The sequence below is a fragment of the Tachyglossus aculeatus genome, chromosome 26 (genome assembly GCF_015852505.1).
Source record: "Tachyglossus aculeatus isolate mTacAcu1 chromosome 26, mTacAcu1.pri, whole genome shotgun sequence".
Lineage (NCBI taxonomy): Eukaryota > Metazoa > Chordata > Mammalia > Monotremata > Tachyglossidae > Tachyglossus > Tachyglossus aculeatus.
Genome location: NC_052091.1, coordinates 19,713,287 through 19,785,375, shown reverse-complemented (window position 1 = coordinate 19,785,375; position 72,089 = coordinate 19,713,287). Strand labels below are relative to the sequence as shown.

Here is a 72,089-nt window from a genome sequence, read left to right as displayed (position 1 = left end):
CACAGCAGATGAGTGGTGGAGCTGCAGTTAGAACCCAGGTCCTTCTGACTCCCATGCCCATGTTCTAGCCATTAAGCCATGCTAAATTAAAAGGTCACCTTTGCTCTCCTCAGTCTTGGGGTGTGGCAGAGAGGTAAGCCCTGAGATGGTTTTTCACAACCCCTGCCCTTCTGACTCCCAGGCCTGTGCATATTTGACTCGAAAAGACCAACGCCGGGCCCACCGTTTCAGCCACAGGCAGCCCTTAGAATGGCCACCAGCACCGTGTGTTTTTATGCTTTACCCTTGCCTCCTTTTCCCCCTGATTTTAATGTACAAAGAGCTGCTCCTCTTTGGATTACTCTTCTCTCCTTTTTTCCCAAAATGTATACAATTTTTGCTCAGAAAGCACTGCTCCTCTTGGGATTCCAATCAATCCAATGTGCCATACTAGTCCACCAGTCGGTCAATCATATTTATTGAGTGCTTATATGTACAGAGTACTGAACTAAGCGCTTGGGAGAGGAGAATACAATAATAAAACAGACACATTCCCTGCCCACAAAGAGCTTACAGTCTAGAGGGGGAGACAGATATTAATATAAATAAATAAATTACAGATATGGACATAGTGCTGTGGGGCTGGGGGAGGGGTGAATACAGGGAGAAAATCAGGGTAACACAGAAGGGAGCAGGAGAAGGGAAAAGGAGGGCTTGGTCAGGGAAGGCATCTTGGAGGAGGTGTGACTTCAATACGGTCCTTCTACAACAAGCGAGTCCCAGTTTTCAGCTGAAATACAACCCCCGGGAATGGGTCAGAGAAGCTTATTTACTGAAAAGATCAGTCTGGTTATCTCGGTTTGAACGGGGATGAAAACATGCAGATCACATTAGCTCAGCTGCTGTTTTCCATATACTCTATTAGAGCTACCATCTGCTTGACCTTTAAAGTTTTATATCCATTTACTTCTGTCCTTGAATGCATATTTCCTTGAGCTATATTTCTAGAAGATAGATGTTTATCTTGTAGGATATTATGTGATGCGACTTTGGTTTTCTAATTAAGCCTGAGAAGCAGCATGGCTTAGTGGAAAGAGCACAGGTCTCGGAGTCAGAGGACTTGGGTTCTAATCCCTGTTCTGCCAGTTTCTTACTGTGTGAGTCATGGGCATTTCACTTCTCCATGCCTCAGTTTCCTCGCCTGTAAAATGGGGATTCAATACCTGTTCTCCCTCCTGCTTAGACTGTGAGCCCCATGAGTTACAGGGACTGTGTCTAACCTAACTGACCTACCTACGTACCCAAGTACATAGATCAGTGTTTGATACGCAGTAGGTGTTTAACAAATACCATTAAAAAAGCCTGCTTTCTATAACTGGAATACTGCGTAATCACAAAGAATATCTTCACAAGCTTTGGGAAGTGGTGGAATTTGATTTAGTATTTCAAAATATGAGGTTTTTTGTTACCTTCCAGCCTGTTTATGGAGCAGGTTGATGGTTTCAAATTTGATAACAAGCACTGAGTTTAGTTTATGGGGTGATTCCAGCATTATTCCCAAACAGTCCAAAGAGGAGCTTGATTTCCTGCTAATTCATTGGAAGTGGAGAGGAGTTGTTGACCCTGGTAGTGCTGAAAGGGAAGCAGGTGGTACTAGTCCCGGCTTGGTCGCTTGCTGTGTGTCCTTGGGCAAGTCACTTCACTTCTCTGGGCCTCAGTTACCTCATCTGTAAAGTGAGGATTAAGACTGTGAGCCCTACGTGGGACAGGGACTGTGTCCATCCTGATCAGTTTGTATCTACTCCTGTGCTTAGTATGGTGCCTGATCCATAGTAGGCGGTTAAAAAATACTATAAAAAAATGGCCAGTCAGTGCTGGCCGACACATGAGAAAAATGGGGGGATGAGATTGGGAGATGAGGGGGATGGGAAGGTGGACACCCAGAAACCTGGTAAATAAAGGATGAGGAGGTGATCAGGATATTGCACGTATCACGGGGGCATGCACTGTAATGGGATGACACCCCACATCCTGCTTTGTGGAAGAGTGATGAGTTGGGGTGATCCGAAGGCATTTTCCTTTCATGATTCTGGTTCCACCCCACCCCACTTACTTCAGTGTCTCTGATTTCCCTTTCCAGATCTGAGCCAACTCGGCCACACTGTCTGAAAAAAGAGAAAAATAAAAAACCAAAAACAAGTGATACTATGGTGTTTCCCCTAGTGGTGGGTGATAATAACAATAATAATAGTAATGATGATAATAATAATGATAATTGTGGTATTTGATAAGGGCTTATTTATATGCCAGGCACTGTTCTAAGTCCTGGGGTAGATTCAAGCTAATCAGGTTGGACACAGTCCTTGTCCCACGTTGGGCTCACAGTCGTAATCCCCATCTTACAGATAAGGGAACAGAGCCCCAGAGAAGTGAAGTGACTCACCCAAGATCACACAGAAGCAGACAAATGGGATTAGAACCCTAATCCTTCTGAGTCCCACGCCTATGCTCTACCATTAGGACACGCTGCCTCTGTAGGTGAAATCCAACTCCCTGCTATTTTGAACATGAAAGGGATTGGGTCCAACCTGATTTTCTAGTGTCCACCTCGGCCCCTGACACGGAGTAAGCTCTGGAACTCAAGAGTCATGGTAGGGAGAGGGTTGGCCCTGAAAATTAAAATACTGGACATAAAAGGTTGGGGGAGGAATCCCTATTCCATTAGGAACAGGTCACCTGAAAACTGGGCAGTTCATCATTCAACTGGATGAATGGCCCCCAGAGGCAAGGGAGAGGGTGGAGGAGAAGAACATATGTCCTGCTCTTTTGTGAGTAGTTGGGTCTTCTCTCACTATTCCTCACCAGGCTGAGAGAGTAAAGTGATAAGTAATAATAATTATGGTACTCATTAAGTGTTTACTATTAGCCAAGCATTGTTGTAAGCACTGGGGGAGATACAAGTTAATCAGATTGGACACAGTCCCTGCCCCATATGGGGCTCACAGTCTTCATCCTCATTTTACAGATGAGGGAACTGAGGCCCAGAGAAGTGAAGTGACTTGCCCAAAGTCACCCAGCAGACAGGTGGAGCCGGAATTAGAACCTAGGTCTTTCTGAGTCCCAGGACTGTATTATAGCCACTAGGCCATTAAGAGTGATTCCTTGTGTATTGCTGCATCTATTCCTCTTTTCATTCTCCATTTCCATTCTTGTTTCATGCCAGCTCTAGATATTCATTAATTCATTCACTCAGTCGTATTTACTGAGCGCTCACTGTATGCAAAGCACTTTTACTAAGAGCTTGGGAGAGTACAGTATAACAACAACCAGACACATTCCTGCCCACAATAAACTCATAGTCTAGAGGGAGAGAGTCATGAGAAGCAGCATGGCCTAGTGGTAGAGACAGGGCTGGGAGTCAGAAGGATATAGATTCTCATCCTGGCTTTGCCACCTGTCTACTGTGTGATCTTGGGCAAGTCACTTCACTTCTTTGTGCCTCAGTTAACTCATCCGTAAAATAGGGATTAAGACTGTGAGCCTCATTCCCCCTTCTAGACTGTGAGCCCGCTGTTGGGTAGGGACCGTCTCTATATGTTGCCAACTTGTACTTCCCAAGCGCTTAGTACAGTGCTCTGCACACAGTAAGCGCTCAATAAATACAATTGAATGAATGAATGAATGAATGTGGGACAGGGACTGTGTCCGTGACAAACTTGTATCTTCTCCAGTGCTTGAAACAGGCCCTGGCACATAGTAAGCACTAAACAAATACCACAGTTACCATTATGATTATAAATCTTATTTGTCAGGCTCTGTTACTCTGCAGGAGAGAAAATATACTTAAACTGCAAAACACATAAGCGGAAGACTCAAAGGAACCTTTCAGTCGTAGATGGTTTTCTGACTTCTCTAAAGATGCCTAGCCAAGAGCAAGAGAGAACTGTCATGAAGAGTTCACCTCTGTCCCACTTTCAGTCACCAGTCAGTCAATTGTATTTATTGAGTGCTTACTGTTTGCAGAGTACTGTACTAAACACTTAGGAGAGTACAATAGAACAACAGAACAGACAATTCCCTGCCCACAGTGAGCTTACCAACTAGAGGGGGAGACAGGCAATATAAATGAAGATATGACAGATATGGACATAAGTGCTGTGGGGCTGGGAGGGGGGATGAAGAAAGGAAGCAAGTCAGAGTGACACAGAAGGGAATTGAAGGAAAGGAAAGGAGGGTTTCATCAGGGAAGGCCTCTTGGAGGAGATGCACCTTCAATAAGAGTTTGAAGAGGGGGAGAGTGATTGTCAGACTGAAGAAGGAGGGTGCCTTGCCATTCTGTTTTGCACATTCAAGGAGAAAACCATTTGCAAAATCACCTACAGGGAAAAAGGAAGTTGATCGAGAATGAAGTATCTTGGCCAATTCTCTGTCCATTTTGTTTTCTTAATGGTATTTGTTAAGCACTCACCATGCATCAAACACTGTTCCAAGTGCCGGAGTAGATACAAGCAAAATAGATTGGACACAATCTCTGTCCCCCAAGTGGCTCATGGTCTAAGCAGAAGGGCAAACAGGGGAGCTGAGGCATGGAGGAGAGAACTGACTTCTCCCCAGCTCCTTCCTCTCCCCCTCCCCATCTCCCCCACCCGCTGCGTTACCTCCTTCCCCTCCCCACAGCACCTGTATATATGTATATATGTTTGTATACTCTATTTATTTATTTTATTTGTACATATTTATTCTATTTATTTTATTTTGTTAATGTGTTTTGTTTTGTTGTCTGTCTCCCCCTTCTAGACTGTGAGCCCGCTGTTGGGTAGGGACCGTTTCTATATGTTGCCAACTTGTACTTCCCAAGCGCTTAGTACAGTGCTCTGCACACAGTAAGCGCTCAATAAATATGATTGATGGATTGATTGATTAAGTGACTTACCCAAAGTCACACAGCTGACAAGTGGCAGAGCTGGGATTAGAGCACAGGTCCTCTGACTCCCAGGCTTCTGTTGTTTCCACTAGGCCACGCTGCTTCATTTCTTCAAGAACAGGAGGAAATGGAGCAAAGATTCTTCTCTGAGGTCTCAGCAGAATGTCTCAGCTGGGCATTTGGCATCTCTCCTCAAGCCCCAAGGGGAGTCACGCCACACAATGGGAGAGAATATGGGTAACACCATGCCCAAGACCCTTCCCGGCCAAGGACAGAACTCTTGCGAGAGGCAGAGAAAGAGGAGGAAGAAGGGAAAATTTCAGGGTTATTGAGAAGCAGCATGGCTTAGTGAACAGAGCATAGGCCTGGGAGTTCGAAGGGCATGGGTTTTCATTCATTCATTCATTCATTCAATCGTATTTATTGAGCGCTTACTGTGTGCAGAACACTGTACTAAACACTTGGTAAGTACAAGTTGGCAACATATAGAGATGGTCCCTACCCAACAACGGGCTCACGGTGTAGAATGGGGAGACAGACAACAAAACAAAACATGTGGACAGGTGTCAAGTCATCAGAATAAATAGAAGTAAAGCTAGATGCACATCATTAACAAAATAAATAGAATAGGCAATATGTACAAGTAAAATAAATACAGTAATAAATATGTACAAACATATATACAGGTGCTGTGGGGAGGGGAAGAAGGTAGGGCTGGGGGGATGGGGAGGGGGAGAGGAAGGAGGGGGCTCAGTCTGGGAAGGCCTCCTGGAGGAGGTGAGCTCTCTGTAGGGCTTTGAAGGGAGGAAGAGAGCTAGCTTGGTGGATGTGAGGAGGGAGGGCATTCCAGGCCAGGGGGAGGATGTGGGCCGGGGGTCGATGGCAGAACAGGCGAGAACGAGGCACGGTGAGGAGGTTAGCGACACAGGGTGCGGAGGGTGTGGGCTGGGCTGTAGAAGGAAAGAAGGGAGGTGAGGTAGGAGGGGGCGAGGGGATGGAGAGCCTTGAAGCCGAGAGTGAGGAGTTTTTGCCTGATGCGAAGGTTAACTGGTAGCCACTGGAGATTTTTGAGGAGGGGACTAACATGCCCAGAGCGTTTCTGCACAAAGATGATCCGGGCAGCAGAGTGAAGTATAGACTGAAGTGGAGAGAGACAGAAGGATGGGGTTCTAAACCCGGCTCTGCCATTAGTCAGCTGTGTGACTTTGGGCACGCCACTTCACTTCTCTGGACCTAAGTTTACTCATCTGGAAAATGGGGATTAAGACTGAGCCCAGTGTGGGTCAGAGATCATATCCAACCTTATTAACTTGTATCTATCCCAGCGCTTAGAACAGTGCCTGGCACGTAGTAAGCACATATCAAATACCACAATTATTATTATTCCTGCAGGAACACACAGGGCTGGTATTGAAGCCTGAAGACATTCATTGTAAGGGAAAATTTCTTCCCCCTTGAATGTTACCGGGATGGGATCTTTGAAATCTTCCGAAGTCACCAACTGGCTTACCAAAGTTAACTTTCTCGCCAGCTATGGGCAGGGAATGTGTCTATTTACTGTTATTTTGTAGTCTCCCAAGTACTTAGTACAGTGCTTTGCATACTCCAAGTGCTCAATAAATATGACTGAATGAATGAATGAACAAATAGTTCATTACAGCATGGCACAGTAGATAGAGCATGGACCTGGGAGTCAGGAGGTTGTGGGTTCTGATCCTGGCTCCGCCACTTGTCTGCTGCATGACCATGGGAAAGTCATTTCTCCTCTCTGGGCTTCAGTTTCCTCATCTGTAAAATGGGATTGAGACTATGAGCCCCATGTGGGACAGGGACTGTGTCCAACCCAATTTGCTTGTCTACCCCAGCACTTAAGGTACAGTGCTTGGTACACGGTAAAGGCTTAACAAATATCAGAATTATTATCCTGATCTTGGTCCAATTTGCCTGTTCTCCTTTTTTCAAAGCAATCCACACAATTTTATTTCCCCTTTGTTTGCACTGAACCTTTATTTGTCGAAGGAGGAGCTGTGAATCTAATGGTTAGATTCACATGGGCCTGAGAGTCAGAAGGACCTGGGTTCTAACTGTGACTCCGCCACTTTCCTGCTGTGTGATTTTGGGCAAATCACTTCACTTGTCCAGGCCTCAGTTACGTCATCTGAAACACGGAGATTAAGACTGTGAGCCCCACGTGGGACAGGGACTGTGTCCAACCTGATTTGCTTGTATGCGTGCCAGTGCTTAAAACAGTGCTTGGTTAACAAATACCATTTTTACTATTATTATTATGATTGATTTTGCTCCCTGATATCAACTGAACCATGATGACTGTACTGAATGGAAATGGCTAGAGAGGAGAAAAATGTTTTCCATTTCCCAGATTGATCTTGTCGGGATTTTTTTGTGTATCACAGTTCACAGTCACCTTGAAAATCCAAATCTCATCATTACTTAGAGGGATTCAAAGGGCAGAATTCCTGGGAATTGATGCCGTCTAACCCCCACCACCAGGGATTAGCATCAAACTAGATCTTATAATAAAAGTAAGAACTGTGACATTTGTTAAGCACTTACTACGTTCCAGGCATTGTACTAAACTCTGGGGTGGATGCAAGCAAACTGGGTTTAACACAGTCCCGTTCCGCATGAGGCTCACAGTCTTAATCCCAATTTTACAGATGAGGTGACTGAGGCACAGAGAAGCAGCATGGCCTAATGATTAGCATACAGGGCTTGGAAGTCACAAGGGTCTTGTTTCTAATCCTGGCTCTGCCCCTTGTCTGCTGTGTGACCTTGGGTAAGTCATTTTACTTCTCTGGGTCTTAGTTATCTCATCTGTAAAATGGAGATTAAGACTGCAAGCCCCATGTGGGATGGAGACTGTGGCCAACCTGACAACCTTTCATCTACCCCAGCACCTAGTATAGTGCTGGCACATAGTAAGCCCTTAACAAATACCATAAAAAAGGAAAGTGGCGGAGGCAGGATTCGAACCTCTTCTTAATCCCCAGCCTGTGCGCTTCCTATTAGGCCATGCAGCCTCCCAATGTCTATTTTTATGTCCCTTATTATGTCCCTTACTTATTCTCCCTGGGAGGCAGCATTTAGCATAGTCCTGTGGCCTGGTTATCGTTGTGGAAAACAACTCTTAACCAACCCTCCTCCATTTTGTTTTCAGACTCCATTTTGTATTTAATCGACCTTGTTTTCATTCATTCAATCATATTTATTGAGAGCTTACTGTGTGCAGAGCACTGTACTAAGCGCTTGGGAAGTACAAGTTTTCCTTAGTCATGCTTCTGCCACACCTCATCATCAGTTAGGAAAACGGCAGCCACACCTGATTGGACCCATTGGATCATCTGATCAAGAGCCCCAGCACTTGAATGGGTCTTGACCATGGTGCGAGGGAACACCACACCCACTATGGACTATACTAACTACCTCTCCCATTTTGGGGGGATGAGGTTAAGTCTGTATTTTTGTGAACCCGTCACTGTGGTTGTGTCCATCCTGATTAGCTTGTATCTAACCCAGTGTTTAGTTCAGTGCTCTGCACACATGAGCGCTCCATAAATATGATTGAATGAATGAATGAATGAACTTCACAGCTTTTGCCTCAGTTACCTCATCTGTAAAATGGGGATTAAGACTGTGAGCCTGGTGCGGGACAGAGACTACGTCCAACCTGATTTGTTCATATTCCCGCCCCCAGCGCTTAGTACAGTGCCTGGCACACAGTAAGCACTTAACAAATACCACGATTATTACAGTTCTCTGCACATAGTAAGCACGTAATAAATACAATTGATTGATTAATTGTAATTATTGAGAGCTGTGTGCAGAGCACTGTACCAAGCACTTAATAATAATGGTATTTGTTAGCGCTTACTATGTGCCAACCACTGTTCTAAACACTGAGGTAGGTACAAGGTAATCAGGTTGTCCCAAATGGGGCTCACAGTCTTAATCCCCGTTTTACAGATGAGGTAACTCAGGCACAGAGAAGTTAAGTGACTTGTCCAAAGTCACACAGCTGACAAGTGGCAGAGCTGGGATTTGAACCCAAGACCTCTGACTCCCAAGCCCGAGCTCTTTCCACTGAGCCACGTAATGCAGCAGAGCTGGTAGCCCTGTTCCCTGCCCACGACAAACTTACAAACCCAGAGGGGAAGAGATAATCAATTAATCTATGGTATCTACTGAGCACTTACTGTGTGCAGAGCACTGTGATGAGCACTTGGGAGAGTACAGCAAAACAGAGTTGAAAGACCAGTTCTCTGCCCACAGTGAGCTAACAGTCTAGAAGCTATAATGCTGAGAGTCCCTACATCCCGGAGGATTTATTCATTCAGTCATTCAATTCAATAATATTTATTGAGCGCTTACCATGTGCAGAACACTGTACTGAGCTCTCGGGAGAGTACAGTATAACAGTATACAGTATAACATTCCCTGCCCACAATGAGCTTACAGTCTAGAAATTAGAGTCTAGAGCTTAGAGTCTAGGATTCCACTAGAAGCGTAGATTCCTGTTCATTCATTCATTCATTCAATCATATTTATTGAGCGCTTACTGTATGCAGAGCACTGTACTAAGCGCTTGGGAAGTACAAGTTGGCAACATATAGAGACGGTCCCTACCCAACAGCGGGCTCAGTCTAGAAGGGGGAGACAGACAACAAGACAAAACATATTAACAAAATAAAATAAATAGAATGAATGTGTACAAGTAAAATAAATAAATAGAGTAATAAATATGTACAAACATATACACATACATACAGGTGCTGTGGGGAGGGGAAGGAGGTAAGGCGGGGGGATGGGGAGGAGGAGGAGGGGGAAAGGAAGGAGGGGCTCAGTCTGGGAAGGCCTCCTGGAGGAGGTGAGCTCTCAGTAGGGCTTTGAAGGGAGGAAGAGAGCTAGCTTGGCGGATGTGGGGAGGAAGGGCATTCCAGGCCAGGGGGAGGACTGGGCCGAGGGTCGAAAGCGGGACAGGTGAGAACGAGGCACAGTGAAGAGATTAGCAGCAGAGGAGCAGAGGGTGCGGGTTGGGCTGTAGAAGGAAAGAAGGGAGGTGAGTAGGAGGGGGCGAGGTGATGGACAGCCTTGAAGCCGAGAGTGAGGAGTTTTTGCCTGTTCAACCGTTCAGTTGCTGACCCAGATGCCACTGCACAGATTCCAATTGGATGTGCAGTCCGCCAAGAAGGCGAAGGTCAGGACTTTGTCACTGACAGATTTAATGAGATTCTAGGCTCAGACACCCAAACACTTTGGAAGTGGCTACGCTAAGCCTCACTGGCTGCTGTCATTACAATGGATAGCTCTGTTCGTTCACATTTGATTCTATTGATTTCCTCCAGTTCCCCCTCTTAAACTTATATTTTATCTCAGAAAATCCATGCTGTGGGATCAGTAACCTAAAGATAAACCCTTCTTTGCTATATTATGTTTTTCCCTGTTTGAAGTTCACCAGTCCGTAGTCATGGCTCAGTGGAAAGAGCACAGACTTTGGAGTCAGAGGTCATGGGTTCAAATCCCGGCTCCGCCAACTGTAAGCTGTGTGACTTTGGGCAAGTCACTTAACTTCTCTGTGTCTCAGTTACCTCATCTGTAAAATGGGAATTAAAACTGTGAGCCCCCCATGGGACAACCTGTTCACCTTGTAACCTTCCCAGCGCTTAGAACAGTGCTTTGCACATAGTAAGCGCTTAACAAATACCATCATTATTATTATTATTAATTGAGCACTCAGTGTGTGCAGGGCGCTGTACTAAGCGCTTGAGAGAGTACACTATAACAGAGTTGGTAGACACGTTCCCTTCCCACAACTGTCTTACAGTAATAATAATTATGGCATTTGTTAAGTGCTATGTGCTGGGCAATGTACTAAGCACTGGGGTGGATGCAAATTGGGTTGGACACAGTCCTTTGTCCCACGTGGAGCTCACTGTCTCAATCCCCATCATACGGATGAGGTAACCGAGACACAGAGAAGTTAAGTGACTTACCCATGGTCACATAGCAGACAAGTGGCTGAGTCGGAATTAGAACTCATGACCTTCCGACTCCCAGGCCTGTGCTCTATCCACTATGCTATTCTGCTTCTCAGATGGAGGGCTTTAGAAGTTCTCAAGTTTGGCCGGAATGTGGAGTTGGTCAATTTGTTGGGGCCATTCATGTGAAAGACCCAAGTTCCCAAACATCAGAAATGCCTGCTTGGCCAAATCTCTGGCTTCAGCTAATCAGTCAATCAATAATTTATTGACAGCTTACTATGTGCAGAGCACTTATACTTAGCACTTGGGAGAGTACCATACAACAGGATTAGCAGACATGTTCCTTGCTTGTAATTAGCTTACAGTCTACAGTCTGGTTCCTGAGCCTAGCTGCCCTGTTGCAGTGAATAATTTCATGAAACGGCTCTTGAAATGGATTGAAACATGAAAAAATGAAAGAGGAGAGAAATGGAGATTAGGCAGTCAATCAACTGTCAAGGAAGTCAAGTTTTCTGCCACTTGCTTTCAGAGGTTAAGTTCAAAGAATGGATTTGCAGAGATCCTGAAAGCAAAAGCAGAATACTAAGTGCACTTGGGGTCAAAAGTTACTCAGCCTGAAAGAGTGAGAGATGTTTGTTGCTACACTGCAAGCTGTAAACACCAAAGCCTATTGCCAGAGAGGAAATCTTCTATTAATATTTTAGTTATAGAAACGCATGATTCGGCAATAAGCTATTCATAGGGCTACTGTAGGGGCAGTGTCCAACCTGATTAATTTGTATCTACCCCAGCACTTAGAACAGTACTTGGCACATAATAAGCGCAGAAGGAGAAGAAGAAGAAGAAAAGAAGAAAGAAGGAAAAAGAAGAAGAAATAATGTGAGTTGAAAACAGCAAATTTTATTGCAAAAAAAGTGATGAAATCTTTCCTGTTTAAAAAATTCTGAAGGATTTTCTTGGAAGAAAACTGAAGGGTTGATGATTATCTTTTGTGGTTGCAGAAAAGATAAGGGGGAAACTGTGTATCAAGTTGAGAGTGACTTAGTTTGCATTGCTGATGAGTCAATTGATGCATCAACCCAACAGAAAATGGCCCTAGTCACATTTTACTGTGATAGTGATGTGGGAAAAGTTGAATTCAAATTATATCACTTTGTTAATTTAAGAAAGGCAATGGCAGAAGCTATTTCTGGTGCAATCAAGGCATGTTATATTGAGAATGACGTACCAGTCTATCTCTATTGCAGATGGAGGCGGGGCGTTCTGAGAGAGATGTGTCCATGGAGTCGCTATGGGTCGGAGACGACTCGACAGCATAAGATGAGATAAGACCGTCATGCTGGACACTGGGGATAGCTGGAGCCAATGTGATGATGGGATTTAAAAATTCAGTGCTTCCACAAGAAGATTTTCCATATTCATCGATCCAACTTGTCGCACTGGGACTTCGTCTGCCGTGGGTGCATGTAAGATGATGCCAAAAGTCTTTGATTGGCTCTGCAGAGATATTCACAACCATTATCTGCACAATGGCAAAAGAGTGCAAGTTTCTAAAGAATTTTAGGAATTTGTGGGAGTAGATTATCCACTAAATTACAGTTTTGTTCAATAGAATGACTGATGGCTGCTAAGTGATGTAACAGTGGATCAAAGGAGCAGATAGGTACAAGATCCAGTTGTGAATTGTGATTTCTAACTCTTGCAGGCAACTTGGCTCCATTTAATGTAATCTAACAAACTCATTTGCGGTAGGCAAGTTCATGGAAGCTCAGAGAAGCGTTGTAGACTAGTGGATAGGCCACAAGCCTGAGAGTCTAATCCCGACTCCCTGACTTGCCTGCTGTGTGGCCTTTGGCAAGTCACTTAACTCCTCTGGGCCCCTGCTGCCTCATCTGTAAAATGGGGAATAAGACTGCAATCCCTATGTGGGACATGGACTGTGCCCAGACCGATTACCTGGCATCTACTCCAGTGCTTAGAACAGTGCCTGGCACATAGTATGGGCTTAACAAATGCCATAAAAATGGATAATGTGTCTATCTTCTACATTAATACAGCAAGTCAATCAGTGAATCAAAAAATAGTATTTATTGTCAACTGTGTGCAGGACACCGCGCTCAGCACTTGAGAGGGTACAATGAAATTACCAGGAAATTTGCAGTCTTACAGAAGAGAAATGAAATCAGAGAATACCTAATCATAGCCGAGTTCTGAAGCTTCCTGAAACATTTAGGCCTTCTAAGAGAATAACAGCAGATAAATCAACTATTTTGGAATTTGAGAACGGTTTTCCACAAATTGCATCTTCAGGAGATTTTGACCAGTTGGAGACCAATTACTAATTACAAACATAAGCATCGAAGGGGCTTATAATATATGTTTGAACAAGATCAGAAAATGACTAACCAGCCGAGATTCCCACGTCTTTTCAGATGTATATGAAATTTTCCACTTGGGGCTGCTGAAGCAGAGAATGTTTTCTCAACCGTGAAACTAATAAATTCAAATATTAGAAATGAAATTTGTACTCATTAATGCTGGATGGGCTCCTGGTTGTTAAAAATGATCCTGGCAAAATAACTGCAGTGATGATTGATAGTGAGACTCTAGCAATTGACGATGACAAACAACAAAATGTTTGGGTTACTAACTTGGCTTAGTAGATAAAGCGTGGGCAGCCAAGTGTTGGGAATTAGCCTGGCCTAGTAGAAAGAGCACGGGCCTGAGAGTCAGAAGGATATGGGTTCTAATCCCAGTTTAGCAAATTGTTTGCTGTGTGATTTTGGGCAAGTTGCTTAACAGCTCTGTGCCTCCGTTTCCTTAACTGTAAAATGAGGATTCAGTACCTGTTCTCCCTCCTACTTAGACTATGAGCCGTATGTGGGACAGGGGCTGTGTCTGACTTAATTAGCTTTTACCTGCCCCAGAGCTTTAAAATGTCTGACATGTAGAAAGGGCTTAAAGGGCAGGGGATTTGTCTGTTATACTGTTGTGTTGTACTCTTCCAAGCGCTTAGTACAGGCTCACAGTAAGCACTCAGTAAATACGATTGACTGACCGTCTCTTGGTCCTTCTGACTCCTAGGACTGTGCTCTGTCCTCTAGGAGTTGCAGACCAGAAGAAGGATCAGTCGATCGCTCAATAGTATTTATTGAACATTTACTACATGCAGAGGACTGTACTAAGTACTTGGGAGAGTACAAGACAAGAGAATTAGCAAATATATTCCCAGCCCATAATGGACTTCCAGTCTAGAGGGATGTAGGCAAGGGATCGGTGGTGGGATAGACGATATCGAGGAACCAAAATTATGTTGATATTAGAGGAGTGGAATTTGCAGTTTGAGTTGGAGTAGGAGATCAGAGAGGTTAAGTAGGAGGGAGGGAGCTGATTGAATGCCTAAAAGCCAATGGTAAGGAGTTTCTGTTTGATGCAAGGGTGAACAAACAGCTATTAGAGGTTTTTAAAGAGTGGAGAACAAAACGTTCTGCAATTATTCAGTGACTATGGAAGGATAATTCCCAGGTCTAGCAGCTTACTCGATCATGATTTCTTTAGAAACAGGTCCAATATGTTTTACTTTTTATACCAGGATCATGTGGCTTTCTGATCATTCTTCCCCTTTCTATTGAACACTTATTCATGAAGGAACTTTAAATAAGCCCAGTTCTAATTATCGTGAAGCTATCCCTGCTCCTCTGTTATTAATTTTCTTCAGCAAAAATCATTATAGCATCTGATAGTACAGAGTATAAATGATTAGCAAAAAATGACTCATGGTAGAAATTCGATATAAATTGGACTTGCAGCAGAAACTTGATCTATGGCTTTGCATTTCCTGAGGGTTATAAAGAATTGAAGCTCAGTACCCCATTGATTTTAAAGGAAGTGAACTCAGTGTACCACTTGGAAAATAAAACTCACTTAACTATTAGAGAACTGCAATAGCAAGCAACCTCATTTGCTTTTTTTAAGTGCTCACCATGTGCTAGGAACTTACTAAGTGCTGGATTGATACAAGCTATGGGACACAACCCCTGTCTCACATGGAACTCACAGTCTTAATCCTGATTTTACAGATGAGGTAGTTGAGACACAGGGAAATGAAGTGACTTGCTCAAGGTCATTCAGCTGGGATTAGAACCCAGGTCCTTCTGACTTCCAGGCCTGCGCTCCATCCACTAGGTCATGCTTTTCTTGAGACTTGGCTTCTTGGGACTTCTAGAAGGCACACCTGAGTTTTCATTCAACCTTTCAATCATATTTCCTAGCACTTACTGTGTAATGCACTGTATTAAGCACTTGGGAGAGTACAGTACAACAATAAACAGACACACTGTCAGCCCAAAATGAGCTTACAGTCTAGAGACGGGGAGATAGACATTAATATAAATAAATGAATTACAGATATGGACATAAGAGCTGTGGGACTGGGAGAGAGAAAAATAAAGGGAGCAAGTCAGGGCGACGCAGAAGGGAGTGGGAGAAGAGGAAAACAGGGGCTTAGCCACGGAAGGCCTCCTGGAGGAGATATGCCTTTAATAAGGTTCTGAAGCAGAGGAGGGGAACTATCTATCGGACTTGAGAAGGGAGGGCATTCCAGGCTGAAGGCAGGAGGTAGGCAAGGGATAAGCGGTGAAATAGTTGGAATCGAGGCACAGTGAGAGGTTAGCATTAGAGGAGCGAAGTGTGCTGTCTGGGTTGTAGTAGAAGAGTAGCGAGGTAAGGTAGGAGAGGACAGGTAATTGAATGCCAATAGTGAGGAGTTTTTGTTTGAAGCAAAATTCCAGTTAATCAGATACTGGTCCTGAATATAAAAATATCTTCATTCAGCAGGAAATGTTCAGGATATCTTAAGGGTTTTTACATTACCTTGAAAAAACTATAATAATAATGGTAATTATTAAGTGCTTATTAGTGCCAGGCACTGTACCAAGCACTGGAATAGATACAAGCTGATCAGGTTGCACACAGTCCCTGTCCCACATGGGGCTCACAGTCCTAATCCCCATTTTACAGATGAAAGAACCAAGGCACAGAGAAGTGACTTGTCCAAGGACACAGCAGACAGGTGGCAGAGCCAGGATTAGAACTCAGGTCCTTCTCACTCCCAGGCCTGTGCTCTATCCATTAGGCCATGCTGCCTCTCCTTTCTCTTTTCAGTCAAGCCAGCCCCTGGGACTAGAAGTCAGCTGTAGAAAGCAGGTAGAGAGGGACTATTGGGCAGACGGGATCATTGACAGAAGTAGTGATAGCGATGGGTTTAGGAAAGGGGTTCTGAATTTATGGGGAAGGAACATGGCTTAGAGGACAGAGCACAGGCCTGGGAGTCAGGTCATGAGTTCTAATCCTGACTCCACCACATATCTGCTGTGTGACCTTGGACAAGTCACTTGACTTCTCTGAGCCTCAGTTACCTCATCTCTAAAATGGTGATTAAGAACTTGTACTTCCCAAGTGCTCAACTTGTACTTCCCAAGCGCTTAGTACAATGCTCTGCACACAGTAAGCGCTCAATAAATACGATTGAATGAATGAATGAATGAATGAGTGTGAGCCCTAGGTAGGACTATGTCCAACCCAATTAGCTTGTATCTACTCCAGTGCTTAGTACAGTGCCTGGCATAGAGTAAGTGCTTAAGAAATAGCATCAAAAAATATTGGTGAAAAATTGGTAAGGCTGTAATTGGATGATATGACTTGGGGAAAAGAAAATCAATCAAGGAAGGCCACTTGGAGTAGGTGGAATTTCAGAATGTTCTGGAAGGTGGGGAGAGCATTGGTTTGGCAGCTATGAAGGAAGTGGTCAGGGGATATGTCAGTTTATTGTTGTATTGTACTCTCCCAAGAGCTCAGTACAGTGCTCTGCACACAGTAAGCGCTCAATAAATATGACAGGAATGAAAGAAAGGTGATTTAGGCTCAAGAACGGGCAGGAGCTAGGGGCCAGAGGCAGAATAAATGAAAATGAGAGTGGAGAAACAGCATGGCACAGTGGTTAGAACATGGACCTGGGAGTCAGAAAGTCATGGGTTCAAATCCCAGCTCCACCACTTGTCTGCTATGTGACTTCACTTCTCTGTGCCTCAGTTATTTCATCTGTAAAATCGAGATTGAGACTGAATTCCATGTGGGTCAGGGACTTTGGCCAACCCAATTAGTCGGTATTCACCCCAGTGCTTAGTATAGTGCCTGGCACACATTAAGCACTTAACAAATAATTATTATTTTTAGGTTAGCCCCTGCCCTGCCACTTGTCTACTGTGTGACCTTGGGCAACACACTTCACTTCTCTATGCCTCAATTACCTCATCTGTAAAATGTAGAGAAAGACTTTGAGCCCTGAGTGGAATAGGCACTGTGGCCAACCCGATTATCTTGAATCTACCCTGCTGCTTAGTATGGTGTAACTGATAGAGCCTAGGCCCGGGAGTCAGAAGGTCATGGGTTCTAATTTTGACTCCTCCACTTGTCTGCTGGTATGACCTTGGAAGAGTCACTTCACTTCTCCGTGCCTCGGTTATTGCATCTCAAAAATGGGGATGAAGACTGTGAGCCCCATGTGGGAGAGGGACTGTGTCTGACCCGATTTGGTTGTATTCACCCCAGCACTTAGAACAGTGCCTGGCACAGTGTAAGCATTTTATAAATACCACAGTTAATATTATTCAGCCAGGTCTTTCTGGCTTGCAGGCCTATGCTCTGTCCACTTAGTCTGCTGCTCCTCCAGGTTACTGAGCATGTAATTCTGGTTATGTCACTTCCCTTCTCAAAAATCTCCAGTGGTTGCCTGTCAATCTCTGTATCAAGGAACTCCTCACTATTGGCTTCAAAGCTCTCCATCACCTTGCCCCCTCTTACCTCACCTCCCTTCTCTCCTTCTACAGCCCAGCCTGCACACTCCGCTCCTCTGCCGGTGCTCACCTCCTCAATGGGCCTTGTTGTTGCCTGTCCCACCGTCGGCCCCTGGCCCACATCCTACCTCTGGCCTGGAGTGCCCTCCCTCCGCCAATCTGCCAAACCACCACAGTTCCCTCCTTCAAAGCCCTACTGAAAACTCACCTCCTCCAGGCGGCCTTCCCATACTAAGCCCCCCTTTTCCTCTGCTTGCCCTCCCCTCCCCATCACCCCCGTTCACTCACTCTGCTCTACCCTCCTCCCTATCCCACAGACTTGTGTGTGTATATGTACATATTTATAATTTATTTATTTCATTAATGATGTGTATGTATCTATAATTCTATTTATTTTTATTGATGCTATTGAAGCCTGTTGACTTGCTTTGATGTCTGTCTCCTGCCTTCTAGACTGTGAGCCCATTGTGGGCAGGCATTGTCTCTGTTGCTGAATTGTGCTGTCCAAGTGCTTAGTACAGTGCTCTGCACACAGCAAGCGCTCAATAAATATAACAGAATGAATGAATGAATGAATGAATAGCAGAGCAGGGATTAGAACCCAGGTCTTCTGACTCCTAGGCCTGTGCTCTTTCTACTAGGCAACACTGCTCCTCAATCTTTAGATTCTCCACCTCTTATTCCAGGCCGCCATGCTCCTTTAGGAGTCCCTTATCCTGATGCACATACCTCTCATCTCCACCTGTTCTGCTGAACTCAACTCCCACAATCGCTTGTCCCTATGTGAATATCACACTCTCAAACCCAAGCCCTGGATCAACTGCTGCTGGGATCATTTTTCTACAAAAACATTCAGGACGTGTTTCCCCACTCCTCAAGGAACTTATGTGGTTGCCCATCTACTTCCACATCAAACAAAAACTTCTCACCATAGGCTTTGCTTCCACCTACCTCACCTCACTACTCTCTTTTTACAACCCAGCCCTCACACTTTGCTCTTCTAGTGCTAACCTTCTTGCTTTGCTTCAATCCTGTTCATCTCACCGCTAACCCCTCGTCCAAGTCCTGTCTCTGGCCTCTCTCCTCAAATCCCACAGACAATTCCTCTCCCCTGCTTCAGAGCCTTATTGAAGGCACATCTCCTCCAAGAGGCCTTCCCTGCCTAAACCCTCTCTTTCCTTTTCTCCTGTTCCCTTCTGCGTCACCCTGTCTTCATCATCATCATCATCAATCGTATTTATTGAGTGCTTACTATGTGCAGAGCACTGTACTAAGCGCTTGGGAAGTACAAATTGGCAACATATAGAGACAGTCCCTACCCAACAGTGGGCTCACAGTATAAAAGGGGGAGACAGAGAACAAAACCAAACATACTAACAAAATAAAATAAATAGGATAGATATGTACAAGTAAAATAAATAAATAAATAAATAGAGTAATAAATATGTACAAACATATATACATATATACAGGTGCTGTGGGGAAGGGAAGGAGGTAAGATGAGGGGGATGGAGAGGGGGACGAGGGGGAGAGGAAGGAAGGGGCTCAGTCTGGGAAGGCCTCCTGGAGGAGGTGAGCTCTCAGCAGGGCCTTGAAGGGAGGAAGGGAGTTAGCTTGGTGGATGGGCAGAGGGAGGGCATTCCAGGCCCGGGGGATGACGTGGGCTGGGGGTCGATGGCGGGACAGGCGAGAACGAGGTACGGTGATCCCTTTCTTCATTCCCCCCCTCCCAGTCCCACAGCATTTATGTACATTCATGTGATTTATTTATTTATATCAATGTCTGTTTCCCCATCTCTAGGCTGTAAACTCGTGTGGGTGGGGAATGTGTATATTTATTGTTGTGTTGCACTCTCCCAAGCGCTTAGAACAGTGTTCTGCACTCAGTAAGCGCTCAATAAATGTGATTGAATGAATGAACTCCTTAGGACATTTCCTCCAGTCCAGCAAACAGGCTGCAGAGTACCATTATTAAAAATATAGGCTTCAGGAGAATTTGAAGCAATTCAAATTCATTCATGCTTGAAGGAACTCATGCCTGTTTTGGGGTTTTTTTTAATGGTACAGGCACTGTTCTAAGCACTGGAGTAAGTACAAGCAGAGAAGCAGCATGGCTTTGTGGAAAGAGCACGGGCTTGGGAATTAGAGGATGTGAGTTCTAATTCCACCTCCGCTACTTGTCTGCTGTGTGACCTTGGGCAAGTCACAGAAGCAGCATGGCTTAGTGGAAAGAGCACGGGCTTGGGAGTCAGAGGTCATGGGTTCTAATTCCAGCTCCACCACTTGTCAGCTCTGTGACTTTAGGAAAGTCACTTATCTTCTCTGTGCCTAAGTTGCCTCATCTGTAAAGTAGGGATTAAAAGTGTGAGCCCCACATGGGACAACCTCATTACCCCAGCATCTACCCCAGCACTTAGAACAGTGCTTGGCACATAGTAAGCACTTAACAAATACCATAGTTATTATACAAGCTAATTGGGTTAGAAAGAGTCCATCTCCCACATGGGGCTCCCCATTTTACAGATGAGGGAACCGAGGCCCAGAGAAGTGAAGTGATTTGCCCAAGGGCACACGGCAGACACAGCATAGTAGTGGCGGAGCCGGGATTAGAACGCAGGTCCATCTGACTCCCATGCTTATGGTCTCTTATATAGTACTCTCCCAGGTGCTTAGTACAGTGCTCTGCACACAGTACGTGCTCAATAAATATGATGGAATTAATGAATGAATGAAAACCCCATGAGCGTTCAGTGAGATACTCACCTGTCCCACAGCTTCTCAGTTGGTGCAGACAGAGCAGGCAGCCCATTCTCTGGACAGAGGCAGTCCATAGCTACTACCAATCTGGATCTGCTGCCCAGAAAGCCAGAGGCGGCAGATATTTATCACCTGTCTTTCCAGGCCTACAGCCTCCTAGATTCCACCTATCTAATCTCCTTCTCCCCTTCCCTGCTCCTCCATACCTTATTTGCTTGGCACGGGGGTGAGGGACATCTTCTACAGCCCTGGCCCACTGCAGTACGGGGACTAAAATCCACGGTGACTCCTAATCAGGGAACTGAGAACTGGGGTCTCTAGGCTCAGGGTCGTTGTTGTCAATAGTCTTTATTGAGCACTTCCTTTGTGTAGAGTACTGTACTAGAGAAGCAACGTGGCTTAGTGGAAAGAGCCCGAGCTTAAGAGTCAGAGGTCATGAGTTCTAATCTCAGCTCTGCCACTTGTCTGCTGTGTGACCTTGGGAAAGTCACTTCACTTTTCTGTGCATCAGTTCCCTCATCTGTAAAATGGGGATTAAGGCTGTGATCCCCACATGGGACAACCTGATTACCTTGCATCTACCCCAGCACTTAGAACAGTGCTTGGCACATAGTAAGCACTTAACAAATCCCATTATTATTATTATTATTACTAAGCACTTGGGAGAGTATAATAGAACAATAAACAGACACATTCCCTGCCCACGACGAGCTCACAGTCATTGAACTACAGGCTCTTAGGGTTCTTGGACTTTGCCATGACTTCTTCTACCCCAACATATGCCTTGAATTCTTCTCCTCCAAATCCCTCCTGGACCCCCTCCAATCTGGCTTCCACCACCTCCACTCCACTGAAACTGCCCTCTCAACGGTCACCAATGACCTCCTTCTTGCCAAATCCAATGGCTCCTACTCCATCCTAATCCTCCTCGACTTCTCAGCTGCCTTTGACACTGTTGACCATCCCCTTCTCCTCAAAATGTTATCTAACCTTGGCTTCACTGACCCCATCCGCTCCTGGTTCTCTTCTTATCTCTCTGGCTGTTCATTCTCATCTCTTTCATGGGCTCCTCCTCCCCCTCCTAGCCCCTTGCTGTAGGGGTTCCTCAAGTGTCAGTTCTTGATCCCCTTCTGTTCTCCATCTAGACTCACTCCCTTGGTGAACTCATTCACTCCCACGACTTCAACTATCGTCTCTATGTGGATGATACCCAAGTCTACATCTCCTCCCCTGTTCTCTCTCCCTCCTTCCAGGCTCACATCTCCTACTGCCTTCAGGACATCTCCACCCGGATGTCCGCCCGCCACCTAAAACTCAACATGACCAAGACTGAGTTTGTTAATCTTCCCTCCCAAACCCTGCCCTCTCCCTCCTGGCTTTCCCGTCACAGTGGATGGCACTACCATCCTTCCTGTCTCACAAGCGCACAGCCTTGGTGTCATCCTTTCATTCATTTATTCAATCATATTCATTGAGCACTTACTGTGTGCAGAGCACTGTACTAAGCCCTTGGGAAGTACAAGTCAGCAACATACAGAGATGGTCCCTACCCAACAACGGGCTCACAGTCTAGAAGGGGGAGACGGGCAACAAAACAAAACATGTAGACAGGTGATCTCTCATTCACCCCACGTATCCAATCTGTTACCAAAACCTGCCAGTCTCACCTTCACAACATCGCCAAGATCCACCTCTCCATCCAAACCGCTAACACATTAATACAATTACTCATCCTATCCCGACTGGATTACTGCAACAGAATCCTTTCGGATCTCCCAACCTCCTATCTCTCCCCACTTCAGTCTATACTTCACTTTGCTGCCCAGATTATCTATCTACAGAAACGTTCTGGATGTCACTCCCCTCCTCGAAACTCTCCAGTGGTTGCCTGTCAACCTCGGTATCAAGCAAAAATTCCTCATTATTGGCTTCAAAGCTCTCCATCAACCTGCCCCTTCTTACCTCACCTCTCTTCTCTCCTTCTACAACCCAGCCCTCACACTCCACTCCTCTGGTACTAACCTTCTCATTGTGCCTCATTCTCACCTGTCCCACTGTCAACCCATGGCCTGCGTCCTACCTCTGGCCTGGAATGCCCTCCCTCTTCAAATCCGCCAAACTAGAATACTTCCCTTCTTCAAAGCCTTACTGAAAGCTCACCTCCTCCAGGAGGCCTTCCCAGACTGAGCCTTCATTTTCCTCTATTCCCCTTCCCTTCCACATCCCTCCCCACAGCACTGTGTATATATGTACATATTTATAATTATAATTATATTTATTTTTATTAATGATGTTAGATATTTATAATTCTATCTATTTATAATGATGCTACTGATGCCTCTTTACTTGTTTTGATGTCTGTCTCCCCTCTTCTAAACTGTGAGCCCATTGTGGGCAGGTATTGTCCCTGTTGCTGAATTGTACTTCCCAAGAGCTTAGTACAGTGCTCTGCACACAGTAAGTGCTCAAGAAATATGATTGAATGACTGAATGAATGAACATATAATTAATTACCTCAAACCTATCCTCCTTTCCCAACACTGTCTGAAAACTTCCATCTCCAGCATTACACCCCATCAGCTTTCTTCCATCCAACGCTTCAAGTTGCTCTTGCCATTTCCTCTACCAACCCTCACCCCATAAACCCAGCCAACCCTATGCTACTCTTCCAACTGTTCTGCTCAGAGTAAGTGCTCAGTAAATAATAACAATAACTGTGGCATTTCATTCCTTCAATTGTATTTATTGAGCACTTAGTAAGTGCAGAGCACTGTACTTATCTGTGATGCATAAGGATATTCCTCCCAACAGGGAAGCGTTCATGGGTGGGAGCTAGATAATAATTGTGAAGTGCTTACCATGTGCCAGGTACAGTGCTAAATGCTTAGTACAGTGCTCTGCACACAGTAAGTGCTCAATAAATACGATTGAATGAAAGAACTAAGCACTGGGATGGATGCAAGAAAATTGGGTTGAACAGTTTTAATCCCCATTTTACAGATGAACTGAGGCCCAGAGAAGTGAAGTGACTTGACCAAAGTCACACAGCAGGCAAGTGGCAGAGCCGGGATTAGAAGCCAGGTCCTTCTGATTCCCAGGACCGGCTTCTATCCACTCGGCCACGCTGTTTCTGGGATGCTATGGATGTACCTGCTCTGTAACCTGGAGAAGCACAGACTGAAAGCTCTCACCTGGATGTGCAAATGACTCTAATCTTTGTGCAAGCAATTAACTGCCTGGCTTTGGGTCGCATTGTATTGTACTCTCCCACTTGCTGAGTACAGCGCTCTGCACACAGTGAGCACCGAGTAAATATGATTGAATGAATGATTGGCCTCTTTTCTTTAATAATAATAATAATTATTATGGTATTTGTTAAGTGCTATGTGCCAAGCACTGTTCTAAGCTCTGGAGTAGACACAAGGTAATCAGGTTGTCCCACATGGGGCTCACAGTCTTCATCCCCATTTTACAGATGAGGTAACTGAGGCACCGAGAAGTTAAGTGGTTTGCCCAAAGTCACACAGTTGACAAGTGGCAGAGCGGGATTAGAGCCTACGACAACTGACTCCCAAGCCCGTGCTCTTTCCACTAAGCCACACTTGAAAGAGTATGGAGAACCAGTGAATCCAGGCACCTACCTCTGCCCAATCAGTCTTTCACGAACAGGAATATTATTTAGGGTCTGAAAATCTGTGGTTCATGGCATACTTTTTCTCACCATCCTAAAATAAAGGTGACAATTTTCACACCAAAGAATGATAGTTCTGTAAATGAGGATTCCGCTCCATAGAAATCCTCACTTCTAAATGCTCACCACTTCTTTTCCCTTGAGATTGAATCCAGTTTCAAAGAGCGGAATGGCTAACTGGACAGCATGATAGATCTCTAACAATCATGTGGCAGATCCCATTTCTGACTGACAAACCCTTGGGAAGCAGCATGACCTAGTGGATAGAGCATGGGCCTTGGATTCAGAAGGACCTGGGTTCTAATCCTGGCTCCACCACTAGCCTACAGTGTGACCTTGGGCAAGTCACTTCTCTGGGATGGGGACTATGTCCAATCTAATAACCCTGTATCTACCTCAGCACTTAGTACAGTGCCTAGCACATAGTAAGTTCTTAACAAATACCATAATTATCCTTCTTATTATTGTTAGGGTGTGAAAAGTGTGAAAATGAAGTGATCTGTGGATATCTGTTAGCCCATCTGGCCATGGCCTAGTGGCTAGAGCCCAGGGCTGGGAGTCAGAAGGACCTGGGTTCTAGTCCCGGCTTCACCACTTGTCTGTTGGGTGACCTCGGGCAAGTCACTTCACTTCTCAGGGCCTCAGTTCCCACATCTGTAAAATGGGGATTAAGACTGTGAGCCCCATGTGGGACAGGAACTGTGCCCAACCTGATTACCTTGTATCCACCCCAGTGTTTAGAACAGTGCTTGACACATAGTAAGCGCTTAACAAATGCATCAACATTACTTTTCAAAAACTTCCATTGCCTACTCATATCTCACCCTCTACTCACTAGCTTCTAGGTTTTTCACTGACTTTTCTCCATCTTCCATGTTAGTTCTCTTGACCCACAGTATAGCACTCTTTGTTCCTCCCAAGCTCACTTTCTAAATGTACCTCTCTCTCAACTTTTCTAACTCTGACTGCCTGCTCACACCATCCACTTTATTGTTGTATTGTACTCTCCCAAGTGTGCTCTGGCACACAGTAAGTGCTCAATAAATGTGATTGAATGAATGAATGAACTTTACCTGGAATTAATCAATCATTTAATCAATCATATTTATTAAGAGCTTATCCTGTGCTGAGCCTTGTACTAAGCTCTTGGGAGAGTACACTAGAACAATGTAAGACACATTCCCTGCCCACATTGAACTGAGAGTCTAGAGGGGAAAACAGACATTAATATAAATAGACTACAGATCTGTACATAAGTGCTGTGGGACTGGGAGGGGGAATGAATAATGGAAGAAAGTCAGAGTGATGCAGAAAGGAGTGGAAAACATGGAGAAGAGGGCTTTGGGAAGACCTCTTGGAGATGTGCCTTTGATAAGGCTTTGAAGCAAGGGAGAGTAATTGTCAGATAAGAGGAGGGTCGGTGTGTTCCATGCCAGAGGTGGGTTGTGGATGAGAGGTCAGAGGTGAGATAGGCAAGATCACACATTTAATCATATTTATTAAGCGCTTACTGTGTGCAGAGCACTGAGATTGAGATACAGTGAGTAGGTTGGCCTTAGAGGAGCAAAGTGTGTAGACTGGGTTGTAGTGGGAGAATCAATCCATCAATCATTCGTAGTTACTGAGTGCTTACTGTGTGAAGAACAGTGTACTAAGCACCTGGAAGACTTACAATTTAACAATAGAACAGACACACTCCCCGTCTGCAGGTTTGCAGCCTAGATGGAGAGACAGACATGAATATAAATAACTAAATTCCAGAAGTGGATGTAAGTATTGTGGGGCTGAGGAATTCTGTTGACCTTCTTATTCCCCAGACCAAAGCTCTCCCCTTCCTCACTCCAGGCTTACAGATACCCTTAGTTATGAAGAGAAGTTTGACTGTCAGCTCGTTATGGGCAGGGAACATGTCTGCTAATTCTTTTGGATTGTGCTCCCCCAAGCACTTAGTACAGTGCTCTGCACACAGTAGTCGCTCAATAAATATTCTTCATTGATTGGTTGATAGCACTTGTTGCTTCTTTTATATCTATATTCTGGTGTCTCAGCCTTCCCAAAGACTGAGTCCCCTTCTAGACTGTGAGCCCGTTGTTGGGTAGGGATTGTCTCTGTATATTACCGATTTGTATTTCCCAAGTGTTTAGTACAGTGCTTGTACACAGTAAGCGCTCAATAAATATGATTGAATGAAATGAATGAATGAATAAGGAGCCAGGGAGGATTTGGCCTGGTTAGGGTCGACATGGAATGGGGAAATGACAATTGCCTCTAGACTGTAAGCTTGTTGTTGGCAGGGAACCTGTCTACCAATTCTGTTACTCTCCCAAGCGCTTAATACAGTGCTCTGCACAAAGTAAGCACTCAATAAATACCATTGATAGATTGTTTGATTGCCCTCTGTCACCTGGGTCTGGTTTGCTTTCCACAAAGGGAGTGATCATTATTATTAGTATTAATAATAATAATAATAACAATGGTACTTGTTAAGCACTTACTATGTGCCAAGCACGGTTCTAAGTGCAGGGGTAGATAGATACACGGTAATGGCATTGGCATTTTGGTTTATAATTCAGCACTTTGGTCCTGGTGAATCAAAGGCCAACAGTTCTGTGCAATAATTTCCTTTAGTCCTAACACTTTCACGAGGGAGAAATTGTTCACATTACCCTTGGATTACTAGCTCACTAAATAAATTCTTGTTAATTTCACATTTATTTCCCTCTGTGGAGAGAGAATTGTGTACATTATTCCTTCACACCAACCATTGTACATAGAAATCTGGATACTATCCGATTGAAAATAATTAAAAACATGGTAAATGATCGACATTATTAAACATTTATTAAGCACCTATGACGTGCTGGGTGCTATACAGAACAGATAAAAGACACGGCCCCTCATTTAAGGACCACATTCACTCTGGATTCTTGTTTTTATGAGTTCATTTGATCATGTACATATTATCTCATTTATAAGGCATAAATACAGTTCATTGCACTCCTCGTTATTTTACTTAATAAATATTGCCTAATACATTTCTTTTCAAACACACCAATGATTACAAAGTACCTATATTTTTTATTTTTATATAAAAGTCCATACTACCGTATTCAATATATTCTAGTTTTGTAATTTGTTCGCACAATTAATCATACATTCTTTTTTCTTACAGGCTGATACCATCAAAAATGAACCTACTAAATATAGAACTCAAGGGTTCCAACTTTTATGAATTATTGCCTCATAGATCATAGCCTCATAGAACCTGCTATTAAATAGTGCAGAATATGGGTGAGGGTTTCAACTCATCTATTCAACCAGCCTTATTGAAACATGCCCTGAACCATTCGCGATCTATGATGGGAAATGCAGTTTAGGAATGTTGATTTTCCCATCCTGGAAGTACAGAGTAGCCTGAAGAGCAGACTGACTGGTCAAGGGAAAAAAAAGGGTGGGCTGGTAAATTGTGCTTATCTGCCAAGTTTTATACAATACTGTGCAAGAGTTAGGCAGTACTCCTCCAGTTACTTGCCATTCAGGCTCTTATTAGTGCCCTGAATTATATTTTGGCCATATAACTTTAAAAAAGAAGTGGGGAAACTTGCAACGGGTCTAGCACATAGATCTTGTGAGGAAAAATTAGAGGAAAAGGAGATGTTCGACTTGGAGATGAGAAAACAGGGACAACTGCAACAATTGCATTCGATCCTCTGAAGGATTTTTTTTAAGGTGGAAAATGCCATCCTCCTTGTCCACAGGGCTAGCTTAGGGGCACTTGATAGTCATTAGTCTATCAATAGCATTGATTAAGTACTTACTCTGTACTGAGCATACAATAGAGTCATAATCTCTGCCCTCAAGCAGTCATATTATAGCCATGCCCTCAGGGATAAAAAGGGGATGAGAGACAATGTATTTTTAAATTCAGTTTTTATTGATGAAAATCCTAGAGCAATTCCCTATCCATTTTTTAAAAAAAACCAGGTAAATTGGGGGAATTGGAGCAGATTGAGGTGAACCCACAGGATGTTCAAGATAAAACTGATAAACTAGATGTAAAAAAATCCCTACAGCTAGATGGCATATCCACCTGAGTTCTGCTGGAACTTGGAATGGAACCTGGAAATTTTCAGAGCAAAAATGTGTAAGTCATCATTATACATGGCCACTATGGAAGAGGTTAGAAATTTGCTCATTACCTTTCGTCCGCCAGAAAGGTTCTAGATGTGATATTGGCAATTACAGACCAGTAAAGTTTCACTCATACAGCTGGTAAGTTTTAATTAAGTTTAGGAGAAGTTAGGATTTAGAAAAGCACAACCGACAGGGGGAAAGACATGTTTTGGGGTATAGAGAAATCATGTCTCACTCATTTTTTTGGACGGATCAACATGATAATTGAAGAGAGGCAGTGGAAAAATAGATAGCATATAGAATTTCATAAAGTATCTGACAGAATTCCATATCAAAAGATTTTTTAAAAACCTGAGTAACATAGGATTGAAGGGAAACCTCTGAATCAGATGAACAACTGATCCAAACAAGTGAAAAATAATAAACAACATGCTTCAGGGTGGAGAAGTGTCAACTCTGGGACTTGGGCTGGGATGAGTTTATTTAATGTTTTCATAACTGATCTGGAAGAGAAAATACGAAATCACCAAGTTTGCCAAGTTTCTACGGGTAGTAAAATAGCCTGCAAATCGATCAGTAATATTTATCAGAAAACTGAGAGAGTACATCAGAAGCAAATGGAAATTAAACTGTTGAAGAGCATCATCAAATTGAGTAAGGGGGATGAAAAGTGAATGATATTTAGTGCACATAAACTCCCCTCGTTGCCAGCCAAGGTTAATCATCCAGGGCATATGATATGACCAGGCTTCTGAGCAGGGAGTGTGCCTCCCAACTCTGTTACATTGTTATATTGTACTCTCCTGAGTGCTTAGTACACATAGTACGTGCTCAATAAATATAGTTGCTTGATTCCCACTTCTACTCTGGACTGACTGGGCAGTAATGGGAATAAGCCTCCATCACCCAGTTTCCCAAATGTAGTCTGATCTCTCCACCCTCACCCACCCTTTATGTCAAGGACTCTAATCCCTGTGTCCTTCCCCATTTTGGGAGAAGAAGTTTAGAGTAGAATCCAAACTCTACAGAACCAGGGATTAGCAGGGATTAACTGGAGTCAGGCACAGTGAGGGGTACAGAATTGAAATAATAATAATAGTAATAATAATAATGGTAACAGTGGTATTTGTTAGGTGCTCACTACATGCCAGACACTGCACTAAGCGCTGGGGTGGATCTGAGCAAATTGGGTTGGACACTGTCCCTACTCCACATGGGACTCACAGTCTCAATCCCTATTTCATAGATGAGGTAACTGAGGCCAAGAGAAGTGAAATGACTTGCCCAAGGTCACCCAGCAGACAAGCAGCAGAGCCGGGATTAGAATTAGGGAGAAGGGGAAACTGGGAAGTAGAAAATTTGATGACAGTGATGGGAAACATTCACTTGTTGGTGTGTCTTTGGCCCAGATCACAACAGCACCATCAGCTGCCCAGCTGAGTCTGCCGAATGCCAGTTTGGTGCCCTTTCTCACTGGGCAAGGAAATTGCCTCAACAAGTCTTGCTTGCTACCACAACCCATAACACCAGTGCAAGGGTGAACCCACTGTAGCTTGAGGATAGCAGGTTTAGAACAGACCCAAGGAAACATTTTTTCATCCTAAAGAGGCTGAGTGCATAAAACGGGATATCCACAGAAGCTGGGTAGTCATAAACACCAGCACATTGAAGACAGGTAGATGTACAGATGAACGGTCCTTGCTGGGAGACTGCAGGAAGAGTTAGGGATGGAGAGGATAAAGTTGAAAGTGTTGTACAACCCACCCCTACTAAGACGGTGGGTACCCGGAAGGAAAACAAGCAACAATCCCTCAATCCCTCTAGGTATCCCGATGCCTCAGTTGGAGACAGAGCTCTAGCTCAGATGGATTATAGGGCTGATCCAGAAAAGCACTGTTCAAGGTCTTTCATTTTTATGTTCACTCACAGCTGAGGGAGAGGAAATGGGTTTAAAGTAAAGCAAGAGAGTCTTCAAGTGGCTACAAGGAAGTATTTTTCTTGACTGTCAAGATGAAAAAAACACTACAACAGACTCTCAAGGGATTGTGGGGATTGATTTATCCTGGATCGTTCAGTCTGTAACCTGTCTGAAGCCAGGGACTGGATCAGAAGACTTCTCTGTCTTTTCACTATCCTTTCCAGTGCTGGAAGTCTAGATTTCATGACTCCATAAAATTCAGGCCAGTGAATAAAGAATAAATTCTAAGAATAAATTATTAGGTTTAAACCTCTGCTAAGAATTACATGAGGAATACTGAGTATTTATTAAATGAAAATGAAACTCCAAAAAGGTACATTTTTGTTTTAAAGCAGCACTAAGTTCTCACTTTTTGGAATGGGGCAAGATTTTATTTGTAAAAATACCAGGTGAGGCAGAAGATATGTGAAAGATAAAGCTGAGCATGATCTGTAGATGGAACAGTATTCTCTCTCATCTTTCCAAAGAACACAATTTTCCGTGGCAGTGTAGCAATCCTTATCACCTCTATGTATATGAAAAAGCAGTGCCATAAGAATATGTGAGTTAAATAATAATAATAATAATGATAGCATTTATTAAGTGCTTACTATGTGCAAAGCACTGTTCTAAGCGCTGGGGAGGTTACAAGCTGATCAGGTTGTCCCGTGGGGGGCTCACGGTCTTAATCCCCATTTTACAGATGAGGTAACAGGCACAGAGAAGTTAAGTGACTTGCCCAAAGTCACACAGCTTACAATTGGCAGAGCCGGGATTTGAACCCCTGACCTCTGACTCCAAAGCCCGGGCTCTTTCCACTGAGCCATGCTGCTTCTCCCTGGACCCTCCCACACCACTGTTATGTTACCTGGCATGATAAAGGTTTTCAGATAATTTCATAATGATTTCTAACATATGAAATCAACAGCTGCCTCAGTTTAAGGATGCTGAATCTTTCTAATCAAGAATGAGTCAATCAGTAGAATTTATTGATCCCCTGCTATGTGCTGAGAATTAAATACTTGAGCAAATAGAAGAAAAATAAAAGACACAGTTCTTGCCATCCCAATCTCAGATTGCGATCTCCCTCAGAGACAAGAACCATATCTAATTCCCACCTGCACATTCTCTCCCAGCCCTTACAGCAGTACTCTGCACACAGTAAGCACTTAATAAATATTATTCTTACTAACAAAGAGCTTAGAATCTAACAGGAAAGACAAGGAGACACAAATTATTCACAATTCGTGGGAGAAGCAGGATAGATGCAAATACAACTAAAATAGGAAGGCTAAAGAAGGACAGATAGAGAAATAAATGTGATTGTATAAATAGAGTATATAGATTAGTATATATGTAAGTGAAAAGGATGCCTGTGCAGAAATGCCAAAATAGATGTTAGTCTGACATGTCCTGGAGCGGTGAAATTTAATAAAGGAAGCCTTTCTGGAGGTGGTGGGACTTCAAGAGGACTTTAAATCAGGAGAGAGCCATTTGGAAGAGTTGAAGTGGGAAAGAATTCCATTTGGAGGATTGGTGGGAGTAATGGATCCAACATGGGAGAAGTGAGAGAGATGCAAGGTCACAGATTAGAGTGCGTAGACGACACAGAAGGGAGAGGGATTTGGTAAAGAGAGGGCTTAATCAGGGAAGGCTTCTTGGAGGAGATGTTACCTTAATTAGGCTTTGAAGGTGAGTAAGCTGGCACCAGAGGAGCAAAGTGTGCAGGCTGGGCTGTAGTAGGAGATCACTGAGGTAAGGTAAGAAGGAAAGAGTTGATTGAAAGCTTTAAAGTCGATGGTGAGGAGTTTCTGTTTGATGCAGAGGTGGACGGGCAACCTCTGGAGATTCTTAAGCAGTGGGGAGACTTGGACTAAACATTTTTTCAGAAAGATGATCCAGGCAGAGAGAGACAGGAGGCAGGGAGGTCAGCAAGGAGGCTGCTGCAGTAATCAGGAGGGATAGGATAAGAGGTTTGGAATAACTTGGTAGCAGTATGGACAGAGAGGAAAGTGTGGATTTTAATGTTGTGAAGGTAAATGTGACAGGATTTGGTGACAGATTGAATATGTAGGTGGAACCGGTTGTGGGCATTGTTTCTCTATTGCTGGATTGTACTTTCCAAACACTCAGTACAGTGCTCGGCATACAGTAAGCAGTCAATAAATGAATGAATGAATGAATGAGAGAAATGAGTTGAGGACAACATCAATGTTGTGGGCTTGTGAGATAGGGCGGATAGTGGTATTGTCTAGTGTGATGGGAAAGACAAGGGGAAGATACAGTTTTGGTGGGAAAATATGGGGTTCTGTTTTGGACAAATTAAGTTTCAGGTATCGGTGCAATATCCAGGTAGAGATGTTCTGAAGGCAGGAGGAAATGTGATTCTGCAAAGGAGAGAGATTGGATCTGGAAACCTAGATTTGGGAATCATTCATATCGAGATGGTAATTAGTTGATTAATAATGATACTTGTTAAGCACTTACTATATGCCAAACACTGTTCTAAGCACTGGGGTAGATACAAGTTAATCAGATCGAACCCAGTTTCTGTACCACAAGGGTCTCACAGTCTCAGGAGGAGGGAGTAGGACTGAATCCCCATTTTACAGATGGGATAACAGAAGCCCAGAGAAGTGAAGTGACTTGAAGTCACACAGCAGAGAAGTGGCAGAGCTGGGATTAGAACCCAGGACCCCTGATTCCCAGGCCCGTGCTCTATCCACTAGGCCACACTGCTAGATGGTAGCATCTTAGAACAGTGCTTGGCACATAGTAAGTGCTTAACAAATACCATTATTATTATTATTATTATTAATAACATCTGACTTTGGTTCTCAGTCTCCATTTACATTTGTCAGTCAGTCACTCAAATTTATTGAGCACTTACTTTGTGCAGAGCACTGTACTAAGTACTTGGCAGAGTAAAATATAATTGAGTTGGTAGGAACATTTCCTCACCTTAGAAATGGGGAAAAGATACCTGCCTCCCTGTCTCGTAGACTGTGAGCCCCATGCGGAACAAGTCCTGTGACTGATCTGAATACTTTGTATCTCTCCCCTGTTCTCTGCAGGGTGTTTTGGCACCTGGAAACCCATAGCACAGTGCTAAGTGCTTTGCACACAGCAAGCGCTCAGTAATTATTATCTGGAGAAGTTTACCCAGACCTAATTCCCTGATGAATCACATCACCTTTGAGTCCACTCTGCAGAAAGTTGAACCAAGATAAGAAGTAAAACCTTATTATTAAGGATTTGAACACAAAGGCAACAAAGTCTCTTATCGATCTCTTCATTTTCGATTAGTTTCCAAAGCAATTTCACAGGTATTTACTGGGATGAGACAGAGTAATTCATTGCATCTGTGTCACAGTCCTTCAAATGCTAACCCTGTAATCCATTGTGGCGGCAAAATTGTTTCATTAAAGCACCATTCGCTATAGTACTTGTTCAAAAACAGAGCACTGATGGGTGACGTTTGTATCCTGTTAAGCAGGGTTACAAAGAATGCAACGAGCTGGTGAGGCAGACTATGGTTGGCCTACTAACAGGTATGGAATATTATTATTGCAGGGGCTATAATGAAATCCTCAGCTGGGGTGGATGACATCAAGCATCACATTATGCATGCAGAATCACGCAGGACGAGTTAGAAATCTATTAGTCAACTTATGGATTTTAAATATTAAAGTTCAATCGTTTTTCTACCAGGCACCAGGACGGGTGACAATCTTTTCAGATTTCCTCTGAAAGAAACAAGAGTGTTAGGCTCGGAGGGGTTGTAGAAATGAAGACACCGGCCTTGAGGAGATTGGAGTTTGCTAGTGGTAGCTTAGGTGTGAGGAAGCTGAAGCTCTTGGATGGTTTGAAAATCCCAATTTTCCTTGTTGGGGGAAAGACAGGTGCAGGTTAGGCCAACAGAAAGTCATCACATCAGCCTAATAAGAACAGACTTTGAAGATGTTACTCCGCCACATTTTACCTATCTCCTCACTTAGTCCCCCACGAGGGTTCTATTCAATGACAGAAACAGAGTTGAGCCAGCTGAGGAAATGATGTATATTTTATGGCACAATAATGGAAGGTCTGTGAATGAGAAATCAGAACCCCTTTAGAACGGGTATTGGAGAGAAGTCCTTTATAGTGAATTCACAACCTGCTTTTATATACCAATTGAGAGATAATCCAGAAAAAACAATTCATTACATTCAATTTTTCACATTTTGGTATTTCCCTGGAACCCCAAATAAGACACATATCAAATGTCTTCATCCTCAAAAATATGCTTGCCACTGCTTGGTTTCATTAGAATGTCACTAAAGTCAAAAGTGTCCTTTGCTTTTTTGCTTAGAATTCAGTTAGTTTCTGCCCGAAAACATGATAATATAAGAAAAATATTGCACTTCTAAAAATGCATAAAAATTGAACAGCGCTAACGTTAGCCGGATTCCTTTCTAACAAACTGTATTCATGTCAAAAATCTCTTCATCTCTTATGGAAAATTCCCCCCGATACTCTCAACCAATCCAGCAAATCATTACGGTTTTACCACGAGAGGTTGAAACGCAGGAGAAAGTTGGAATCGTGCCATCTGCTGCTGCATCCACGACTCCTTTCTGGATTCATGATTTCATGGTACAAATGGGGACGACAATGACCAGAATAACTGTACAAATGGCTGCCGAAATCAGTGCGGCAATCTTGCAGACCTTTGCTCTTCTGAATTCGGCTTCTTTGCGCTTCAATAAAGAATCATAGCCTGGGGTATAGATATCTTCCATCCAATATTCTAGGTTGTTTGGATTTAAGGATTCTTGAGTCTAAAATGGAAAAGAAAAACCAAGATGAAAATGTGGGAATCTGTCAAACTGCTCAGCTCCAGGGCTTCTTAAAGTTAAACTTTGTGATGGGTTAACTTCTGAGATAAAGAAGGCTTATCCTACAATCTCTTACCTTTGATTGAGGCAGTGTATGCCTCCCTGTCCTAAAAATGCCATGAATTTTCATTTATTGATTCAATCATATTTATTGAGCACTTACTGAGTGCAGAACAATGTACTAAGAGTTTGGAAGAATACAATAGAACAACAGACATATTACTTGCCCACAGTGAGATTATAATCTAAAGGGGGAAGCAGAAATTAATAGAAATAAATAAATTACAGATTTGGACGTAAGTGCTGGTATTAGTCAAACCCCACGCTATGTCCATGCAATCATTTAAACGTTTCAAACAGGAAGTTCTAAATTGCAAAGGCATTTGAGAAGTCCTTGCACCTGGTTTTATGGGGTTTTTTGTTTGTTTGGTTGGTTATTATGGTATTTGTTAAGCGCTTCTATGTGCCAGGCACTGTTCTAAGCACTGGGGTAGATACAAGTTAATCAGGTTGGGTACAGTCCCTGTCCCACATGGGGCTCACAGTCTTGATCCCCATTTTACAGATGAGGTAACTGAGGCCCAGAGAAGTGAAGTGACTTGTCCAAGGTCACCCAGCATACAAGTGGTGGAGCCTCGATCTACCCAGGTGCTTCTGACTCCCAGACCTGTGCTCTATCCACTAGGCCATGCTGCTTCTCTAGTTGCCTGGAAAAAGATTTACCCATTGCCCACCCAGATCTTACGCTGTTCCGGATGCTTTGAACAATACATGCTTCTCCAAGGTAGCTAGAACAATGTATCTGTTACACCTAAGAACAGTCGCTCCATTGACTTAGTACCCAACACAGTTGCCAACTACAGGCCTCAGTGAATTGGCACTAAGCAGTGTGGCCTTGTGAATAGAGCCCAGGCCCGGGAGTCAGAAGGACCTGGTTCTAATCCCGCTCCGCCACTTAATAATAATAATGATGGCATTATTAAATGCTTACTATGTGCAAAGCACACTTGTCTGCTGTGTGACCCTGGGCAAGTCACTTAACTTCTCCGTGCCTCAGATCCCTCATCTGTGAAACTGAGATTAAGACTGAGAGCTCCATGTGGGACAGGGACTGTGTTCAGAATGATTATCTTGTATCTACCCAGTGCTTTGATCAGTGCCTGGAACATAGTAAGCACTTAACAAATACCATTAAACAACAACAAAAAAAAACTTCTGGAAAATCAAGAATGGGCACTTCTCTGAAATTTAATCCATCAAGCAACCATCAAAAACAGAACACCTCATCTTCCCACCCAAACTCTGTCCTCCCTATCTTCTGCTTCAAAGCCTTACTGAATGCCCATCTCCTCCAAGAGGTCTTCTCTGACTAAGCCCTACTTTCCTCTTCTCCCACTCCCTTCTGCATCACCCTGATTTGTTCCCTTTATTAATCCTGTCCCAGTCCCGCAGCACTTAGGTCCATATCTATCATTTACTTATATTAATGTGTCTCCTTCTCTAAACTGTAAGCTCATTGTGGGTAGGGAATGTGTCTACTGTTGTACTGTACTCTCCCAAGTGCTTAGTATAGTGCTCTGCACACACTAAGCATTCCATCAATACAAATGACTGACACCCCAGACATTCCCCAAACTAGGTAACACCACAATCCTCCTTATCTCACAAACCCATAACCTTGGCATCATCCAAGGAGTCAGAGGACCTGGGTTCTAATCCTGGCTCTGCCACTTGTCTGATGTGTGACCAGGGCAAGTCACTTCACTTCTCTGTGCCTCAGTTTACTCACCTGCAAAATGGGGATTCAATACCTGTTCTCTCTCCTGCTTAGACTGTGAGCCCCATGTGGGACCTGATGGTCTTGTATCCACTACAGTGCTTGAACATAGTAAGCACTTAAAAATACGACAAATATAATTGTCATTATTGTTATTATTATTATTATTATTTTCCGTGACTCATCTCTTTCAGCCTGCACATTCACTCCCTCAGTACGCCCTGTGATTCTACTTTCAAAACATCTCTAGAATCTGTCCTTTCCTCTCCATCCAAACTGCTACCATGCTGATGCAAGTACTTATCCTATCCCGTCTCAGTCATTCATTCATTCAACCATATTTATTGAGTGCTTACTGTGTTCAGAGCACTGTACTAAGCACTTGGGAAGTACAATTCAGCAACAAACAGAGACAATCCCTGCCCACAAAGGGCTCAAAGTCTAGAAGGGGGAGGACAGATATCAAAAAAAGTAAACAGGTATCAGTAAAATCATTATAAATAAATAGAATTAGAGATGTATACACATCATTAATAAAAATAAATAGAATTATAATTATAAATATTTACATATATACACAAGCACTGGAGGGCGGGGAAAGGGATAGAGCATAGAGAGTGAGTCGGGGTGATGGGGAGGGGAGGGGGAGCAAAGGAAAAGTGGGGCTTAGTCTGGGAAGGCCTCTACTGCATCAGCCTCCTTGATGACCTCCCCTCTTCCAGTCTCAACCCTCTCCAGTCCTCATTTAACTCTGCTGCCCAGATCATTTTTCTAAAAAAAAAAAAATGCTTGGTCATCATCTCCCCCCTCCTCAAGATCCTCTAAAGGATTCCTATTCATTTCCCCATCGACGGAAACTGCTTACCATCGGCTTTAAGGTACTCATTCAGCTCTCTCCCCCTGACATGACCTCATTCATTCAACCATATTTATTGAGTGCTTACTGTGTGCAGAGCACTGTCCTTGGGAAGTACAATTCAGCAACAAACAGACAATTCCTGCCCACAAAGGGCTCAAAGTCTAGAATGGGGAAGGCAGATATAAAAACAAGTAAACAGGTATCAGTAACATCATTATAAATAAAAAGAATTAGAGATGTATACACATCATTAATAAAAATAAATATGATTATAATTATAAATATTTTTATATATACACAAGCACTGGGGGGCTGAGAAACCTCTCCTACAACAATAGAACCCGCACACTCTGCTTCTCTAATGCCAATCATCATTCCGTACTTCTTTCTCGTCTTTCCAGCCACTGACCCCTCATCCATGTCCTTCCTCAGGCCTGCAACTCTCACCCCTGACAAACCACTACTATCCCCACCTTTAAAGCTCTACTAACATCAAATCCCTTCCAAGAGGCCTTCCCTTACTAAGCCTCCATTTCATTCATTCATTCAATTGTATTTATTGAGAGCTTACTGTATGCAGAGCACTGTACTAAGCGCTTGGGAAGTACAAGTTGGTAACATATAGAGACGGTCCCTACCCAACAGCAGGCTCACAGTCTAGAAGGGGGAGACAGACAACAAAACAAAACATATTAACAAAATAAAATAAATAGAATAAATATGTACAAGTAAAATAAATAGAGTAATAAATATGTACAAACATATATACACAAATACAGGTGCTGTGGGGAGGTGAAGGAGGTAAGGTGGGGGGATGGGGAGGGGGAGGAGGGGAAAATGAAGGAGGGGGCTCAGTCTGGGAAGGCCTCCTGGAAGAGGGGAGCTCTCAGTAGAGCTTTGAAGGCCTCCTGGAGGAGGGGAGCTCTCAGTAGGGCTTTGAAGGGAGGAAGAGAGCTAGCTCGATGGATGTACAGAGGGAGGGCATTCCAGGCCAGGGGGAGGACATGGGCCGGGGGTCGACGGTGGGAAAGGCGAGAATGAGGCACAGTGAGGAGATTAGAGGCAGAGGAGCGAAGGGTGTGGGCTGGGCTGTAGAAGGAGAGAAGGGAGGTGAGGTAGGAGGGGGCCAGGTGATGGAGAGCCTTGAAGCCGAGGGTGAGGAGTTTTTGCCTGATGGCAATTCCCCAATTGGGAAATTGGCATTACCCCAATTCGCCCTCCCTTTTCCAAGTGCTATTCACTTGGGTCTGTACCCCTTAAGAATTTTGATAGTCACCCCTCCCCCAGCCCTACAGAACTTATGAACATTTTCACCTGTAACAGTACAACAATAAACAGACACATTCCCTGCCCACAATGAGTTTACAGTTTAGAGGAGGAGACAGACATTAATATACATAAATGACAGATATGGACCTAAGTGCTGTGGGGCTGGGGCGGGGGATGAATAAAGGGAGCAACTCAAGGTGATGCAGAAGGGAGTGGGAGAAGAGGAAAGTAGGGCTTAGTCAGGGAAGGCCTCTTGGAGGAGATGGATTTTCACCTGTAACTTATTTTGATGTTTGCCTCCCCTTTAAGTCTTTAAGCACCTTTTGGGCAAGGATTGTGTCAGTCTACTCTTCCAAGTGCTTAGTACAGTGCTCTGGACATGATAAGTGCTCAGTAAATACCATTAATTGATTGGGTATTCATTCATTCATTCAGTCGTGTTTATTGAGCACTCACTGTGTGCAGAGCACTGTACTAAGCGCTTGGGAAGTACAAGTTGGCAACATATAGAAATGGTCCCTCCCCAACAATGGGCTCACAGTCTAGAAGGGGTATGGCAACAGATGGATGGCGTTGCAAGAAGACTTCACCCTGCCTAGTTTAATGAAAGTAACTTATAGTGGATAGAAACTATTAAGAGTAGGGATCTTGTTTTTTATTATTATTAGTTATAATGATAATAGTAACTGTGGTATTTGCTCATTCATTCATTCAATTCAATTGTATTTATTGAGACTTATTGTGTGCAGAGCACTGTACTAAGTGCTTGGTAGAGTACAACAATAAACAGACACATTCCCTGACCACAATGAGCTTACAGTCTAGAGGAGGGGAGACAGATATTAATATAAAAAAATTACAGATTTGTACATAAGTGCTGTAGGGCTGGGAAGGGGAGAAGAAAAGAGGGAGCAAGTCAGAGTGATGCAGAAGGAAGTGGGAGAAGAGAAAAGGGGGGCTTAGTCAGGGAAGGCCTCCTGGAGGAGACGTGCCTTAAATAAGACTTTGAAATGTGTGGGGGAGAGTAGCTGTCTGTCAGATTTGAGGAGGGAGGGTGTTCCAGGCCAGAGGCAGGATTTGGGCGAGGGGTCAGTGGTGAGATAAGAGAGATCGAGGCACAGCGAGAAGGTGTGTGGGCTGGGTTACAGTAGGAGAGTAGTAAGGTGAGGTAGGAGAGGGCAAGGTGACTGAGTGCTTTAGAGTCAATGGTGAGGAGTTTTTATATATCGAGGAGGTGGATGGGAAACCACTGGAGTTTTCTGAGGAGGGGGTGACATGATCTGACCCTGAAGGGGGTGCTTACTATGTGCCAGGCACTGTACTAAGTGCTGGAGTACTCTCACAGGCAACTGGTAAACTTCTTTACCCACATAGTCACTCACTCAATCAACAAACATAATATTAATGATGATGATAACTGAGACATTTGTTAAGCGCTTACTATATGCCAGGCACTGTTCTAAGTGCTGGGGTGGATCCAAGCAAATCAGGTTGGACACAGTCTCTGTCCCACGTAAGACTCACAGTCTTAATTCTCATTTTGCAGATGAGAGAACTGAGGCCCAGAGAAGTTAAGCGACTTACCCTAGGTCACACAGTAGACGAGTGGAAGAACCCAGGTTCTTCTGACTCTCAAGCCCATGCTCTATCCAAGAAGCCACGCTGCTTCTTGTGGCCTATTGTTTTTATTAAGCATCTACTATGTGCCAAGCACTATATTAAGCACTGGGGTTGACATAAGGCAAACAGATGGGTCAGAGTCTCTCTTCCAGGACTTACAACCTAAGAGGGAGGGAGAATAGGTGTTTTATACCCATTTTACAGTTAAAGAAACTGAGGCCCAGGTACTCAGGTCCAAAGTCAAACAGGAGGCAAATGGTGGAGGCTGAACTAGAACCCAGGTCTTTTGGCTCCAAGTCCCATTCTCTTTCCATTAGGCCACCGATTATACACCCCAGAGCTTAGCACAGTTGTTACCACGTAGCAAACTGGCTTTCGGGTGGCATAGATGAGGTATTTTAGGACAAGTCTTGTAAATAAAAACCTAAGCACCACCCGGATTTCCAAAACTGCATGGAAGTTTTGAGCAGGCTAATTTTGGCTCTCACAGTCCAAAGATTCACAGGAGCATGGAGTGTCTTTCCTTGTACTCCTTCCTGCAGAGCTGATTGATTCCTTTCCTCCTGCAATGTAGTGCTAGGGAAGTAATTGGTTATGTCAAAGAAGCAGCCAAAGCTGGGATGATATGATGAGAAATTCAGGTCCCACTGGGACATAGGGAACTCAGAACTTGTATGCACTGATGATGATAATAATAATAGTTGTGGTATTTGTTAAATGCTTACTAGGTGCGAGGCACTATACTAAGTTCTGGAGTAGGCACAAGCTAATAGAGTTAATAATAATAATAATAATGGCATTTATTAAGTGCTTACTATGTGCAAAGCACTGCTGCTCTAAGTGCTGGGGAGGTTACAAGGTGATCATGTTGTCCCATGGGGGGATCACAGTCTTAATCCCCATTTTACAGGTGAGGCAACTGAGGCACAGAGAAGTTAAGTGACTTTCCCAAAGTCACACAGCTGATAATTGGCGGAGCTGGGATTTGAACCCATGACCTCTGACTCCAAAGCCCGTGCTCTTTTCACTGAGCCATGCTGTCCATGTCCCACCTGCGGTTCACTGTCTAAACCCCCATTTTACAGATAAGGTGTTGGAGGCCTGGAGAAATGAAGTGACTTGCCCAAGGTCACCCAGCAGATGTGGTGGATCTGGGATTAGAACCCATGTCCTACTGATTCCCAGGCCCTGGCCCTATCCTCTAGGCCATGCTGTACAGTAATGCATTCACTGCTACAACTGGAGACAGAGTCCATATGTGCAGACATATGTTGGCTACAGAAAATGTGTTTAAACCCACATTCTCCATGTGGAAGGAGATATCCACTTGTGTTTCATTAAACAGTTTGCCTTGCATTTTAAGATCAAACATTAGACTCCTTTCCCAACACAACTAACAATTGCACATCTAATGCGGAAGTAGGCAGTAGCTCAATGCGATATGCACCAATCTTTTAAATCACCCTGTTCTCCCTGCTTAGAAATACAAAAAGGTACTGTAAGTTAGACTAAGAATTAGGGAGGAGGCTTAATTGTGGTATTTGTTAAGCCCTTAGTACACGCCAAGCACTGTGATGGATACAAGCAAATCACAATGGACACAGTCCTTGTCACTGATAGGGCTCACAGTCTCAACCATCATTTTACAGATGAGGTAACTGAGGCACAGAGAAGCAAAGTCCCACAGCAGGTAAGTGGTGGAGCTGGGATTAGAGTCCAGGTCCTCTGACTTTCCAGCCTGTGCGCTGTCCAGAAGCAGTGTGGCTTAGTGGAAAGAGCAACGGGTTTGGGAGTCAGAGGTTGTGGGTTCTAATTCTGGCTCTGCCACTTACCAGCTAAGTGACTTTGGGCAAGTCACTTAACTTCTCTGTGCCTCAGTTGCCTCATCTGTAAAATGGGGATCAAGACTGTAAGCCCCACGAGGGACACCCTGATTACCTTGTATCTACACCTGTGCTTAGAACAGTGCTGGGTACATAGTAAGTGCTTAACAAACACCATTATTATTATTACTGTTATTATAACATTACTTCTCACAGATGCTAGTAGGCTGAAGAGCTCAGAATCACTGAATTAGTCCTGCTAAAAATACGAAATCATGAAGCTAGTTAAAAGTCTTCCCATCAGAATCTCGGGTGACTGAAAGGTAAAATCAAATCTCACCTGCAGATCCAAAGCACTCAGCTTCCCCTTGTCACTCGAGTTCCGCGTGTATTCCTCCAGGGTCCAGGATGGCTGTACTCGTTTCACTTCAGCGAGGTCAGTCAGTCGCATGTCCGTGTACCCTGGGTTGCTTTTCAGGTGTGACTTGAGAGACGCAGGGTAAGGTTGAGGACTAAAGACTTGTTCAATCAGGAAACCTTCTTTTGACTGCTTAGATATTCGGTGCGGCTGAGGAATTCCGTACTGTTGGTCTACCTGCAACAATAGTGCAAAGAATTCCAATAAAGGGGGAAATAGATCAAAGGAAATGTAATTTCTCCATTTTTGGTATCTGTACATTAAATTTTCTCCTATGAATCAATACCTTATCATGGCAGGAGAGCTTGCATTTGCCAATGAAGCTTAGAGCTATGCCACTGAGAGATAACAATAATAATAATAATAATAATGGCATTTGTTAAGCACTTACTATGTGCCAAGCACTGTTTTAAGTGCTGGGATAGATACAAGATAATCAGATTGTCCCATGTGGAGCTCAGAATCTTAATCCCCATTTTACAGATGAGGTAACTGAGGCACAGAGAAGTTAAGTGGTTTACCCAAAGTCACACAGCTGAAAAGTGGCAGAGGCGGGATTAGAACCCACAATTTCTGACTTCCAAGCACGTGAGGTATTCTCTCACCAAGGTTACGCAGAATGGAAAGGTCTAAGACGAAGCGTCAAAGCTGATTCACATATGCTGAGATGCAGTGGTATGGGAAAGAGTCAAAGTGATCAAAATATTGATCAAAGACAATTGCAGAGGCTTAAGTTTTACTGCATGGAAGAAGACAATGGTAAACCTCTTCCGTATTTTTTTTAATCAAGGAAACTCTATGGATGAAGTCCATAAAGTCTCTATGAATCAGAAATGACTCGATGGCATTTGAAAAACAAATACATTAAATTAGTGGTCTCAAATATTAAAGAGTGTCCAGCTGAGAGGAAGCCAGATCCTGTTGGTTCTTCCTACAGGGCACATCCCAGGTTCATGTCTTCCTTTCTGCTCAAATGGCTATCACTCTAGTCCAAGCTCAGTTCATACTTCAGCTAGACTACTGCATACTTTTTTATGGTATTTGTTAAGCACTTACTCTGTGTCAGGCCCTGTTCTAAGCACTGGAGTAGATACAAGATAACCAGGTTGGACGCAGTCCCTGTCCCACATGGGGCACATAATCTTAATCCCCATTTTCCAGATGAGGTAATTGAGGCCCAGAGAAGTGAAGTGACTTGCCCAAGGCCACACAGCAGACAAGTGGTGGAGCCAGAATTAGAATCCAGGTCCCAGAGAAGCAGCGTGGTTCAGCGGAAAGAGCACGGGCTTTGGAGTCAGAGGTCATGGATTCAAATCCCGGCCCCGCCAATTGCCAGCTGTATGACTTTGGGCAAGTGACTTAACTTCTCTGTGCCTCAGTTATCTCATTTATAAAATGGGGATTAAGACTGTGAGCCCCCCGTGGAACAACCTGATCATCTTGTAACCTCCCCAGAGTTTAGAACAGTGCTTTGCACATAGTAAGTGTTTAATGAATGCTATAATTATCATTATTATTATTATTATTCTGAATCCCAGGCTTGGGCTCTATCCACACTAATCTCCCCCTACCTATTACTGGACAGATTATTGACTGTGGCTGAATATGAATGAACCAACACTTATACGCCCAACTCAATACCCTCTACTGAATTGTACTCAGAGCCTGAAAGTGGAAACTGTAAGCAATATTACTGGGTTTGGGCAAAGGGAAAAAAGTTTAGAATCAATCAATCAGCCGATTAATGGTAATTATTTGTGGCTTAGTGGAAAGAGCACTGGCTTGCGAGGCAGATGACATGGGTTCTAATTCCAGCTCCACCACTTGTCTGCTGTGTGACCTTGGGCAAGCCACTTAACTTCTCTGTGCTTCAGTTACCTCATCTGTAAAATGGGGATTAAGACTGTGAACCACACATGGGACAACCTGATTACCTTGTATCTACCCCAGTATTTAGAATAGTGCTTGGCACATAGTAAGTGCTTAACAAATACCATCACTATTATTATTACTGTTATTGAGCGCTTGCTGTTTAAACGCTTTGAAGAGAAAAAACAGCGGAGTTGGCAGACACAGCCCATAAGGAGCTCATGGTCTACTAGGGGAGGCTGACATGGAAAAGAATTATAACCTCCTGTCTCTCTCCACTTCACTCTGCTGCCCGGATCATCTTTGTGCAGAAACGCTCTGGGCATGTTACTCCCCTCCTCAAAAATCTCCAGTGGCTGCCTGTCAACCTACGAATCAAGCAAAAACTCCTCACTCTCAGCTTCAAGGCTGTCCATCACCTCGCCCCCTCCCACCTCACCTCCCTTCTCTCCTTCTTCAGCCCAGCCTGCACCCTCCGCTCCTCTGCCGCTAACCTCCTGACTGTACCTCGTTCTCACCTGTCCCGCCATCATCCCCCGGCCCATATCCTTTCCCTGACCTGGAATGCCCTCCCTCCATGCATCCGCCAAGCTAGCTCTCTTCCTCCCTTCAAAGCCCTACTGAGAGCTCACCTCCTCCAGGAGGCCTTCCCAGACTGAGCCCCCTTTTTCCTCTCCTCCTCCCCATCCCCCCACCCTTACCTCCTTCCCCTCCCCACAGCACATATATATATTAGTACAGATTTATTACTCTATTTTACTTGTACATATTTACTATTCTATTTATTTTGTTAATGATGTGCATATAGCTTTAATTCTATTTGTTCTGACGATTTTGACACCTGTCTACATGTTTTGTTCTGTTGTCTGTCTCCCCCTTCTAGAATGTGAGCCCGTTATTGGGTGGGGACCGTCTCTATATGTTGCCGAATTGTACTTCCAAAGTGCTTAGTGCAGTGCTCTGCACACAGTAAGTGCTCAATAAATATTACTGAATGAATGAAATGAATGAATGAATGACTACGGAAATAGTAGAGTACGATAAAGACTAGATTTGTGTCCAAATGATGGAATTTCTTGAGTCTTTTTACATCTTCTCTGATTGTAGATCTCAGTCAACCCAACTAGCTTCTCTTCCCTTCTTCAGCCCTTGCCTCCTTTCATTCATTCGATCACATTTATTGAGTGCTTACTGCATGTGAAGCACTGTACTAAGCTCTTGGGACAGTACAATGTAACAATAAACAGACATGGATCCTCCCCACAATCCCAATTCCAGTTCTGTTCTCATCTCCTTGTTTATTCTGCAGTGCTCCTCCTAAGTCAGTTTTTGCATGCTCTGAAGATCATATGGTTTGATTTATGTAATGTGTGTAGCCTAAAGATCCCTTCAAAAGAAAATGTAGAAGCTTTTACCCAGTCCAGACAGAATCTTCAAGGCTAAGAAAGAGGAATGAGAAGTAAAAAGACAAAAGAGAGGAGCCAGAAGTAAGCACACCACTCATGCTGAGAAGTGGCATGACCTAGTGAATAGAACATGGGCCTGGGAATAAGAAGAACTTGGGTTCAAATCCCTGCTCTGCCACTTGTCCTACTGGCTGACCTCGGACAAGTCCCCTAACTTCTCTGGGCCTCAGTTTCCTCATCGGTAAAATGTGGATTAAGTCTGTGAGCCCCACATGGGACATGGACTGTGTTCAACCTGCTCATCTCGTACCTACCCCAGCACTTGGTACAGTGCCTGGAACATAGTAAGTGCTTAACAAATACCATAAAAAAACCACCCAAAAACAATTGAGACATGGGGAAAACAATATCTTCAAAAACTTTCCCATCTCGATTCCAGTTTATCCTTGAAACTCAGTGTGCAGACTTTTCCAGACCATGCATACTTGCCCAGCAGATCCAGATAACCATGTTCTTTATTTCTGTTACCTCTGTAATGATGGGGTCTCCCCTTAGGAACAGCAGATGTGCCTTGGTCTGAGATTTCAGGATAGAGAACCTGTGCAGAGGAGTTGATTATAGTGCTAGTGGCTTTCAAGACACCATTTGCACTCTCTCACACTGTTGGTCAGATTCCCTCTGGGGCTCAGGGTACAGTGAACAAATAGTCAGTCAATTGTATTTATTGAGCACTTACTGTGTGTAGAGCACAGTAATAATAATAATAATGGCATTTATTAAGTGCTTACTATGTGCAAAGCACTGTTCTAAGTGCTGGGGAGGTTACAAGGTGAACAGGTTGTCCCACAGGGGGCTCACAGTCTTCATCCCCATTTTACAGATGAGGTAACTGAGGTCCAGAGAAGTTAAGTGACTTGCCCAAAGTCACAAAGCTGACAATTGGAGGAGATGGAATTTGAACCCATGACCTCTGACCCCAAAGCCCATGCTCTTTCCACTGAGCCACGCTGAGCACTTGGGAGAGTATACCTGCCCTTTCCTCTCCATCCAAACACCTACCACGTTAACGTACGTTAATGTCCTATCCTGCCTGAATTATTGCAGCAGCCTCCTTGCTGACCTCCCAGCTTCCTGCCTCTCCCCACTCCAGTCCCTACTTCACTCTGCTGCCCAGATCATTTTTCTACAAAAATGTTCAAGACATGTCATCCCACTCCTCAAAAACTCCAATGTTTGTCCATCCATCTCCACATCAAAGAGAAACTCCTCACCATTGACTATAAAGCACTCCATCACCTTGCCCCCTCCTACCTCACCTCACTACTCTCCTTCTACAGCCCAGCATGCACTCTTTGCTTCTCTAATGCTGACCTTCTCACTGTGCCTCCATCTCATCTATCTCACCACTGATGCCTGGCCCACATCCTGCCTCTGGCCTGGAATACTCCATCTCCTCAAATCTGACAGACTCTCCCCCACTTCAAAGTCTTATTGAAGGCACATCTCCTCCAGAAGACCTTCCCTGACTAAGCTCCCCTTTTCCTCTTTTCACACTCCCTTCTGCATGGCTCTACCTTGCTCCCGTTGTTTTCCCTACCTCTCAACCCCACAGCACTTAGGTACATATTGGTAATTTTTTTTATATTAATGTCTGTCTGCCCCCCCACCTAGACTGTAAGCTTGTTGTGGGCAGGGAATGAGTGTTTATTGTTGTATTGTACTCTCCCAAGTGCTTAGTACAGTGTTCTGCACACAGTAAGCGCACAATAAATATGGTTGAATGAATGAATGAACAATAAACCGACACATTCCTTGCCCACAGACAGCCTTGACCCATGTCAGTCAGGTCTAGGTGGGGCCAGCACTGGATTCCAGGTCTCCTGATTCCCAGATTAGTGTTTCATCAACTGAACCAACATCAGGACTTCGCACCTCTGTGAATGCCAAGGAAAACAAGATGTGGTCTTGAATTGGTGGCCCTGCCATAGAAATGGGAACTCTGAAGGCAGGGAAGATTTGAGACTATGGATATACCAAACAGAATTCTCATCAATTCCCAAAGCAGTGGGTGGACAATGAACTGATTACGCACTGTTCCTTGCAGTGCAATCCAGCGTTTTGTGGTGGATTCATCTTGTTTGAAAGTTACATGAGAAATGCCACCATGTTTCCATCGAAAAATAAATCTTCAATTGTTTTTTCAATCAATCATATTTATTGAGCACTCACTGTGTGCACAGCACTGTACTAAATCCTTGGGAGAGTATGATATAACAATAAAGTAGACATATTCCCTGCCCACAATGAGCTTACCGTCTAGAGGTAGAGACAGACATTTCCCATTTCTTGTGTTTTGTCTACACTAGCTGGTATCAAGGAATGTGCTCAGATAAATCAAACTTTTCATGAAATCTCACATCTTTTGCCAGATCAAAGAAATTATTGCCTTTTAAGTAAGTATAGGCTGGATGAGGAGACTTTCTTAGGCCTTTATTTCCAGAAAATCTCAGGCCTGTTTCCATGGGTTCATTCAGGCTCAGTTGGGGTCTATGTTATGCTTTTTTTCTGACTGCATCCACCCCACAGACCCATTGTGCAGCTAAATAATAATAATAATAGTACTAATGATGGCATTTATTAAGCACTTACTATGTGCCAAGCACTGTTCTAAGTGCTAGGGGGGTTACATGGTGATCAGGTTGTCCCATGAGGGGGGCTCAGTTTTCATCCCCATTATACAGATGAGGGAACAGGCACAGAGAAGTGAAGTGACTTGCCCAAAGTCACACAGCTGACAGTTAATAAAAATAATGATGGCATTTATTAAGCGCTTACTATGTGCCAAGCACTGTTCTATATACAATATAGAATATATTGTTATATTATATTATACTCTCCCAAGCGCTTATTACAGGGCCCAGCACACAGCGAGCATTCAATAAATATGACTGATCGATTGATTGACTGAATGACCATTTAAGACAGGAGCCATTATCTTCCTGAGCCAGGAAAATCGGTGAAAGCAAATGGAATGCAGGCTACAAAAGAATATTTGGGAATGACTGTGAGCCCGCTGTTGGGTAGGGACCGTCTCTATATGTTGCCAACTTGTACTCCCCAAGTGCTTAGTACAGTGCTCTGCACACAGTAAGCGCTCAATAAATACGATTGAATGAATGAATGAATGAATGAATCATTCACGTCATCCCCCGGGCCTGGAATGCCCTCCCTCTGCCCCTCCGCCAAGCTAGCTCTCTTCCTCCCTTCAAGGCCCTGCTGAGAGCTCACCTCCTCCAGGAGGCCTTCCCAGACTGAGCCCCTTCTTTCCTCTCCCCCTCGTCCCCCTCTCCATCCCCCCGTCTTACCTCCTTCCCTTCCCCACAGCACCTGTATATATGTATATATGGTTGTACATATTTATTACTCTATTTATTTATTTATTTATTTATTTTACTTGTACATTTCTATCCTACTTATTTTATTTTGTTGGTATGTTTGGTTCTGTTCTCTGTCTCCCCCTTTTAGACTGTGAGCCCACTGTTGGGTAGGGACTGTCTCTATGTGATGCCAATTTGTACTTCCCAAGCGCTTAGTACAGTGCTCTGCACATAGTAAGCGCTCAATAAATATGATTGATTGATTGATTGATTGATTGAATGACGAGGTTTTCAAGAGGAGTAGGGCAAATTTTACAGCTCATCTCCATATGCAGTGGAAGGATTTATTAATAATAATAATAATAATAGTATTTGCTAAGTACTTACTACCTGCCAAGCACTGTTCTAAGCACTGGAGTAGATAGTAGTGGGAAACAGCATGGCTTAGTGGAAAGATCCCGGGCTTGGGAGTCAGAGGATGTGGGTTCTAATCCTGGCTCTGCCACTTGTCTGCTGTGTGACCCTGGGCAAGTCAGTTAACCTCTCTGTGCCACAGTTACCTCATCTGGAAAATGGGGATTAAAAGTGTGAGCCCCACGTGGGACAACCTGATTACCCTGTCTCCACCCCAGTGCTTAGAACAGTGCTTGGCAGGTAGTAAGCACTTAACAAATACCATTATTATTATTATTATACATGGTAATCAGGTTGGACACAGTCCCTGTCCCACATAGGGACAGTCTTATTCCCCATTTTACAGATGAGGGAATAGGGGCCAAGAGAAGTGAAGTGCTTTGCCCAAGGTCACACAGCACACAAATAATGAAATTACCTCTTTCGATTTCCTGAGCCAGTCTTTATTTTCACAGGCACTTCTTTCTTTCATCTCTCCTTCCCCAAGGCCGGCCTGGTTGGTGTACGTGACCGTTCTCCAGTCCCTGGGGGAATTGGAAATACTTGCTATCTTGGACTCTGTGGCGCTGTTCTCCTCAGTCAGCGATCTGGAGGACCTCCGAGTAAAAAGACTCTTTTTTAAAGCCTTAACTCGTAGGCTGTCAGTGTTACTCCCGCTGGCATCGGAACAACACCAGTCGGGATTGTTCTCCAGAGGGGAACTGGGTGAGTCTCGGTGCTTCTGGAACATCTGCAGAGAAGGACCGTCCTCAGACTGTGCTTCACTCGTTAAGGAATTCAGATCGATCTGAACGCTGACCTCCTCAGGCTGCTGAATCTTTTGATCCAGGCGATTTAATTTGCCTAAGACCTGGGATATTTCTTCTCGAACCCCAGAGAGCGATTCGAGCTTCTTTTCTATCTCGCCAATCCTGAGTACGAGTTTGCAGACGCTGGCCTTCAGTTCATCTCCGGTGTGGCCGCTTTCCATTCCGGCCAGCTTGTCTGCCTTGTGACTAGAACTTCCGGCAATGCCCTTGGCTAGGTTGTGTTCAGGGGAGCTGTCGCACTCTGATTTGTTTACTTGTGACAGAGACCCCGTGCTGTTGCAGCAGGATGACTGGATCAGGCCCGTCGAGCCGCTGATGCTCATGTCGTCGAGAAACCGGAAAATATCGCTGATGTCGTCGCTCACAATTTCCAAGTCCTCGTCTGCCGGCTTCGTCGAGCACCTCTCTCCAAACTGACCCTGTCCCGGAGGGTCCGGATCTTCCCCTTGGCCAGACTGGTCTAGCACCTGCTGGTCAGTCTGAGTCCCTACGCTACTTGTCTGGTCTACGGTCCTCAGTTGGACAGAGGGACAGTTGATGCCTTTATCTTTAAACGTCTTGACGGCCTCCTCTGTCTCTAAGTCCAAGGGGATGTCTTTGGACTTCGTTCGCATATGCTTCAGAGCATAACTTCCAGGGGGAACCGGATGCTGATGATCCTTCGGGTTTAGGTAGGGCTGGTGTCTGTTTGAGGCTGCAAAATTGGATGGCTGGCCACTAGGGCTAGCATACAGCAGCTTCTCTTTGATGGGTTTCCCACTGAAAAAAGACCTCTCAAAGTCAGGGACCTCCTCAGTGTTTAAACTCCAGCTTTTCACAGGCCAGGCAGTCTGTTTGCTCACCTTCCCTGGCCACGGCTTGGTTTCCTGATTCCCCAGCAGTGTGGTGGGACCAAAGTAAGTGGAGGCTTGGAGGTCATCTAAACTTTCGTGCTTTGCCCGCCTTTTGTCAGGGATAGGGGAATAAACGGCATTCAGATACCGGGAGCTGTAGGGCAGCTCAAAGCTGTGATTGAAGGAGAGAGGCTTCTGGGATTCCTTCTTGGACCGTGGTTCCCTGCCTCCATCCTCAACTTTTCGCCCAGGAGATATTAAACTGGGTGAGATGGATATGAGGTTGTGAAAATCTTCTTTGAATATATTTCTTTTCTGGATACACGATGGTGCCGCAAAGGGCTCCTCGTGGTCCACAAAGCTCCCTCTGGGCTCCGGGTTGACGGACAAGGAGTCTTGCTCTGAGATGGACTCGTTCTCAATGGTCATGGGGAAATAAGTTCTCTGCATCTCACACGGCTGAGAGGTGGAGATGGAATAGGAGACCAAGGCCTGCAGTCTGTCTAGAGAACCCGTCCGACGCTTCACCTCCTTATTCCCCCTCAGAGGAAAGTTGGCTTCTGGGTCCTGTCTCTGTTGCTGGCACTCCTCGAAGTCCAACTTCCGGCATTTGGAAGATCTCCTAGACGAGAAACCCCGGTTGAATTCTCCATCTCTCAGTTCACAACCGGCAGGTCCACAGTCCATCACGTTGCATAGCTCTGTATCAGACCGGCATGACTCGAACAACTCTTTCTTCCTGACTTTCTGATGGGCCGCTGGTAACTTTTCCTTGGCCGGACCCCCATTCATCTGAATCAGGTTGAAGATCGTGACGATATCGGCCGCCACCATGATTTTCTTGGATTGCCGATTGTTCACGTTGCATCGCATCTTGTCTTTGAATAAAGTGGCTGGAAAATTTGGATCAAGACAGGCCGTGTAAAAGAGCACGCTTCTCAGTTTGGCAAGTTGAGACAGGTCAAAGCGAGCGCATAGTGACTTGCACAGATCTTGATAGGAAATTGTGTTTTGCTTGGTTTCCAGCTCCTCCAAAATCTTCACCAGGAAGAGGGACGATTCTTGGTTGGGGTCCATGATGAGAGGAGACTAACAGGAGCAGTCTAGATTGCTAATTTCAGGCCTGCTCTACAGCAAGACACAAGAGCAAAGAAAGACTTTAAAAGACCACAAGTCACCTGAGGCGTTGTAACAGTGTATCGGACGAATAGCCAACAGCATGCCACAACTGCACACCAGCTGAAGGACTTAAGTCGTCTGGGAAGAGACAATCGAAAGACATCAATCAATCATTCAATGGAATTTGTTGAGCATTTACTGTGTGTGGAGCACTGTACTAAGCACTTGGGAGAGTACAGTATAACAATAAGCAGACACATTCCCCGCCCACTGTACTAAGCGCTTGGAATAGTACAATACAACAGAGTCGGCAGACTCGTTCCCTGCCCACAGTGGGCTTACAGTCTAGAGGAGGAAACAGACATTAATATGTCACTGGGAAGCAGCATGGCATAGTGGATAGAGCACGGGCCTGGGAATCAGAAAGTCACGGGTTCTAATCCCAGCTCTGCCACTTTCCTGTGTGGCCTAGAGCAAGTCACTTCACTTCTCTGTGCCTCAGTTACCGCATCTGTAAAATGGGGATTGAGACTGTGAACTCCACGTGGGACAGGGACTGTGTCCAACCCGATTATCTTGTATCCACCCCAGCACTTAGTTCAGTGCCTGGCAAATAGTTAGCACCTAACAAATACCACAATTATTATTTTTATAAATAGATAAATTGTGGATAAGCACAAAAGTGCTGTGGGGTTGAGGGCATGGTGAATACACAGTGCCCAAAGGGTACAGATCCAAGTGTTTAGGCGACACAAAAGGAGGGCGAGTCGGGGAAACGAGGGCTTAAAGAGGGAAGGCCTCTTGGAGGAGATGTGATTTAAATAAGATTTCGAATGTGGAGAGAGAGTGGTGATGTGGTGGATATGGAATGTGAGGGAGTTCCAAGCCAGAGGGAGGATGTGGGAAACGGGTTGGTGGAGAAATAGACTCTAGAAGGGGATTCATTTTCACTCACTCCCCCAGACTCACTGGGAAAGGGGGAAGAGTTGGCTTCCTTCTCATTTCCCATTGCCACTTTCGCACTATTACACCTCCCCCATCCCTCTCCTTACCTTCCTTGGAAGCTGATCTCATCCGCCTCTACCCCTCATTCCAAATACTAGTCATGGTCACCTACCACCCCTGGTCCCATCTCCAATTTTCCAAACCATTTCGAGAAGCAGCGTGGCTCAGTGGAAAGAGCACGGGCTTTGGAGTCAGAGATCATGGGTTCAAATCCTGGCTTCACCAGTTGTCAGCTGTGTGACTTTGGGCAAGTCACAACTTCTCTATGCCTCAGTTACCTCATCTGTAAAATGGGGATTAAGACTGTGAGCCCCCTGTGGGACAACCTGATCACCTTGTAATCCCCCCCCAGTGCTTAGAACAGTGCTTTGCACATAGTAAGCACTTAATAAATGCCATTATTATTATTATTATTATTATTATCCCTTGCTCACATTCCATCTTTCTCCATCTCCACATTGCTCCCTGGGGAGTTCAAGATCCATGACAGTATTCCTGACTACCTTTCCGCCACCCATCTTCCATCACTCCTCAACTCCACTGACCTCCTGCACCACCCCACTTGACTTGCTCACCAACTCGAACACACACTTGATCTCATCGACCCTACTCACTGTACAATCTCGCCCCTCACCAACTCTGAAATCCCTCCTTCCAACCACAACCTCCTCACCTGTGTTCTCTCCCACTCATCCCCACCCCGCAAATACATTCTGGTCCCCCAAGGAATCCTCTGATCTTTTGATCACATCCAATTTTCTCAAGTCATCGTGCACCATTTCATCCCCATACCCAAATTACCTGCCCTTGACATCCAAATTGATGTCCTCAACAGCACCCTCTCTACTGAACTCGAATCACTCACTCCTTGATCCCTTCGTCGACCTCACACCACTAACAGATAGCCCTGGATCACCTCCACAGTCCACCTTCTTCACTCCTGTGCCTGAGCCACAGTCTGCTACTGCTGGAGATCCAGATATCAGGCCAACCATGTCCACCTCAAGTTCATCCTTGCCAGGTTTGACTATTCCCGCTTCTCTGCCCGGCAACATTTTTTCTCCATCCTCATTTACTTCCATGCCCTTTTTCCTCACTGCTTCTTTCAGATATTTAACTCCCTCCTCAAACCTCCTGTCCCCCGCCTCCCTCATCTCTTGACCCTAGTGGCCTGGCCACATATTTTACTGAGAAAATCAAAACCATCAAGCGTGTGTTCTCCCTAAAATTTCCCCTGCTCTTCTCCAATCTCTCTCTCTTCCTGTCCCTCTTCAACGCTCCCATCTTTCCCTTCGCTCAAAATCCACCCCCTCCACCCGCACCTCTGACCCCATCCATTCGCAATTTATCAAAGAAGTTGCCCCCTCCCTTCTTCCTTCCCTGATTGCCATTTTCAACTTTTCACTCTCCAATGGCTTTTCCCCCTGACTCCTTTCCAGCATGCTCATGCTTTCCCTTCCTAAAAAAGCCCTCCCTTTACCCAACGGCTCCCTCCAGTTATCACCCTATCTCCTATCTCATAGGGTTCAAAATGACTTTGAAGGTGGGGAGAGTGAAAATCTGTCAGACATGAAAAGGGCAGGAGTTCCAGGCCAGATGCAGGATGTGGGGGAAGGGTTGGCAGTGATATAGGCGAGATAGAAGTACAGTGAGAAGGTTGGCATTGAAGGAGGAAAGTGACCAGGTTGGGTCTTAGCAGGAAATCAGGGAGGTAAGATAGGAGGGGCAAGTTGATTGAGTGCTTTAAAGTCTACGGTAAGGAGCTTTTGTTTGATGCAGAAGTGGATGGGCAACCACCAGAGCTTCTTGAGGACTGGGGAGACATGGACTGAACATTTTTGTGCAGAAATGATCCAGACAGCAGAATGAAGTATGGACTGGGGTGGGGAGAGACAGGATGCAGGGAGGTCAGCAAGGAGGCTGATGAAGTAATGAAAGGAGGATAAGTGCTTGGATTAATGTTTGGATGGAGTTTGGATGGAGAGGAAAAGGTGGATTTTAGCAATTTTAGTGACCCGTAGTACCATGAATTGTACCTAAAATCAAAAACTATATGAAATCCTCAGTAAATTTTATTTTTGCCAATTTCATCATATTTAGAATGAATATTTTCACATTTGCTCACCTGAAGATTTTAAAGAGGATACAATAACGAACATCAATCAATAGCATTTATTGAGTGCTTACTATCTGCAGAGCTCAGTACGAAGCACTTGGGAGAGTGCAGCAGAATTAGCAGAAACATTCCCTGCCCACAATAATAATAATAATAATAATGGCTGCTAATCTCCTCAGCGTGCCTCATTCTCACCTGTCCCGCCATCGACCCCTGGCCCACGTCATCCCCCTGGCCTGGAATGCCCTCCCTCCCAACATCCGCCAAGCTAGCTCTCTTCCTCCCTTCAAGGCCCTACTGAGAGCTCACCTCCTCCAGGAGGCCTTCCCAGACTGAGACCCCTCCTTCCTCTCTCCCTCATCACCCTCTCCATCCCCCCATCTTACCTCCTTCCCTTCCCCACAGCACCTGTATATATGTATATATGTTTGTACATATTTATTACTCTATTTATTTATTTATTTATTTTAATTGTACATATCTATTATATTTATTTTATTTTGTTAATATGCTTGGTTTTGTTCTCTGTCTCCCCCTTCTAGACTGTGAGCCCACTGTTGGGTAGGGACTGTTTCTATATGTTGCCAACTTGTACTTCCCAAGTGCTTGGTACAGTGCTCTGCACAAAGTAAGCGCTCAATAAATATGATTGATTGATTGATTGATTGTTAAGTGCTTACTATGTGCGAAGCACTGTTCTAAATAACAAGCTTATAGTCTACAAGGACCAGAAGGCACATTTGAACAGATAGAAAGATACTTTCTTAAGACTGAAACTAAACACCAACATTCAATTTTGCCTGTTTTTCTGGATATTTACATGGCAACTTTTTCCCAAAGTTTTCAAAAAACAGCAGCAAATTTACCCCCGAAATCCCCCAGGAGACGCCTTTCCTGAGGTGAGGTAACTGAGATCCAAACATTTGTACATAAGTCTACTTTAGTCCCCAATGATGTGGAAAGTCCTCTGACATTAATGAGGCCAGCCATTCCACCATGGAGTAATCAGAAAGACCTGGTTGTACTTGGGTTTTCTCTATTATTTCACCCCTCCCTCATTCATTCAATCGTATTTATTGAGCTCTTACTGTGTGCAGAGCACTGTACTAAGCGCTTGGGAAGTACAAGTTGGCAACATATAGAGGCAGTCCCTACCCAACAACGGGCTCACAATGTAGAAGGGGGAGACAGACCAAAACAAAACATGTAGACGGGTGTCAAAATCGTCAGAACAAATGGAATTATAGCTATATGCACATCATTAACAAAACAAATAGAATAGTAAATATGTAGAAGTAAAATAAATAGAGTAATACATCTGTACAAATATATACAAGTGTCATGTGGAGGGAAAGGAGGTAGAGTTGGGGGGACGGGGAGGAGGAGAGGAAAAAGGGGGCTCAGTCTGGGAAGGCCTCCTGGAGGAGGTGAGCTCTCAGTAGGGCTTTGAAGAGAGGAAGAGAGCTAGCTTGGCAGATGTGTGGAGGGAGGGCATTCCTGGCCAGGGGAAGGGCATGTTTACATATCCATAATTTATTTGCTTACATTAAAGTAGGTCTCCCCCTCTAGACTTTAAGCTCATCATGGTTAGGGAGCATGTCCATCAACTTTGTTCTACTGTGCTAACCCAAGTGCTTAGTACAGTGCTGTACATAGAAAGAGCTCAAAAAATACAACTGATTGGGGAATCTTTTCAGGGCAGTCATTCTGCTTTAGCAGTTGGTGGAGAGATTCTCCTTGAAGAGAATGGAACTGGTGGAATTTCAGAAATCCTACGGCATTTCCTTAGTATTTTTTAAAATGGTAGTTGTTAAGTGTTTATTATATGCCAGGCACTGTTCTATTGCTGGAGTGGATACAAAGTAATCATGTTGGACACTGTCCATGTCCCATATGGGGTTCACAGTCTTAAACCCCACTTTCCAGATGAGGGAACTGAGACACAGAGAAGTGAAGTGATTAGCCCAGTGTCACACAGCGGGCAAGTGACAGACTGAGATTAGAAGCCGGTTCCTTCTGGGTGCAGGTGCAGTGCCTGGCACTTAATAAATGCCACAGTTGTTACTATTAGTCTCCTCTCCTCTCTGCTTTACTAATAGAGAAGCAGGGTGGCTCAGTGGAAAGAACCTGGGCTTGGGAACCAGAGGTCATGGGTTCTAATCCTGGCTCTGCCACTTTTCTGCTGTGTGACTTTAGGCAAGTCACTTCACTTCTCTGGGCCTCACTTACCTCATCTGTAAAATGAGGATTAAAACTGTGAGCCCCATGTGGGACAAACTGATCACCTTGTAACCCCCCAGTGCTTAGAACAGTGCTTTGCACATAGTAAGCGCTTAACAAATGCTATCATTATTATTAGTGGTAGTAGTAGGCATTAGTGAGGCGTATCTTCAGGAGTCTTGCCTACTCTCTAACCCAAGCTCTGCGGTTAGTTATTTTTACGGGGTTTTAATAGATTATGAAGCTAACAGGCATGTTCTTAATTAGGAAACAGCTGTAAATAAACTCCAGATTCCAATTAGCCTTTCCCTTACTCTAATCCGTTCACCTCATGGGGTACCCTTCCTCCCCCATGGCTCCCTTCCTTCCCCACTGTGACCCAGAAGCTTTTGTCTAGCAGAACGTTTTGAGAAATAGCACGGCGAGGCCTGGGAGTCAGAAGATCATGGGTTCTAATCCCGGCCCCTCCAATTGACCTCTGCATGACCTTGGGCAATCACTTCAATTCTCTGGGCCTCAGTTCCCTCATCTGTAAAATGAGGATTAATACTGTGAGCCCCACATGAGACAGGGACTGCCCAACCGGATTTGCTTGTATCCACCCCAGCGATTAGTACAGTGCACATAATAAGCAAAAACCGTAATTATTCTTATTATTTGCTTCCTCTCCTCCATGCCATCTTTGTTGCTTTCTGCATCACTCAGGGATCTCTAATTTTCAGGTTCACCCCCTCCAGGTTCCATCCCCAGCCCCCTCCCCTCCCACCCGGACTGCGAGCCCATTGTGGGCATGGATTGTCTCTATTTGTTGCTGAATTGTACTTTCCAAGCGCTTAGTACAGTGCTCTGCACACAGTCAGCACTCAATAAATATGATTGAATGAATTATTTCTGAAATGGGAGTATGCTAGCATGGCCTAGTGGCTACAGCGCTGGCCTGGGAGGCAGAAGGATCTGGGTTCTAATCCTGCCTCTGCCCCTTGTCTGCTCTGTGACTTTGGGAAAGTCACTTCACTTCTTTGTCCCTCGGCTACCTCATTTCTGAAATGGGGATTAAGATTGTGAACCACATGTGGGACAGGGACCGTGTCCAACCTGATTACCTTGTATCTACCCCAGTGATTAGTACAGTGCTTGGCACATAGTAAGCGCTTAACAAATATCACAATTATTATCATTATGACTTGCTTTCCCTACATCTTATATTGTGACTCCATGTAAATAAAATAATTGCATATTTGTTAAGCACTTACTATGTGCCAGCCACTGTACTAAGGGGTAGATACAAGCAAATTAGGTTGGACACAGTCCCTGTCCAATGTGGGGCTCACAATCTTAATCCCCATTTTACAGATGAGGGAATTGAGGCCCAGAGAAGTGAAGGGCTATAACCAATAATAATAATTATGATGGCATTTGTTAAGTCCTTACTATGTGCAAAGCACTGTTCTAAACACTGGGGGGGATACAAAGTGATCAGGTTGTCCCACGTGGGGCTCACAGTCTTAGTTCCCATTTTACAGATGAAAGAACTGAGGCACCGAGAAGTAAAGTGACTTGCCCAACATCACACAGCTGACAAGTGGGGGAGTCAGGATTAGAACCCATGACCTCTGACTCCCAAACCTGTGGTCTTTCCACTGAGTTAAACTGCTTCTCATGTGATTCTCTACCTCTTCCCTTAGCCCAGCCCTTGGAAAATAGTTAATAAATATTATAACTCTTATAATGTGAGCCCACTGTTGGGTAGGGACTGTCTCTATATGTTGCCAAGTTGTACTTCCCAAGCACTTAGTACAGTGCTCTGCACACAGTAAGCACTCAATAAATATGATTGATGATGATGATAATGATAATAGTGTACAGATATACAGTTGAGAGGCAACAGCAAAAATCAATCTGTCAAATCATGACATCAAGGGGGGAAATGCAAATATTTACGTGTGTGTGTCAATGTATACATACAGGAACATAAAAACATATATGCCTGGCAATATTTTATGTGTGTGTACGTGTACCAGACATATATGTTTTTATATATATTTGCATTTTTTCCTCTTGATGTCATGATTTTGCTGAGGCCTATGCACGAAGAGAATCACATATACATATATATGTATATATATAATATATATATATATGTATAGATACATATATACATATATATACATATATACATATATATACACACACACACACACACACACACACATATATATATATACATACACCCATACAGGCACATAAAACATTTATGAAATTAAATATACACACATGCATGCATATATATATTTATATAAACTTACTAGTAAAACTTCATTCACCTGGTTATTCTTTGTCTTCTCAGAATAGCACAAATAATTGCACAACTATCAATTGCCTAATGAAAAGAAAATAATCAAGAGGTTCAGTTAAATCTTTAATTCACTCTCTATAGATGAAAATGTTAGGGAGGTCTCCACGCTTAAACTCGTTATTTTGGCAAACAGGTTTGAGGAACTGCATCAAATCATAAAATGTAAGCAGGAGTTAATAGATCAAATGGAAAAACAAGCTATAAACAAATCACCAGAACTGGAACACATTCTTCTGGGAGTTCTGAAGGAACGCAGAGGGTAAATTGTTTAATTCCCCAATTGCACGTGAAATGTGTCACTACAAACAACCAGGGGATTCCAGAAATGATCCAGGGAATTATAGATTTGCAAGCCTCACATCCAGACTTCATAAATTGGTAGAATCTTATTAAGTCTAGGATCAATGTGCACTGAATAAAATACAACCCCTATGAGAAAAACAATGTCATTCCTTTAAGAGAAAGGTGTGTCTCACTCATCTGCTGATCATTTGAAGTGGACCAGGAATCTAATACGTTTAGATTTGTCCTAATGGCTGTTGACAAGATTCCATGCCAAAGCCTTTAAAAATAATGAATAATCATGAGATTGGAAAATATTCCACCTTGGATAGAAAACCGGCTAAAAAAATTAGATACAGTGGGTAAAGACGAATAATCACCATTCAGACTGGAAAGGGTATATATTGGAGTCTGTGAGTGGTGAGTTTTATTTAATGCTTTCAGGAATGATATAAACGAGGAAAAAATGCCCACTGAAATCTCCTGCTTTGCCACAAAGACGGAAGTAAACAGCAAGAATAGCTGAGTGAGTGGAAAGGATAGTAGTGAATGTGTTCCCTGGTTACAAAGTACCAGAAAACACAATCCGAATTACAACCACGTTATGATGGAGACTGAGTAAACCATCACAACTCAGGAAATAGATCTTGATGGCATTGGTAGCTATGTTTTCAAATCACTGATGCAGCAAAAGCCAAAACTGCTAACAAAATTGTGGCAGCGAAAAGTACCCAGAATGTAAAGCCGAAGGGGTAGTTTGCCACTGTAGAAATCTTCGGATCTCTTGCATTTCTCAGTCAGTCAATCGTATTTATTGAGTGAAAAGGTGCTCTGGGTGCAAAGCACTGTACTAAGCACTTGGGAGAGTACAATATAACAATAAAGCAGACAAATTTCCTGCCCGCTACAATTTTACCATTCAGTTGTAGTAAGCTTCTTGTGGTCAGAGGTTGTGTCTGTTGTCTATTGTACTGTACCGTCCCAAGAACTTAGTACGGTATTCGGCAGACCGCGAGTCCTCAAACAATACAATGGCACTCTATTGATTCGTTGATCAGCCCCTGCATTTTAGAGGTAATAAGAGATATGGAGAAGGTCCAGGGAAGGGCAATCAGTATGCCTAAGGAAAGTTGGAACTTCCACATATGTACAGGGTGGAGTCACTTCTGGGCTACTGAAAGTGGCATAGGGACAAGGCTGAAGTTATAAAACCACGAAGAGTATGGTCAGGGCAGTCATAGGCTCTCCCCATTTTCAAAGGTCTTTAAGTCTACAATAAATACCAACAACTGAATGATTATTATTATTAATAATAATAATAATAGTATTTGTTAAGCACTTACTATGTGCCAGCACTTAGAACACTGCTTTGCACATAGTAAGCGCTTAATAAATGCCATCATTATTATTATTATTATTATGTGCCAACCACTGTTCTAAACGCTGGGGTAGGTACAAGGTAATTAGGTCGTCCCACATGTGGCTCACGGTCTTAATCCCCATTTTCCTGATGAGGTAACTGAGGTACAGAGAAGTTAAGTGACTTTCCCAAGGTCACACATCAGACAAGTGACGGTGCTGGGATTAGAACCCACCACCTCTGACTCCCAAGCCCATACACTTGACACGAGGCCATGCTGCTTCCCTTGATATGATTGATTGTCTTTCTCCAGGAGGCCTTTGACCCAATTCATTTCTCTTCTCATTCATTCATTCATTCATTCAATCGTATTTATTGAGCGCTTTCTGTTTGCAGAGCACTGTACTAAGTACTTGGAAAGTACAATTCGGGAACAGATAGAGACAATCTCCACCCAACAACAGACTCACAGTCCAGAAGGGGGAGACAGACAACAAAACAATACAAGTAGACAGGTGTCAATACCATCAAAATAGATAAATAGAATTATAGATATATACACATCATTAATAAAATAAATAGAATAATAAATATGTACAAATATACACAAGTGCTCTGGAGAGGGGAAGGGGATAGGGCAGAGGGAGGGAGTAGGGGCAATGGGCAAGAAGGAGGAGCAGAGGAAAAGGGGGCTCAGTCTGGGAAAGCATCCTGGAGGAGGTGAGCTCTCAATAGAGCTTTGAAGGGGGAAGAGAACTAGTTTGGTGGATGTGAGGAGGGAGAGCATTCCAGGCCAGAGGTAGGACGTGGGCCAGGGGTCGATGGCGGAACAGTCGAGAATGAGGCCCAGTGAGGAGAATAGTGGCAGAGGAGTGGAGGGTGAGGGCTGCACTGGAGAAGGAGAGAAGGGAGGTGAGATAGGAGGGGGTGGGGGGATGGAGAGCTTTGAAGCCAGTAGTGAGGACTTTTTACTTCATGCAAAGGTTGATAGGCAAGCACTGGAGATTTTTGAGGAGGGGAGGTTACATGCCCAGAACTTTTCTGTAGAAAGATAATCTGGGCAGGAGTGAAGTATAGACTGAAGTGGGGAGAGACAGGAGGATGGGAGATCAGAAAAGAGGCTAATGCAGTCATCCAACTAGGATAGGATGAGTGACTGTACCGACAAGGCAGCGGTTTGGATGGAGAGGAAAGAGTGGTTCTTGGAGATGTTGTGAAGGTGAGACCGGCAGGTTTTGTTGATGGATTGGATGTGTGGGGCGAATGAGAGAGCAGAGTCAAGGATGACACCAAGGTTGTGGGCTTGTGACACAGGAAGGATGGTAGTGCCAAACACAGTGAGGGGAAAGTCAGGGAGAGGACAGGGTTTGGGAGCATAAGGAGCATAGTCTTGGTCATGTTGAGTTTTAGGTGGTGGGCAGACATCCAGGTGGAGTTGTCCTGAAGGCAGTAGGAGATGTGAGTCTGGAAGGAGGGAGAGAGAACAGGGGTGGAGATGTAGATTTGGGTATCATCCGTGTAGAGATGATAGTTGAAGCTACGGGAGCAAGTGAGTTCACCAAGGGAGTGATTATAGATAGAGAACAGAAGGGGACCAAGAACTGGCCCTTGAGGAAGCCCTACATTTAGGGGATAGGAGGGGGAGGAGGAACCCGTGAAGGAGACTGAGAACGAATGTCCAGAGAGATAAGAGGACGGAATCCGTGAAGCCAAGGTTGGATAATGTGTTGAGGAAAAGGGGATAGTTGACAGTGTCAAAAGCAGCTGAGAGGTCGAGGATGATTAGGATAGAGCCGGAGCCATTGGATTTGGCAAGAAGGAGGTCATTGGTGACCTTTGAGAAGGCAGTTTTGGTGGAGTGGAGGGGACGGAAGCCAGATTAGAGGGGGTCCAGGAGAGAGTTGGATTTGAGGAATTCGAGGCAGTGAGTGTAGATGACTCACTCTAGGAGTTTGGAAAGGAAGGAGGGAGATGGGGTGATAACTGGAGGTGGTGGTGGGGATAAGGGAGAGTTATTTTAGGATGGGGGAGATGTGAGCATGTTTGTAGGCAGAGGGGAAGAAGCCATTGGAAAGTGAGTGGTTGAAGATGAAAGTTAAGGAGGGGAGAAGGGAAGGGGTGATAGTTTTTGTAAGGTGAGAGGGAATGGGGTCTGAAACACAGGTGGAGGGAGTGGAACTTGGGAAGAGGGAGGAGATATCCTCTGAAGATACTGCTGGAAAGGATGGGAAAGTAGAGGAGGAGCTTGAGAGCTGGGGGGTTGGAGAAGGGGGAGGGGTGATTTTGGGGAGCTCAGGCCTGATGATGTTAATTTTCCTAATGAAGTAGGTGGCCAGATCGGTTGGGGGTGAGGGATGGAGGAGGGGGAGGAACAAGGGGCCTGAGGAGGGAGTTAAATGTCCGGAACAGTTAACAGGGGTGATGGACATGGATGTCAATAAGGGAAGAAAAATAGTTTTGCCTGGCAAAGGTGAGGGCAGAGTTAAGGCAGAAAAGGATAAATTTAAAGTGAACAAGTTTGGCCTGGTCACCCTAACTGCCACTTCAGAACTTCTGTGCCAGCCATACTGGAAACTTTGTGGGCAGGGGATCTGTCAGTTAATTGTTCTAGTTTACTCTCTCAAGCACTTAGTACAGAGTTCTGCACACAGTAAGTGCTCAATAGGTACGATTGAATTATTGAATGAGGCTCTTTGTTTACTCAGAACCACCAGTGGTACTTTCTTACATTTCTTACACTCCCTTCTACTCAAACACTAACTTATGTACATATTCATTTTCTGTCTCTCCGGCTACAATGCACAGTTTTAGGGGGCATGATTCCTAGCTATGAGTTGTATTTTGTTCTCCCTAATGTTAATTCATTGCCTTGCACTGGTGTCTGCTGTGTGACCTCGGTCAAGTCATCTCACTTCTCTGGGCCTCAGTTACCTCATCTGTAAAATGGCAATTGGGACTGTGAACCCCACATGGGCCAGGGACTATGTCCAACCTGATTTGCTTGTATCCATCCCAGAGCTTAGTACAGTGCCTGGCACATAGTAAGCACTTAACAAATACCGCAATTATTATTACTAAAAAAAAAAATTCCAACCAGAACAGCTAAGATGTCGTACACATCATGGAGGTCATGCAGTGAATAATAATAATAATAATAATAATAATAATAATAATGACATTTATTAAGTGCTTTACTATGTGCAAAATACTGTTCTAAGCACTGGGGAGGTTACAAGGTGATCAGGTTGTCCCACGGGGAGCTCACAGTCTTAATCCCCATTTTACAGATGAGGTGACTGAGGCACAGAGAAGTTAAGTGACTTGCCCAAAGTCACACAGCTGACAATTGGCAGAGCCACGATTTGAACCCATGAACTCTGACTCCAAAGCCCATTCTCTTTCCACTGAGCCATGCTGCTTCTCTAAGTGTACCATGATGTCATCACATCCAAGCTCTAAATCTGCAGTCTACCTTTCCAAGTCTCTATCTCTCAAGCCTGGGATGGGAGCTACTATTCTGGCTTTCCTCTCATTCATTCATTCATTCATTCAATTGTACTTACTGAGTGCTTACTGTGTGCAGAGCACTGTACTAAGCGCTTGGGAAGTACAAGTTGGCAACATTTAGAGACGGTCCCTACCCAACAGTGGGCTCACAGTCTAGAATTACAGATATATACCTAAGTGCTGTGGGGAGGAGAGCAAAGGGAGTGAGTTGAGGTGAGGCGGAAGGGAGGGGGAACTGAGGAAAAGGAGGATAAGTCTGGGAAGGCCGCTTGGAGGAGGCGTGCCTTCAGTGGGCTTTGAAGGGGGGAAAAGAGTGACTTGAAATTCAAGGGACAGAAAGAGAATGGATTCAGCGTGACAGTGGAAAACAGCACGGGCTTTGGAGTCAGAGGTCATGGGTTCAAATCCTGCTCCGCCAATTGTCAGCCGTGTGACCCTGGGCAAGTCACTTAACTTCTCTGTGCCTCAGTTACCTCATCTGTAAAATGGGGATGAAGACTGTGAGCCCCATGTGGGACAACCTGATCACTTGGTATCCTCCCCAGTGCTTACTCTCCTGAACAAGCCACAGCCAGGGGGTCCTCCCCAAGGTCTGGTGAGAGGTGAGTTTGTTTCACGCAGAAGAACTGTAGGCCTGGGGGAATTGCTCTAGCTCAGACTGAGGTCTCCCTCCTCCTCCTTAACATACCAGGGCTCCATCCTCCTGGTTCTCCTCTTATCTCTCCGGTCGTTCTTTCTCAGTCTCTTTTGCAGGCTCCTCCTCCCCCTCCCATCCTCTTACTGTGGGGGTTCCCCAAGGTTCAGTGCTTGGTCCCCTTCTGTTCTCAATCTACACTCACTCCCTTGGTGACCTCATTCGCTCCCACGGCTTCAACTATCATCTCTACGCTGATGACACCCAGATCTACATCTCTGCCCCTGCTCTCTCCCCCTCCCTCCAGGCTCGCATCTCCTCCTGCCTTCAGGACATCTCCATCTGGATGTCCGCCCGCCACCTAAAGCTCAACATGTCGAAGACTGAGCTCCTTGTCTTCCCTCCCAAACCTTGTCCTCTCCCTAACTTTCCCATCTCTGTTGACGGCACTACCATCCTTCCCGTCTCACAAGCCCGCAACCTCGGTGTCATCCTCGACTCCGCTCTCTCATTCACCCCTCACATCCAAGCCGTCACCAAAACCTGCCGGTCTCAGCTCCGCAACATTGCCAAGATCCGCCCTTTCCTCTCCATCCAAACTGCTACCCTGCTCATTCAAGCTCTCATCCTATCCCGTCTGGACTACTGCACTAGCCTTCTCTCTGATCTCCCATCCTCGTGTCTCTCTCCACTTCAATCCATACTTCATGCTGCTGCCCGGATTATCTTTGTCCAGAAACGCTCTGGACATATTACTCCCTTCCTCAAAAACCTCCAATGGCTACCGATCAATCTGCGCATCAAGCAGAAACTCCTCACCCTGGGCTTCAAGGCTCTCCATCACCTCGCCCCCTCCTACCTCACCTCCCTTCTCTCCTTCTACTGCCCAGCCCGCACCCTCCGCTCCTCCACCACTAATCTCCTCACTGTACCTCGCTCTCGCCTGTCCCGCCATCGACCCCCGGCCCACGTCATCCCCCGGGCCTGGAATGCCCTCCCTCTGCCCATCCGCCAAGCTAGCTCTCTTCCTCCCTTCAAGGCCCTGCTGAGAGCTCACCTCCTCCAGGAGGCCTTCCCAGACTGAGCCCCTTCTTTCCTCTCCCCTCGTCCCCCTCTCCATCCCCCCCGTCTTACCTCCTTCCCTTCCCCACAGCACCTGTATATATGTATATATGGTTGTACATATTTATTACTCTATTTATTTATTTATTTATTTATTTTACTTGTACATTTCTATCCTACTTATTTTATTTTGTTGGTATGTTTGGTTCTGTTCTCTGTCTCCCCCTTTTAGACTGTGAGCCCACTGTTGGGTAGGGACTGTCTCTATGTGATGCCAATTTGTACTTCCCAAGCGCTTAGTACAGTGCTCTGCACATAGTAAGCGCTCAATAAATACGATTGATTGATTGATTGATCCTCAGGCATCCAATGGCCTAGGTGGTGGCAATCACTGACGGGAGAGAGAAGGGAATGTAGGGTGAAAGGAAATGAAACAGAAACCAGGCATCCATCTGTCTGTCCATCCATCCATCTATCTTTCTATCTGCTATATATATATATATATATATATATGTATATATATGCATATGAAGATTTGTAGAACTCATTATTAAAAGTTAAGGAACAGAGCAAAATGATGGGCCTATATTTAAATGTCAAGAAAACAAAGATCATGACAACTGGAAGTTTTGACACATTTGTAGTGGATGCAAAGAAGACTGAAATAGTTGACAATTTTTCTCTCCTGGGATTGATAATCAATAGTAAAGGAATTAGTAGCCAAGAACTACGCTGAAGATTAATGTTAGGAAGAGTCGCTATGAAGATCCTGGAAATAGTCATGAAATGTGTTGATGTAACAAATGCCACAAAAATACAAATTGTCAACTCTATGGTGTTTCCAGTGACAATGTATGGATCCAAAAGCTGGACAGTGAAAAACCTGCTTAGAAAGACCATCAATTCTTCGGAAATGTGGTGTCGGAGAAGGGTTTTGCGTACACCATGGACTGGCCGAAAAACAAACAAATTGATTTTGGAGCAAATTAAACCAAAGTGGTCTTTGGAAGGCCAAATGACTCGACTTAGATTAGCATATTCTGGACACATAATCAGGAGGACTAATTCTCTGGAAAAGACACTAATGCTTGGAAAAGTCCAAGGAAAACATGGAAGAGGCAGCCCGGCAGCTAGTTGGATAGAGACCGCAACAATGATACTGAAAGAACCATTAGTAAGGTTGAGGATTATGGCAGAGGACAGGACATTCTGGAGAAAGTATATCCATGGAGTCGCTATGTATTGGAAATGAATAGATGGCACATAATAATAATAATTAAAATAATAATTGATAGCTCTATCCATTAAATATGATAGATTTATCTATTCACTGTATATGATAGAGCTCTTTATTCATTATGTAAAATAGATGGATCTATCTATTATACATTCATTCATTCAATCGTATTCATTCATTCATTCATTCAATCGTATTTATTGAGCGCTTACTGTGTGCAGAGCACTGTACTAAGTGCTTGGGAAGTACATGTATAATAGATCTATGCATTTATTGTACATATAATAGATCTATCTTTCTACCTATCAAAGATATACAAAATGAATAGAGCTATGTATCTATTATATATAACAGGTAGATCTATTGATCAATCTATCTTTCTATGTATCCATTATATATAATACAAATATTATATATCCATTATATATATATAATTAATCGACCTACCCATATATCTACTATATATATGATAAATAGATTTAGCTATTCACTATTCACTATATATGATAGATAATAGATTTATGTACTGTCTCTTCATTATATACAATAGATCTATTTATCTATGATATATATAATAGAGCTATTTAGCTTTCTATCTAGTACATATAAAGCTATGTATCTATTATATATATAAAATAGATGGGTCTATCCATCTAACTGTTATATATATGATAGATTGATTTATCCATTCATTTTATATATATATATATATATAGTATATAGTATATATACTATAGTATATATACTATATATATATATAGTAGATCTATCTTCCTATTCATTATATATAAAAGATATATGCATCTATTCCTTATATAAAATAGATAGATCTTTCTATTATATATGTAATAGCTAAATCTATCCATCTACCTACTATATATAGTAGATCTAGCTATCCATCCATCTAGTATATATATAATAGATAGATCTATTTATTATTATATGTAATAGATCTAGTTACTATATATAAGACCAATTTATTATCTACATAATAAATAGATCTATCCATCTATATATAAAATATCTATCTAAATATAATAATAATTATTATTATTATTATTATTGGTATTTGTTAAGTGCTATGTTCCAGGCACTGTACTAAGCACTGGATGGATTATATGTAATACAGCTATCTATAGAACTATCTATTAATTATAATATAATGGATAGATATATTTGCAAATCTGTCTGGGATATGTGGTACACGTACATATCTATGCAGGATATCTCTAAGTGGGATATGAACCGTGTCCAACCTGATTACCTTGCATCAACCGCAGTGCTTAGTATGTGCTTAACAAATGCCACTTTTATTATTATTATTTTGTTCTCTGCCCACAATGAGCTTACAGTCTAGAGGGGGAGATAGAAATTAATATATATATATAAATCATTTACTGGTATGTCCAAAAGTGCTGTAGGCGCTGAAGATAGGGTAAATAATGGGTGAAAATCCAAGTACAAAGGCAATGCAGAAGAGAATGGGAGAAAAGGAAATGAGGGCCCAATCAGTGAAGGCCTCTTGGAGGAGATGTGTCTGGTGTAATGGATACAGCACTGGCCTGGGAGTCAGAAGGCCATGGGTTCTAATCCCAGCTCCACCGCTTGTCTGCTGTGTGACCTTGGGTAGGTCACTTCACTTCTCTGTGCCTCAGTGACCTCATCTGTAAAACAGGGATTGAGACTGTGAGCCCGAATATCTTGTATCCACCCCAGGGTTTAGGTTCAGTGCCTGGCACATAGTAAGTACTTAAGAAAAACCACTATAATAAGACTTTGAATTGGGGGGGAGGGGGAGGTCCTTACATTGGAGAATTACTCTCCTCACCTTCAAAGCCTTATTGAAGGCACATCTCCTCCAAGAGGCCTTCCCTGACTAAGCCATTCTTTCCTCTTCTCCCACTCCCTTCTGTGTCTCCTTGACTTGCTCTCTTTATTCAGCCCCCCCAGCCCCACAGCTTATGTCCATATCCATAATTTATTTATGTCTATTAATGTCTGTCTCCCCATCTAGACTGTAAACTCACTGTGGGCAGAGAATGTGTCTGTCATATTATTATAGTATACTCTCCCAAGTGCTTAGTCCGTTGCTTTAGTAAACGCTCAGTAAATAGGATTGATTGATTGATTCTGGTCTGCAGACCAAGACCAACAGGACTGGCTAGTCCAATTTTCCCTAGAGGAAATGATTCCTGAATCAGGCAGGTCTTCTTGGGGAACAACTCTCTGCCTGACAAAGTCAGTGACCATTGCAATGGCTGACCCTAGGGAAGTGGGGATATCTATCGTATTTACTGAGTGCTTATTAAATGCAGACCACTGTATTAAGCGCTGGGGAGAGTGCACTATAACAGAGTTGGTAGACATGTTCCCTCCCTCTAGACGGTAAACTTGTTATGAGCAGGGAATGTGTCTACCATGCTGATATATTGTCTTACTGGATTCTCTCAAGCGCTCAGTACAGTGCTGTGCACACAATAAGTAATCAAGGATGTGGCATCTTCCTGGCTGTTTTGGAACTCACTTTTTTAAAAATGGTATTTGTTAAGAGCTTACAATGTGCAGGCACTGTACTAAGCTTATCCGGGTGGACATAGTCCCTGTCCCACATGGGCTTCCCAGTCTTAAGCCCCATTTTCCAGATGAGGTAACTGAGGGACAGAGAAGTTAAGTGACTTGCTCAAGGTCACATAGCAGACAATATTCACCCCACACATCCAATCCGTCACCAAAACCTAAACCTGCCGGTCTCACCTCCACAATATCGCCAAGATCCGCCCTTTCCTCTCCATCCAAACCGCTACCTTGCTGGTTCAATCTCTCATCCTATCCCGACTGGATTACTGCATCAGCCTCCTCTCTGATCTCCCATCCTCCTGTATCTCCCCACTTCAGTCTATACTTCACTTCGCTGCCCGGATTATCTATGTACAGCAATGCTCTGGGCATGTTACTCCCCTCCTCAAAAATCTCCACTGGTTGCCTGACAACCTACTAATCAAGCAAAAACTCCTCACTCTTGGCTTCAAGGCTCTCCATCACCTTGCCCCCTCCTACCTTACCTCCCTTCTCTCCTTCTCCAGTCCAGCCCACACCCTCCGCTCCTCTGCCACTAACCTCCTCACTGAGGGCCTCGTTCACACCTGTCCCGCCGTCGACCCCCAGCCCGCATCCTTCCCCTGGCCTGGAATGCCTGCCCTCCCCACATCTGCCAAGCTAGCTCTCTTCCTCCCTTTGAAGCCCTACTGAGAGCTCACCTCCTCCAGGAGGCCTTCCCAGACTGAGCCCCCATTTTCCTCTCCTCCTCCCCATCCCTCCGCCCTACCTCCTTCCCCTCCCCACAGCACTTGTATATATTTGTACAGATTTATTACTCTATTTTACTTGTACATATTTACTATTCTATTTATTTTGTTAATGATGTGCATACAGCTATAATTATATTTATCTATTTTGATGGTATTGACACTTGTCTACATGTTTTGTTTTGTCGTCTGTCTCCCCCTTCTAGACTATGAGCCCGTTGTTGGGTAGGGACCGTCTCT

General features: G+C 44.1%; 1 protein-coding gene across 1 annotated transcript; it reads right to left on the bottom strand.

The window, feature by feature from the left end:
• Positions 1-34,869: 34,869 nt before the first annotated feature.
• On the bottom strand, positions 34,870-52,723 carry MINAR1 (membrane integral NOTCH2 associated receptor 1). Its single transcript, XM_038767295.1, has 3 exons — positions 50,423-52,723; positions 42,861-43,115; positions 34,870-35,115 (listed from the first exon to the last, which is right to left on the bottom strand). Exons 1-3 carry the CDS (start codon positions 52,721-52,723, stop codon positions 34,918-34,920), a joined length of 2,754 nt encoding a protein of 917 aa, XP_038623223.1. The 3' UTR covers positions 34,870-34,917.
• Between the last annotated feature and the right edge of the window lie 19,366 nt (positions 52,724-72,089).

Bases quoted from the DNA above. Each gene is read 5' to 3' on its own strand.
- MINAR1 (XM_038767295.1), bottom strand. From the start codon at position 52,723: ATGGACCCCAACCAAGAATCGTCCCTCTTCCTGGTGAAGATTTTGGAG. The intron at 43,116-50,422 runs GTAATTTCATTA...CTATTGTTGCAG, and splicing joins GGCTCAGGAAATCGAAAGAG to GTAGACCAACAGTACGGAAT. The intron at 35,116-42,860 runs GTGAGATTTGAT...TTTCCATTTTAG, and splicing joins TGAGTGCTTTGGATCTGCAG to ACTCAAGAATCCTTAAATCC.